Source organism: Lepisma saccharinum, chromosome 2, assembly GCF_977018435.1.
Source record: "Lepisma saccharinum chromosome 2, izLepSacc3.1, whole genome shotgun sequence".
Taxonomy (NCBI): Eukaryota; Metazoa; Arthropoda; class Insecta; order Zygentoma; family Lepismatidae; genus Lepisma; species Lepisma saccharinum.
The window spans coordinates 190,123,257-190,195,345 of record NC_139230.1 but is presented as its reverse complement, the minus strand read 5'-3'; positions in this window follow the sequence as shown (position 1 = coordinate 190,195,345).

Sequence of the window (72,089 nt, the reverse complement as noted above, 5' to 3'; positions counted from 1 at the left end):
TAATATACAAATAGGAGACAAATTGTATTTAGAAAATCCTGTAGTATCAGCTGCTGAACAATAGTTGCAATATTCTTGTTTACATATTATGTCTAGACAAATTATTTTGATGAATTACACAGACAAGCCAGACATAATTATAAGAGACTGCCAGTGGTTACAAAAGGCATAGATGATTTGTGGCCGTGTGACTTGGTTGAGATGGCAAGTGGACAGCTGAAAAACTTAGACAAAATCAACAAGGGCTACAAGTATCTACTCACTGTCATAGATACATTTTCAAAATTTGCCTGGGCTGTGCCACTCAAATCCAAGACAGGAAAATGTGTTACAGAAGCTGTCAGGGCAATCATTAATCAGAGTGGAAGATCACCGCGCTATTTGCAAACAGATAATGGCAAAGAATTCTATAATTCTGTGTTCCAACAATTTATTAAAAGTCGGTTAATACAACATTACTCGAGTTACAGTGATCTCAAGGCCTCTATTGTAGAAAGATTCAACAAAACCCTAAAAAATCATATGTATAAACAATTCACCCTTCAAGGTAATTATAAATGGCTTAATATTCTTCCAGAACTTCTACATAAATATAACAACTCGGTCCATTCCACAATCAACATGAAACCCTCTGAGGTAACTTCATCTGATGAGCAAAAATTGATCAGCACTGTTTATTATCCTAGATACCAGCCAACAACAAGAAAAGCCAAATACAAGGTGGGTGATCAAGTAAGAATCAGCAAATATAGGCACTTATTCAAAAGAGGCTTTACAAGAAACTGGAGCACTGAATTATTTACAGTGGTTCAAGTTAAACCTGGGACCCGATACACATATATAATAAAAGATCACCGAGGAGAAATTCTCAACGGCAGGTTCTATGAAGAAGAACTCAGCAAAACTAAGCAGCCTGACACATATCTCATAGAAAAAATCATCCGCAGAAAAGGCAACAAGATACTGGTCAAATGGCTAGGACTCCCAGAACACAGCTGGATCGAGGCAGACAAAGTGATACTATGAACACCTGGGAAGTTATAAAAAGATTGCCAGAGCCTGAACAGCAGAATAAGAGAAATGGAATGCTGCTGCCTGATAATATTAGATGTCTTATTGTTGGGCCATCGGCTTGTGGTAAAACTACACTAATGATTCATAATTTTTCATTGGCACCCAACTGGTTAGACTCGAAAAACAGGCACTTGTATGTTTTCTCTAAGAGCTTGGAACAATTAAAATATCAGCAGTTGATGAAGCTATATGATGGACTGGATATAGCCACTTTTGAATCAGATGTTGAGCCACTCCATGAATGTCTCGATAATTCTGTTGTTGTGTTTGATGACATTATACTGGATAATCAAAACAAGGTTAGAAATTTCTTTACACAGGGCCGACACAAAAACATTGATTGCTTCTACCTGGCACAGACTTTTTCTAAAATACCGAAGCAGCTGATCTGAGACAACAGAAATTTCATATGTGTGTTTCATCAAGATCATACCAACCTCAAACACATACATGATGAATATGTAGGTGGGGACTTGAGCTACAATGGTTTTTCTAAGTTTTGCAGTAGGTGCTGGAACCAGGACAGTTATGGGTTTGTCACAATTGATATGACAAGGAAACCCAATAGTGGCAAATACAGAAATAAAATCAACAATTTTCTAGACATTGAAACATATATAAATAACCATGAAAAGGCCAATCATTGATGATCTTAAATTAAGAGATTATCTTGTAAAAAGATTTAAGGGATGGAAATCACAGAACCGAGGAATCTATGAACAACACAAACAAACAGAACAGCCTATTATTGATGCTATTAGTGAATTAGGTTAATATATATAAACTGTTACAGAACAAAATCAAAATTTGATCACAGAGCTTGTATCTGTAGCTGCTAGGAACATATTAGATTATCCAATCACCCCACTTTCTAGTATTCATACACCTAGTCCTGTTGCTCCTCGAAGAATTGAAGCTACTCAGGATCCTATTGAATTGGGTCTTCTTGCTCAAAAATATTTAAGCACACCTAAAGACAACAAAGATGAGGTCTTTGGCTTATATGCCGACACAGAGCGTGATGATAGCATCATACATAGAATTGGCAATTTCAGAGTAACATTTATGGGAGATGCTCTGATTGTATATACAGAATCTCATCTTGGAGAAAGAGGTGCTTTTGTTAAGTATCCCGGCACACCTGGATTGTGGGAACTGATGACTAGGAAGAGACCTGGCAGCTATACAGATCAAGATTATGAGCATTACAAAGAAATATTAATAAAATCAGATGCTCTATACCAGAGCAATGATCCCACACAAAAAAGAGTCAAGTCTAGCAGTGGAGCAAAATACAACAACTTAATCAAGCCCATATGGTCACAGATCAAACAGGTAGTGGAATCAAACATTACAACACTCTGCCTAACGAATTTGTGTGGGTTGATGATGTCAGGAAACTTGTAGATAGGTTATTGGTGATAGCTGGGGAGGAAAATGCTGGCAACCACAATTTTTACAATGAAAAGGTTGGAATTATGGACATGATAAGCACAAAATTGTCTAATTTTATAGTGAATGACACTAAGGGGATTGGATATCTTATAAAAATTATTAATACTCTACCACCTAAATTTGGGAATATCTCTGAGGGTCGGGTGCTGGTTAATGACATCATAAACAAGCTGCCATTTGAACTACACATTCCAGGCTATCAGTATTGTGGTCCCGGTACAAAATTGGACCATAGATTAAACAGAGGTGATCCTGGTGTTAATCCCCTAGATGCTGCTTGTAGAGGCCATGACATAGCATACAACACACATTCTGATCTTGATAGGCGACATGTTGCAGACAAGAAATTAGAAGAAGCTGCATTTGGTAGATTTGTAAGCAAAGATGCTTCTTTAAGTGAAAAAATAGCAGCATTGGGGACCACCATAGCTATGAACACCAAACAAAAACCAGGTTGTGGGTTATGAATATGTATATAATAAACCTAGGATGAAGGCCAAGGGTGTTATGTATCAGATACCTTATGCAGGTCTTAAATCTCTTAAAACTATTGATAGTCTTTTAACTAAAAAGCAGCGCAAGAAAAAAATTCTTGTCTTGCCAAGGGCCATGGTATGAAATTGTTACTTAGTACCCCTCAATTAAAAAAATTACAGCAATCTAGAAAAAAATCACATGTGGGTGGTTTCATATTTACTATCCCGGCCATCTTAGCAGCACTTGGGGCTGTTGGGAGCTTGGCTGGGGGATCAGCTGCTATAGCAAAAACAGTAATAGATGCCAAGAAGAATAAGGCAGAATTAGAATAAATGAAGCGCCATAATCTGGCCATGGAGAAACAAGGCAAAGGTGTTAAGGGAGCCATGAATAAATTTTTAAAAAACAAGAGCCGCTTTGTGTTTGATTCATTTGGAGGTGTTCCACCTGAAAATTTTGTAAAATATCTAAAATCAGCTAATCTTTATTACAATAATGCCCGTGTTCAAAATTTCAAAGATGTTAATTGTGGACATCTGGGTTTATCTGTTCTTAGATATCTGTCTCAAATAAATAAACCATCAATTGAAGATTTTCAAAAAGCCTTGTGGTATCTGAAGCATCATGGGGGTATTCCATCTCACCAGCCAAAATTCAATATTGAAACTTAGATTACATGATGATATAGTGTATCCCAAAACAATAGCTCTCAGAGCATTTTATGGCATGTACTTGATCCCTAATATTACACACCACAACAACACAATTGCAGTTGGTGATCTAAACATTGTCATCACTCCAGAGCAGTATAATCTGTCCACTCTAAATGCTCAGTTACCAGAGGTATAGTTTTAACTCAAAATTCTGTCACTCACAGAGTAGAGATTGTGTCTGCTACAGAGACAGTGGATCTGGGTACTATAGGAGAGCTGTTAGGCTTTGAGAACAACACAAAACTTGAACCAGCTATCAAACACACTGCTATTAATATACCTAAATTCTTAGCCATAGAGACTCTGAATATTCACTGTAATGTGGCCGAGGGTATGATCACCAAATCAAATGGCATAGGCACTCACAAACAAACTGGCATCATTGCAACATTCAAGCCTAACTCTGAATTTATGGAGCCCATCATCTACACTCCATCACCAACATTATATTTTCCTGTGTGCCATAATAGAATAGATTACATTGAGTTGATGGTCACTAATGAAAAAGAAGAATTAGTTGATTTTGCTGGAGCCACAACAACTGCTATCATAGAAATTAATATTTAAATAAAAATACATACAAAAAACATGGAAAATATTGAGAGTTATGAGCTACAATCATTCCCCCCAAACCGGAGGACTTTTGCAAATTTAAATCAACCCAACACAGAGATTGAGGTTGATCTTGATGTAGGAGATGGCTTTATACACCCCCACAGAGCAGATCTATACATCAAATTTGATGTTGTAAACCTCGATGGTACAGATTATCCGGCAAATTCAAATATAAGATTGGTGGACAATTTTGTGCCACATCTGTTCTCTGAAATTGAGATCAGAAAACATGGTGTTGTTATAAACAGAGTAGATTACCCTGGCATTACCTCTACAGCTTTGGCCACACTAAAATTATCCAAAACCGAGGCTTCTTACTACAAAATAGGTGGATTAGAGGCTGGTGATAAAATTATATCTAAAAGCCACACAGTGCTGTTCCCCATGCGCCTGTTACCAGGATTCTTCTCAGATTACAAAGATATTATGTGGAAGGGTGGTTTAAGATTTACATTTAGAAGAGCTGCCAATGATAATAATGCTTTGATGAGGTACAGTACATTAAATTCTACAGGGGAAGCTCTGCCTAATACTCTACCTGATGAAGGCAAATGCATTATTCAGACTATGGAGCTAAGAATCCCGGTTGTTGAATATGAAGCCAGTTATGCTCTTAAATACAAAGCAGATATCCTAAAAAATCCACAGGTGCCTTTACAATTTTATACATATCAATGTGTGCAGAAGCCTGCCACTGGTACCTATTATGAATTTGATGCTACAAACTCATTCTCCAGTATACAATATAACATGCCAGATTTTGTGGTGGTACTGTTTCAGACTGAAAGACACAATAATCAGGAAAAAAAATCAAGTACGTTTGATAGCTGCAACATCAAGAACATATATCTTAAAAATGGCAGAAGTGAGGTGTTCCCCAGAGAAAATTATAATTTAAACATGTCCAAGGATGATTTTCTTAAATTATATGAGGCATTTACAGCATACAAAAGGGTTACTACTGGCAATACTGACATGTATTACTCACCAGATGAATTCAAAACACAGAGACCCATGTTTGTTATCAACACTTCAAAAAGGAAACAAGTTGTGGTTAATGACAGGACAAACATTAAAATTATCTGTGAATTCCATGATACACTTCCTGATGACACCATATGTAGTGTTATTCTTATAGGTGAAAAATCATATGTTTATGATGTAAGAAATGAGAGAGTCACAGAGCAATTCTAGAAGTCCTCTGCAAAATGCATTGTCTTAGTACTAGATATACAAGTTGACACTGGTGCCCAATTAAAATATTGAGCATATTCCAGGTAACATATTAACATAACAGCAACAAGTATTTAAACATATATTTTATTATACTACTGTGTAAGCAAAAGCTCATATAAGCATTTTTGGTTTAGTTTTAAGTGTAGCTATAATAATATCAAGAGGGTCATATTTTTGACAAGCTTATGGACAACAATCTCACAGGTTCAGCTTTTGCACACATGGGCAAATCTGTCTGTTGAGGGTTCTTCATTTGTACACTAGAATTCAGGATTCTTGGGATTTTGACAGAGTAGCACACTGTAAGCAATAAGATCATATGGGTACTTGACATAGTTTTAAGTGTGGCCAAATCTGTCTGTTGAGGGTTCTTCATTTGTACACTAGGATTCAGAATTCTTGGGATTAAGAGCATATCACACTTGAACAATTGGGGCATATGGGCATTTTGGCATAGTTTTAAGTGTAGCCAAATCGGGCTGTTTAATCAAATAACCTCTTCATTTGTACGCTATGTGTGGCCTAATAATAGTACCAAACACACTACTCCTATTCACTAACAGGATACAAAATGGCTGCTCTCTAGTGTAATCACCATCATTATAATATTTTGTAATGTGTATTGTATTCTTGCATTCAGTGGTGTAGTCTTCCTAAAGCTCACTAGGGCGCCATCCTGGTTGATGACAATTACAATAATAATTGAATAATTATTATAATTCTGAGATCGTTACCCAGCATCTCCACCACGTATCATTCTACAGAATGTTGGGGATCACAACCAGTCACTCCCACAATAAATCAATGGGTGATGTAACTTATTCATCATTCATCCTCAACGATGAGAGCACTCGTCATTGACATGACAAGTCAAATACTTGGCTGTGCGAAAGGCACAACTAAAACTAAATAGCTTAACAACTAGAAAAGACAATGGTCCCTCATTGGGTTTTATGAACCTTCGAACCTGAATCATGGCTGGGTTAGGATAATTACCTGTCAATCTGAAGAGTGATGATTGATACAAAGTAACGTCGAATAAAATAAAACTAAGACCTCTCTAGGCTTCCTTGCTCGTTGACAAGGACTCGCCTCACTTTCCCTGAAGTCATTTCTCCAAGCTCCTCTCTCTCCTCAATCCAAATCAAAATTCAGTCCCTTCTCAGTCTGTCTCACGTCTATATCACCCAAGCCATGGAGACCTTCCTCCATGCCGAATCGCGATTATTCCTACCTCTATTGCAAACAGCTGACTCCATACACCCGATGGAACTTCCTATATCCTGAATACATCAGGAAGTTTGAAATAACAACAACACTGTGCATTATACACGTACGAGTACCACAGAGGTTGAGACAACTGAAGTACACAAGTGAATGCCCTGGTCAACGTATAGCATCCAGAGAGAGTTTAAATAAGATGTAATCTTATAGATTAATACGAATTATAATAAAAAATACAATTATAACGACAAATCTAGCGCGATAAGAAACACAACAGCCTGCAGAACGAGATGCATGAAGTACCTCCTCCCGCGACGTCATAACTCTCGGTTCCAGCGCTGTTTTCTGTATGGTCTGCTGCGTATTCCCCGCTCCCCACTTCCCTTGCCAGTTAATAATGTTAGGTCGCCCGCCGTAAGACTAGAAAAAAGCTATATTGTTTTATGTCATTGTGATGCAGTTTGCAAGGCACTGTTTATTTTACGACTACGCCACTGATTATATCTATTATTATTATTATTATTATTATTATTATTATTATTAGTTATATTCATTCATATGAAGGAACTATTTGGTCCCTTCTCTAAAAAGTTCAGAACAGATCCAGTGCACCTAATAGAGAAAGGAAAAAGGCATTAGTTTACCCATACCTTGAGATTTCATTGGTCTCTGTATTATAAGACAGTCTCAATATTTTTATAGCGAGATATTATTATAAATGGATTTTCTTCCTGCTTTGAAAAACTAATCAGATCGGAATCTTTAAAAATGTTTATGCTTTCTAATTGGAATATAAATCTTTTAAAATATTTTCAATGTAAAGGCCACAGATTTTAGAACTTTGTTCTGATTGAATAACGCTCTACAGCGCCATCCCTTAACGAAATTTATGATGAATTCACACAAATATTCTCTGTTAAAACTCATGTACACTTCAATCCAAACTTCTATACTCATGTGTAATGTGTGTGTGGAATGTCCATCATTCTAATATATTATGTTAATAAAACAAATCAAATCAACTTTTACATATAAATTTTATCTGATTTGATATAGTTTATTTTACTTTGCTTTTCTGGCGTATTGTAATAAGATGAGATGCATAAAGTGACAATTACAAACACGACACTACACGATCCACACAGATGATTATACTGACTTCGAGTCCTGACGCCAGAGCCTCGTTAGTCTGCAAAATGCAGTCCAGGGTGTACGTACTACGTGGAAGGGAGGTTAACATCAATAGAAAGGTCATCCCTCCTTCCTGTCTTAGACAAATGGAAAAATGTTGTCAACTATTAATATTATTATTTCCATTGGTCGATAGGAATCATGAAGACTGACTGAATAAGAATAATGATATCCCAAGAAAATGGAGATTGAGACATCAAATTTTAGACTTTGGGAGAAATATGCTTCAATTTTCATGACAAAAATTATAAATTATTAAATTTACAATTGATCTTGAATAACACAATTACAGTAATTTTCAGTCAGTAATGACTGAAAATATAATCGTTAAAGAGAACCGTATGAAATCTTAAAGGTACCTATATTAACAACCAATAATTTGTGTTAATTATGTTATGTGTTATGTGTTAATAACGATTTCTGTGTGTGTGTGTGTGTGTGTGTGTGTGTGTGTGTGTGTGTGTGTGTGGTGTTTATATTGTGTAGTAGTTGTGGTGTGTTTGTGTTTATATTGTGTTATAGTTGTCATGTGTTTGTGTGTGTCTTGTGTAATAGTTATGCTGTCTAATGTGTTTGTGTTGGTCTTGTGTAGTAATTGTGCTGTCTAATATCTTTGTGTTTGTCTTGTGTAGTAGTTCCTCCATTCATATTGGGGGTTAGGCGTAGAGCTGACAACTCTGCACTGTAAAAAGACATGTCAAGAAACAGAAATATAAGGCCATGGATGTTCCCAAGGTAAAATATTCCGGAGGTAAAATAGTCCCCCGTTCGGATCTCCGGGTGGGGACTACTTTGGGAGGTCCCTGGACAAAGGATAAGATCTACGTTAGGAATAAGGATATTAAATTATGCACCTGGAATGTTCTGAGCCTTTACCGGCCTGGGGCATTTCAGTGTACAGTTAATGAGATAGGGAAGTATAAATTAGATGTAGTAGCTGTCCAGGAAGTTAGGTGGCCAGGAGAAGCGAATTGTAAAACTAAAATTTATACTTTTTTCTATGGTGGTACTGAAAATCATAATTTTGGAACAGGCTTTTTCATAAATAATACAATTATCTCGGCTCTTAAAACAGTAGAATTTATTAATGATAGAATATCATATGCAGTTTTACAGGGTAGATGGTGTAAAATTATTTTAATAAACATAGATGCACCAACGGAAGATAAAGATGATAATACTAAAAATGATTTTTATACAGAGTTAGAACAGGTCTTTGATAAATTTTCTCAGTATGATATAAAAATTCTGTTAGGTGACTGTAATGCACAGATTGGCAAAGAAGAGACATTTAAACCCACGATTGGTAAAGAAAGTCTTCATGAATTAAGTAATGATAATGGTATAAGATTGATTACTTTTGCAACCTCAAAGAATGTAATTGTGAAAAGTACCACTTTTAAACATAAAGATATCCATAAATATACCTGGTCTTCTCCAGATGGTAAAACTCATAATCAGATAGATCATATTCTCATTGATAAGAGAAGGCATATTAGTATAATTGACGTTCGTACACATAGAGGAGATGACTGTGCCAGTGACCATTATTTAGTAATTGCTAAATTAAGAGAAAGACTCTCAGTGATAAATCATAAGCAACAAAATCTAAAAGTTATAAAATTTGATACAGGAAAGTTTACTGATGAAAGAATTAAGAAAGGTTACCAAATTAAACTGTCAAATAGATTTGATGTTTTGCAGGATTTAAATGATGATGAAAATATAAATGAAACAGACGTAAATAAGAATTGGGAGCACATACGTAATGCAATAGAATCAGCAGCTAAAGAAAGTATAGGATACCATAAACCAAGAAAAAGTAAGCCATGGTTTGATAATGAATGTCATAATCTAATAGAAATAGGAAATCAGGCTAGACTTAGGTGGTTAAATAACTCTGATGATACAAATCTAAGCAATTATAATAGAATAAAGCGAGAAGTTAACCGCACGTTTAGAAGTAAAAAAAGAGATTACTTGAAAAGCAAAATTAACGAAATTGAAACAAACAGCAAAAATAAAAATATCAGAGATTTATATAAAGGTGTAAATGAATTTAGAAAAGGGTGGCAATAAAGTAAACTTGATAAAAGATAAAGACGGTGATTTTCTAGCTGACCCAAGCGATATTCTAAATAGATGGAAGAACTACTTTAATGACCTTTTAAATGTCCATGTAGGAGATAAATCAGAAGTAAATGAAGTCTACACAGCAGAACCTTTAGTTCCAGAACCTAACTTGACTGAAGTTAAAGATGCTATTAAAAGGCTAAAGAATAACAAAGCACCTGGCATTGATTTAATACCAGCTGAGTTAATTAAATATGGTGGAAATTCGTTAATATGTCAAATTCATAAATTAATTTGTTTAATATGGAATAAAGAAGAAATCCCTCAACAGTGGAAAGAACCCATAATTGTTCCTGTGTTTAAAAAAGGTGACAAAATGAACTGCAGTAATTACCGTGGAATTTCTCTACTCTCAACAACATACAAAATATTGTCTAACATTCTTTTAACAAGACTAACCCCATATGCTAATGAAATTATAGGTGATTATCAATGTGGATTTAAACGTAACAGATCAACTACAGATCAAATTTTTCACATCAGACAGACACTTGAAAAGAAGTGGGAATATAATCAAAATGTCCATCAGCTATTCATTGATTTCAAAAAAGCATATGATTCGGTCAAAAGAGATAAATTGTATAATATATTAGTAGAGTTTGGAATACCTAAGAAGCTTGTTAGTATGATAAAAATATGCACTAGTGAAACAGAAAGTAAAATTCGTGTGGGTATTAATATGTCTGACAAATTTACAATTCATGATGGGTTAAAACAAGGAGATGCGTTATCTCCATTGCTCTTTAATTTTGCCTTAGAATATGCTGTAAGGAAGGTAAGAGAAACTAAACAAGGACTAAAATTAAATGGTGTGACTCAGTTGTTAGCATATGCAGATGATGTAGACTTACTGGGGGATGATGTGAATACAATTAAGAATAATGCTAAAATATTTTTCAAAACTGCTAAAGAGATAGGTTTGGAAGTTAACAAAGAGAAAAATAAATATATGCTTACAGGCCGAAACCAAGTGTTAGGTAATAATCAAAATCTAATTATTGATAACAACTCGTTTGAACCAGTTTCCAAATTCAAATACTTAGGAGTAATATTAACAAATGAAAATTGTATTAAAGAGGAAATAAAAAGTAGGCTTAATTCAGGAAATGCATGTTACTTCTCTCTTCATAAACTTTTGTCTTCTCGTTCAATATCTAAGAAACTAAAAGTTAAAATATACAAAACAGTAATTTTGCCTGTAGTATTATATGGGCGTGAAACTTGGTCCCTTACATTCAAAGAGGAACATAAATTGGGAGTATTTGAAAATAAGATCCTTAGGAAAATCTTTGGACCTAAAAGGGATGAGGAGACAGGTGAGTGGAGAAGGTTACATAATTTAGAACTACATAATTTGTACTCATGTCCAGATATTATTAGAATAATTAAATCAAGAAGACTTAGGTGGGCAGGCCATGTGGCACGAATGGGAGTGGAAAGAGGAGTTTACAGGATTCTTGTTGGGAAACCAGATGGTAAGAGACCTCTAGGAAGGCAAAGACGAAGATGGAGGGACAATGTTGAGATGGACCTAAAGGAAATCGGTAGGGATGGAAAAGAGTATATAGATCTTGCTCAAGATAGGGACAGATTGAAGGCCTGTGTTGCTGCAGCCATGAACCTTCGGTTTTAAGAAGGCTAGAGAGTTAGTTAGTTAGTAGTTAAAATGTTTATGCTTTCTAATTGGAATATAAATCTTTGAAAATATTTTCAATGTAAAGGCCACAGATTTTAGAACTTTGTTCTAATTGAATAACGCTCTACAGCGCCATCTCTTAACGTAATTTATGATGAATTCACACAAATATTCTCTGTTAAAACTCATGTACACTTCAATCCAAACTTCTATGCTCATACGTAATATGTGTGTGGAATGTCCATCATTCTAATATATTATGCATAGGCGTGCGCACGGGTGGGTAGTTTCCCCGTAATTATTTCACTTAGATTTGAGTTCGTTTTTGTAAATTTGAGTTCGTGTTTTAAGTCCACTTTATGCACAGTAAGGCTAATCGGGACTGGACCTACAGTTTAAAGTGGGATCCGAACCACTTGTGCCTCCACCAGGTATCGAACCCGGGACCCTTTGATTACAAGGCGGCGACGCTCCCAGTGCGCCATCGGGGAGGTCTATTTCACTTAGAAACTTAGTGTAGATATATCTTATCGTCGTTATGAAACAATATTAAACTTTCAGAAAAATTTAAGTATTCTCCTATGAAATTGGACAATCCGTGAACATCCGATAGGATGGGGCAAGGGAGCCACGCCCCCTGTAAAATGAAATGTAGCAATAAATTCCGTATCTCGCACATCAAATTTCATTTCAGTTCCAGTAATATATTAATTATTGCAAGGGCATTGCAAGAACATGGTAACTTCAAATTACAGCATTTTTTTGAAGGGAAACTAATATTATTGGGAAAATATGTATTGTTGTAAGCCCGTTTTCCTGGGCTCTGAGAGGTCACAGGGAAGTTTCATTTAAACATTTAGGTAGAGCTTAATAATATTTGATGGCTGAACCTGCTCCGTAGGAGGGTAGAGATATGGAAAGTTGGTGTAAGGTTATTCACGCTTGTTCATACCTGGTAGATGTGTGTGATGTCTTGTCCTGATGCTTCTCGCAGACCGAATCGTGACAGTTCCAAGGTTCTATCCAGCGACCCTCAGTTCACCAAGCCAAGCGATCCCTTGCGCCTTGTAGCATGCTAGGCAGCGGTAACTCCGTGTTCCATCGTCGTAGTTAGCAGTGTAACGTGTTGTAATGTAATCGGACTAGTTCTCCATGTAGCGTCGATGAGTGTCAGAATCAAAAGAGAGCAAGCTCCGGGTAGGAGCTTGCTTTTATCATTCTAGGCGTCGAAAGGTTGTTAAACCTTTCAAACGCGGTAGATCCTGTTTAGATCCACGCGTTTGCCTTTCTAGTTCCTTGTTTTTACGGAAGTTACAAGCTAGCGCATTCTTGGGATCACTCGCTGGTCGGACAAGTTCAGGAAATGAACAAGTGTGAATATTAACATGACGAGGTTTTCTCGGTCTAATAGTCTCCATATCTCTACATTCCCCTTGTTGAAATAATCGAACCACTCTATGATGGTCGACTACCTCGTCCGGAGTAGGTTATATTTAAAAATTATGATTTATTAACATATCAAAACTCGTAGAAAACCAATACAGCAAGTCAATTACCAGAAGATTCACATCACCATAAAAAAAAATTGAAATCACCAGAATAGTCATATCATCGAAAATAACGTGGCACTAAACACCGTTGAGAAAAAAAATATAAAAACACGTAGAATAAAAAAAAAATTAAATTGTAGGTCATAGCCTCGTATATACTCAAAAAGTACGAGCACAACAACTAAGTTCTGAGGCATGGATAAAAAACAATTACATAAGTGTGACACTGAACTAGTTTGGATTGAGTGATGACAACACGATAATAATAATAAAAAAAAAAACACATGTCAGCACAGTGTGAAGAAACGCCGGGAACCGCAAGCGGTTGTATTTTCTGTTTGCTGAGTTCAAAGTACACTCGGCGGAACATACACGATGCTGGGCGGAGCCTTGAGGTATGTTACCTATGGCAACTCTGTAAACTGCATGCCGCCATAGGCTGGACGTTCTGTGCAGCTGTCGATAATAAAAAAAAACACAAAAGAAAGAGACGTATCTCTAATCCAGTATGGGTAGCACCCATGGGCACAAACTTTGGCACTGTAATGGACATGCGTGTGCCTTACGGTAGTTGAAGTAGCTGAGCACCGGAACACTTGTAGCCGATGTAAGATAACAATAAGTATCATGTGTCGTCAGTAAACAAGTGCAGGATGCACGGAGTGGGCGGGGCCTTGTCGATGTAGATCGTCATGGGAAGGCAGTCTGGAAGTCAACTTTGCGATGGCGCTGTGGGTCAAGAGACGTCCGGGGTAAAGCGCTCCACGTCTGGGTCGCGGCGTAGGAGATGGAAAAATCAGCCATGGGGTCCAGACGGGAACGGGTCCTTGTTGGGGCTGGGACTCCACAAAATCGTCGTCGGTCTCTGCGATGAGCCTAGGTCTGTCGCTCGATGGTACAGTGGTGGAAAAAAGTTCTTCCCCATAAGACTTTAATGGCAGTAAATAATGCCGGAAGGGTAGGCAACACACATTGCACCATTAGGTGATCGGGTGATTCTGTCTGTCTCAAGAGCAACTCGTCTTTCATGCAAAAGCCAACAGGCACAGGAAATGTAGGAAAGTCACGTGACTTGTCAGGTGGAATGTTGTTCGTCAGAAAATCGCCTTTTCTCAAGCCAGGTCGCAGAACCGACAAGAGCTACACGTTATATCTCCGAAAATGATTCCCCTAGAAACGTTGAACGAAACGCTAAAACAATTCTTGCCTTAATTACTGTATGTGCCGCAGTAGCACAGTCGTTAGGGCGTTTTATTACCATGCGAGAGATCTGGGTTCGATCCTCGACGGGGGATAATCGGGATTTTGTCCACCTGTTCAAGCTGCTTCGGTGCCCACCCAGCGTCGTATAAAGTCGGTACCTGGAGGAAACTCTGGGGAAAGGGGGGGGGGGGGTATGGCGGCCAGGGGCGTGGTGCTGATCACATCATTCCGACCTTCCGCCTGATGAAGAAAGCGTGGGGCCCTGACTCCACTAACTCCACACCCCCTATACGCCTTCATGGCTTGGTGCAAAGCACAAGGTAGGACTTTGCTTTTTAATTTATTATACATCCCAATTTTGTCGGAACAAAACTTCCCAATCTCTACGTGGGCTTTCTTCCAAGTTCCGTAGGGATGTGAATAGGCTCCAATATTTCTTGACACAATTCATACATGTTACATTTCCTTATAAGAACAACAGCCGATATATTTTATGTGCGTGTGTGTGGGGGGGGGGGGTATAATCCAAACATGTGAGGTGATCCTTTTACCACTACTCAATTCTCAGAAATAAATCTCAATTCCACACACTGAAAATGCAGCACTTTCTACATCTTAGCATGCAAATACCTACATAGCCCTAGTAGCAAAGTAATGTGTGGAAAGAGAAAAATTAACGATTTGTAACGGCACTCTGGAATTTTTTTAGTTTCTTTTTTTCAATTTGAACTGACATTCATAACATTCATTAACAATCGCAATATTGACTACTACTTTCAATTCTTCATTATCGTAGTCACCGTAACTCTCTCTCTCTCTCTCTCTCTCTCTCTCTCTCTCATCCTTCCCGATGGCGCTGTAGTAGAGTCGTCGCCTTGTAATCAAGGAGTCCCCTGTTCGATACCCGGTGGAGACACAGTGGTTAGGATCCCACTTTAAACTGTAGATGCAGTCTCGATTAGCCTTTGTGTGCATAAGGTGGACTTAAAATACCAAATGAAAATAAAAATAAAAATCACCGTAACTCTCTACAAAGCCAGAGGATCCATTTTTGAAACCTGTTGAGGTTTAGATGTAGCATTGCATTCGTATCATAACCTATCATCGTTGTCGTCGCGATTATCGGAAGAGGTAAAAATGCGTCACAAAATAACCCAAACAGAAGCTTGGAATCAATCTGAATATTGGTTATGTTGGATACGTGGTAGAACTGTTTTAAATATCACTTCCTGTGATGTAATAGGGTTTTTGATTAAGGACCATTTGTATAATGCATATCGTTGATGCGAACAATAAGTAGTTTCACGTTCACCCCACTCTTCGGTTGTTTAGAAATCGTAAGGAAGAAGGATCTCCAAATTTCCGCTTTCACATGTCAATGAAACTTTAAAATAAGTTCAGTGTAGGTCACAAAAGAGATTTACATATTGTTATGATATCTTTTAAACACCACGAAATCTAATTCCAATAGAATACGATACTACTCCTTACGTTCCTGTAAATGTTCACCATTAGTCTGGCGAAAAAAGGTAACGAAGATTTCCGTGTTCCCTTGAGGAAAGATAAGGCGCTTGCTTGTAGCAAGCACGCCTAACTGCTTCGATCAGTGACCTTCACTGCCAGAGTGACTCACAGCTGGCCTCCCCTCGTTCCAGTGTGCGTATAAAACAGGTATTTTATTTCGTTCGTTCCAATCCACAGTTATATCAAGCTAACATTCTAATATTTTCGTAAAATATGTAGTAAACAAGTTGTATACACTTCCAGAGTGTTGTTGCCTGCTATTTACACGCGGGAGATGGGGGTGTTGTAAACATTTCTGAACCCAATGGTCGAGCACGAAGGAAAAGTCGTGTAAGCATTGGAGGTAATAACAAGGTAATAGAAGTTGAAGGAAATGTAGGAATAAATTATATCAGAAATTGAGTAAAAACAGTTTCCATCACACATAGGGCTATCAGATCACTCTTCAGCGGAAAGTAGGACAAATTGTCTCAAAATGTTGGACGCGAACGTATTTGCAGTAAATATAATAGGTTACTAGGACATCTTAGCATATAACGAGAATATGACACATCTTCAGCTCAAAAATTAATGTTGAAGTGAACGGTTGAGTTCAAAATTCCTCAACTGCTAATTAATAGCACGGCTGTATGTGATTTCAACTTGTGTATGTAAGACAGAACGTTTTTCGTCGATGTGGGGCCAGGAAGAGAAAACAATCCATGAATTCGGGAAGGAAAAAATTCACAATTTCGTAAACAAAGTCTGGAAGTTCTTGTTTATTAATATGTAAAAAACCACTATACACTGGGAAAAAACAGAATTGTGTGCCTTATTTCTCCAATAAGGAGAATAATTACTTGTTACTTCGAACAAATTACTGACACTTATATCGATAAAACTTCACAAAGTAAGCATTTTTATACATATATCCGGACTTTTCCGGATCTAGAAAATCGTGAAGTAATTTCTGAGCTGGGATTGTAATTGCTTTTCCGAACATCCAGTAGCAACCATGCACACTCTTTGATTTAAGCATACTTCTCCAAGGAACCACGTTATCTTAGACTCCCCTCAGTTTTTCTGTTTCTCCATCTAATTTGAAGTTACGTGATGCCCAAAATACGTATAAGACTTTTGAGATTTCTTTCAAATTCCTTCCGGAGGCCAGACACAACTATAAAATGTAGGACACGTCCGGAAATAAGAATGCTTCTTATAAGTCTTTCGATTTTCTTATTTAGCGTCGTTTTTCTTTCACCTCTTGCTAATCGCGACGACGAGGATGAGTAATATGATTAAATTGATGAAGGGGCACTCACAAAGAACACCCATACGCACGACGGGATTCGAACCCAGGACATCAGACATCGTAGCGCACTGTGCTAACTCAAGCATTTTTCCTATCTTTAACTACACACGAAACATAAAGAACAATCTAAATAAACAGGTGCCAGTTCACACTCTAACCGTAAAAAACATATGCATGTGAAAATGCAAAATAATATTTATTTTTAGGTAGTTGTGATTTATTATTGTATATTAAAGAAATATATTAGTGATAAAATGACGGAAGTAGAGGAACATCTCCAATGAAACACTCATGCCTTATGGATATTTTTATTTCTTGCCTAACAAGGTTCCGAGTTCGAGTTCCGACCAAAATGGGTTCATTGTGTATGTTCATTCATGTTTTTAATGTAATCATAAATCGTCGTCATGAATAATTTAACTTCAGAGGAAGAAAACTGAGGTAATTACTAATAAAAACAATAAAAAAACAAATTTGATCTTAAAGCCCTGGATTTGCGCTACATATTCCATCACGGGGATCATAGGCGTGCGCCCAGGGGGCCAGGGCGCCAGGGGGAGGGCAAATGCACCCCTAATCATGGACGTCTGCAGATTCTTTCCACGAAGAGACAAGCAAGGTATTTTTCCATGGGGCATATTACCCCGATAATACTGTTGCATTATCACATTCCTGCATCCTCATTATAATAATTAATGTAAATTATTATGACTGAAATCAAATTATACATGTGAAAACGTACTTTTTGGTTGACATTCGTTTTCTAAGGGGAAGGTGTGGCAATCCTTGCCCCCCTTCCAGACATCTATGCCCCTAAATTATTATATTTTCACCTAGAAATTTAGGATAGATGAATCCTATCACCGTTATTAAACTATATTATACTCTTAAAGAAAATTAAGTATTTTCAAGCCGATGAAAGTTCAAAGCAACTACGGGGAAAGGGGGTGCAGTGGCGAAACCACACCCCCCCACAACCTTGAACGGAAATCAATTTTAGGGGGCAAACATGGAAGTAAAGGAAAGCAAGAGTAGCAGAATCTAAGAGTAGCAGGACAAAAGGATACTCAAGATGGATTTTGTTTTCACGTCTTTCTTGCATTATTTCTTCCAGACTGCCAAGAGCACCTGCGGGCGGGGGGGGGGGGAAGGGACAGAGCTGCAATTGGCCCCTTGATTTCAAATTTTATACAAATATATATACCTTTTGTAAAATGTTCTTGCTCGCTTCGCTCGCAATGTCTGCTTTTCTTGCAGTCTAGTCAAGTTCAGAGCCGTAGCTAGGGGTCGACTGGAGCTAACCCTGGACTCCAAACGATCTAGGCTAAATGAAAAAAATTATAAAGAGAATAATATGGCGCTCCATGATTTTTTTTTCCATATTAAATCAACATTGTTTTCATTTTGCAAAAATTTGGATCCGAAAATTTATTGGTCGCTTCGCTCGTAATTTGTTTTCTGTAATGCATTTTAAATTACCGAGGAGAGAAGTACTGCTGCTAAAAGGTTTTCTCTTAAGTGCATGAACAATTGTTTGGAGGAAAAGGAACGCGCAGATTTGAGAGACAATTTATATGATTTTTACTGTTGGTATATATGTATGTGTGTGTGTGTGTGTGTGTGTGTGTTGTATATATATATATGTATGTATGTATTTATATGTGTGTGTGGGGCGGGGGGAGGGGTGTATATATAAACACACCCATCAATGCAATAAAATTTAAACAAGTGAGATGAAATTACGTTATTCTTTTCCGGCCTGAACTATCACCAAGGCTATCCCCCCCTAATCAGAGGGTCTGCGCACGCCTATGACGGGGACTGACACTTTACGTAGGTGTAGACACGCTTCGTACAATTTGATGATATCGCGATTACGTAATGGATGTGCAGCCACTTAACTGAACCCCCCAAAATTCACATTTTATTACTAAATTCTAAATTAGCATAATATCACATAGTTTACCTATTCATAATATGCGCCGCTTTGGTGCACTTTGTGGATTGTGCATTAATCAACATCAGGTTAATCGCGGCAGGCAAAGTGGAGGGAAAATGACAATGAAGCACAACGAGGGGGCCCTTGGTTCCCGATTAATGAAACTTTGTCTACATGCAACTGAGTCGCTGCGTGAAATCGCTGAAAATGTCATTTATTAATTTATAATATTGCTTTTCTAGCACTTGGCGTCAACAAAGGCGATGAGGATGATTAATGAAGTTATGAAATGGATGATAGGACATGATGATCCATGTATTCACAAAATTCTAAGTTGGGACTAATGAATATCGATTCGTCTTATCATTTGTCAAGTAGTTGTTTTTAACTCCAATCTTTTTCAAGGACTTCTGGGTTGACAGCATGTGTGTTGCGCGATGATGATTCGACGAAAACCACTATTTCAGTGAACTTTCTTGACAATGACTCTAATATCAGTAAAGAGAACATTTTCTTACGAATAGCTGTTGTTAAGAAACCAATCCCTGAAACTTTTTCTGGTGGTCTCACGGCACCCAGCTGTTGTTTGTTATGGCTGGGCCTGGGGTATGACTCACGCTGCTGTCAATACTCAATCATTCCCGAGAATCCAGGTCCGCCAGGCAAACCCAAGCGACAATTTTGTTATTTGGGTTGCATAGACAACAGGCTTTAAGGTGTTACGATATCGTAGGTCTCGTGGCCCAAGAACTACTTTCCATGACTGTACAAGCCGGTGGTCGTCATGGGTCCAGGAACATCCGTGGCGATGAGATAATGAAACAAGCGTAAAGGGAAAAATTAGGAAAAAGCAAAAGGTAGTGGAGCAGATTTACAATAAGTGATGACGGGTTATAAAATCGATTGAAAAGGGACTTTCAGTTAAAACTGGTGAATTATTTTGGGGGGGAGGGGAGGTAATATCTGATTTGAATGACGGCGAAGGGGCGTTATTACTTATAGGATGTAGAGTTTTTAAGGGGACCTGTTTATGATTAACAGGTTTACCTGAAGAAAAGTTCGCCGGGGCAACGGGGGGGGGAAGTAGGTGGAATAATTCCATGTTGTAAGGAAAGTTCGCCGGGGGTGAATGGGGGGGGGAATAGGTGGAATAATCGGCCTAGCCGGAATGAAATGAGAAAAGAAAGGAGAATTCAGCGATAATAGAACGAACTAAGTGATTACGAGACATTTCCTTCTGTAATATGTGTAAATGTCGTTTATAAAAGCAATTGCAAGAATTTTACGTGTCTTGTGGACAAAGGTTTAAGCGCCTTCGATTCGCTGCTAATAAAAAAAAAATTGAAAAAGAAGTGAGAAAGAGTAAGTAATATATTTGTGTAAAAGTTCATTGATAAATAGAGTAGGTTTTAATTTCATGGGATATGAGCTATACCATGTTGTATGCTATCAATATTGGAACTATAATATTAAAGGAGAGAGTGGGAACATTTGCCTAATTTATTATATGCTTGATTAACATATTTAGTGCATTGCAGCTTTCAAAGAAGCAGTTCGCGTTACACCTAAGCGTAAATAAAAAAAATTGCTATGGCCAAAAAGCCAATTGTTCAAGCAAGTTCTACGCAGTTCATTTGTTCTTTAAATCATTGATCTTGTTCTATCTTAGTTCATTCGTTCTTTATTTCTTTGTACTTTTTCTTCATTTGAGCGTATATGTACCAGCAAATGGGGAAAAAAAAAATATTTGCTAGTTAGGATCATAAACACACTAAGTACTTATAAGTCAAATCAGCTAAGTGATATGTTCTGACTATTACTATGCGTTTAATCGCATATTATAAAATAACATTAAAATATCAGTAAAAATAAATTATTAGGCAAGAGATGTATTATAAATGTTCCGACGATTGAGATAGCATTCTATAATCCTGGTCTTGTTAAAAATAAAAATGACCATGTTGTATTAAAAATAAAAATGAGTTCGTTCTAACGCAGAAATGCAATGCGAGCACTGGAAGTGGAAAGAGGGGGGAGGGGAGTCGATGAGCGTGAGAAAATGCTGGATCATGGTATGCTAGCATGTGCAATGTACGGAGCGAGGAGGCTAAAGAGGAGGTTAACGTAGTGGCGTGTTAATGAATGTTAGTGGGGTTATCATGGCACTAGTCGTAGCGGGCTTTGAGTCTAGAAATAGTAATAGTGTCAGTCTTTTGTTTATTCCTGCCGGCGATGTAAGTTACTTCGTAGGAATTCTCATTAACTTTGCGAAGAATAGTTCCTTTGTACTTATAAGAGGACGCAAAGGCTTTTGACACGCCTGGAGTTGGAGTGGCATCTAGGATCCATACATGTTGTCCTGATGAGTATTGTATTTTCCTAGAAGTGCTGTCTACGTACTTTTTCTGCTGTTCGTAACGCTTATTCAAGTTGTCATGTGCTGTCTTACGTATGGAAGTCAGGAGTTCAAGTCTCTGTGCGTTCGTCTGGGAAACATTGTCGGGGTTCGAAGGAAGGACTGCGTCAGCTAAGATCCTTGGGTTGTAGCCAAATAAAGTAAAATACGGGCTCTGGAGAGTAGTGGGGTTTGTGGTGGGGACAGTGCCACTTACAAGTGTAGAAAAGGCGAGGCTATTTGATTGAACAATCAGATTTGCTTACACTTAAAACAATGCCAAGATGGGGCCTGTACCCCAATTCTTCAGGTGTGATATGCTCTGATTTTTAAGAAATTCTGAATTTCTAGTGTAGAAAAGGCGAGGGCTCAACAGATAGATTTACCCATACTTAAGACAATGGCAAGAGGGGCTTATACCCTAATTTTTCAGGTGTGGAGGTTTGGGTTTAAGTCCTCATAAAATATGAAGCCTCCCCTGATGGCAAAATGATAATATTGTTGTCTTGTAAACAAAAGGCTCGGGGTTCGAGTCCTGATAAAATATTTAAGATTGAAATACATGTGGCAAAATAATATGTCCACAAGTGAGATTTTGAGAATAATTACTGCTAGTTGATAGCCCCCAAATCTGAAACCCCCCTCCCTCCTCTGCTCAGACAGATTCGGCCATGTGTGTAAAAGCTATATCTGTGTGATTGTTGTTTATAAACTTGTCAAAAATATGGCTTTTTTGGCAATATTTCTATGCTCTATAACTTACAGATCTAATTTAATATACAAATTTGAGCTGTTGCCTGCTTTTTTCCAATCTCTGATCAATTCCATTGCTTGGAGTAAGCAATTATAGCTCGGAAATGCATGAATCTATCAAAAGACTAATGTTTTGCCTCCATGCCTTGCCGGCACGCAAGAGATAAAATCTACACGCTAGAACGGAACATTAATGATTTTTCTGTACGATTCACTGAAGGGGCCATTAATCTTTCTGTGCGACAGGGGAAAAGTGTAACGTGTCTGCAACATGTAAAAGTGTAACAAAGATTATTGAGATAAAAATACATATTTTCACACAGTGGCAATGAACTGACCCCCCTTCATGCTAAAAGCAATTCTATTCTGATAATATGAGCCTAGGCAAAGACTTAGAAAATATTATGGCAGTTCAAAATCCAATTTTGTCTGCATTAAGGTCTCAGAACCCAGTAAAATGTGGGCATATTCCATATTGAGAAGTATTAATAGTGTTGCATTGTAATCAGGGGCTTTGGGTTCGAGTCCTGATATAAGATTGAAATATATACAACTGCCCACACATAAGATATTCACTGCTAGCAGATAATACAGTTGAGGTTTCAAAGCTGGTAGAGTGTCTGGGGCCTCTCTGACAGCAAAGTGTTGGTATTATTGCTTTGTAATCAAAGGGCTTCTGTGTTTGAATCGGGCTTCTAGAATTGCTCCGTGACTCTCTCATTTCTTACATCATAAACATATGATTTTTCACCTATGAGAATGACACTACATATGGTGTCATCGGGTAAAGCCTCGTGGAATTCACAGATAATTTTAATGTTTGTTCTGTCATTCACCACAACTTGTTTTCTTTTTGAAGTGTTGATTACAAACATGGGTCTCTGTGTTTTGAATTCATCTGGTGTGTAATACATGTCAGTATTGCCAGTAGTGACCCTCTTGAAAGCCGAAAAAGCCTCATATAATTTGAGGAAATCATCCTTGGACATGTCTAAATTATAATTTTCTCTAGGAAATACCTCATTTCTGCCATTTTTAAGATATATGTTCTTGATGTTGCAGCTATCAAATTTACTTGAATTTTTTTCCTGATTATTGTGTCTTCCAGTCTGAAACAATACCACCACAAAATCAGGCATGTCATATTGTATGCTGGAGAATGAATTTGTAGCATCAAATTCATAATAGCTACCAGATGCGGGCTTCTGTACAGATTGATATGTATAAAATTGCAGAGGAACGTGTGGATTTTTTAGGATATCAGCTTTGTATTTAAGAGCATAACTGGCCTCATATTCAACAACTGGGATTCTTAACTCCATAGTCTGAATAATGCATTTGCCCTCATCAGGTAGGGTATTGGGCAGAGCTTCTCCTGTAGGGTTTATTGCGCTGTACCTCATCAAGGCATTGTTATCATTGGCAGCTCTTCTAAATGTAATTCTTAACCCACCCTTCCACATGATTTCTTTGTAATCTGAGAAGAATCCTGGCAACAGGCGCATAGGAAACAGCACTGTGTGGCTCTTGGATAATATCTTATCACCAGCCTCAAATCCACCTATTTGATAGTATGAAGCCTCTGTTTTGGATAATTTTAATGTAGCCAAAGCTGTGGAGGTAATGCCGGGATAATCTATTCTGTTTATAACAACGCCATGCTTTCTGATCTCAATTTCAGAGAATAGATGCGGCACAAAATTATCCACCAATCTTATATTTGAATTTGCCGGATAATCTGTTCCATCGAGCTTTACAACATCAAATTTGATGTATAGATCTGCTCTGTGGGGGTGTATAAAGCCATCCCCTACATCAAGATCAACCTCGATTTCTGTGTTGGGTTGATTTAAATTTGCAAATGTCCTCCTGTTTGGAGGGAATGATTGTAGCTCATAACTCTCAATATTTTCCATTGTATGTATTTTTATTTAAATGTTAATCTCTATGATTGCAGTTGTTGTGGCTCCAGCAAAATCAACTAATTCTTCTTTTTCATTAGTGACCATCAATTCAATGTAATCTATTCTATTATGACACACAGGAAAATATAATGTTGGGGATGGATTGTAGATGATGGGCTCCATGAATTCGGAATTAGGTTTGAATGTTGCAATGATGCCAGTTTGTTTGTGAGTGCCTATGCCATTTGATTTGGTGATCATACCCTCAGCCACATTACAGTGAATATTGAGAGTCTCTATGGCTAAGAATTTAGGTATATTCATAGCAGTGTGTTTGATGGCTGGTTCAAGTTTTGTGTTGTTCTCAAAGCCTAACAGCTCTCCTATAGTACCCAGATCCACTGTTTCTGTGGCAGATACAATCTCTACTCTGTGAGTGACAGAATTTTGACTTAACACTACACCTCTGGGTAATTGAGCATTTAAAGTGGACAGATTATATTGCCCTGGAGTGATGACAATTTTTTGATCCCCTACTGCAATTTTGTTGTTGTGGTGCGTAATATTAGGGATTAAGTACATGCCGTAAAATGCTCTGAGAGCTATTGTTTTAGGATACACTATGTCATCATGCAATTTGAGTTTCAATATTGAATTTTGGCTGGTGAGATGGAATACCCCCATGATGTTTCAGATACCACAAGGCTTTTTGAAAATTTTCAATTGATGGTTTATTTATTTGAGACATATATCTGAGAACAGATAAACACAGATGTCCGCAATTAACATCTTTGAAGTTTTGAACACGGGCATTATTGTAATAAAGATTAGCTGATTTTAGATATTTTACTAAATTTTCAGGTGGAACACCTCCAAATGAATCAAACACAAATGCCTCATTTTTTAAATATTTAAGATAACAGATCCAGTGAGTGCCCTGATTTTTGTACTTATCCAAATTAACAATGCCACACTCTTTGTTGAGTGGTTGTTCCGGTAAAGAATCAGACATGTACACACCTCTAAAATTTTTGATGCCAAGTGGCTTGATTAAAGCTTCAATATCTTGGTTTGTAAGCGGCTCTTGTTTTTTTTAAACTTATTCATGGCTCTCTTAACACCTTTGCCTTTTTTCTCCATGGCCAGGTTATGGCGCCTCTGTTCATCTAGTTCTGCCCTATTTTTCTTGGCATCTATTACTGTTTTTGCTATGGCAGCTGATCCCCCAGCCAAGCTCCCAACAGCCCCGAGAGCTGCTAAGATGGCCGGGATAGTAAATATGAATCCCCCCACATGTGATTTTTTCCTGGATTGCTGTAATTTTTTTAATTGGGGGGTACTAAGCAACAATTTCATACCATGGCCCTTTGCAAGACAAGAGCTTTTTTTCTTGCGCTGCTTTTTGGTCAAAAGACTGTCAATAGTTTTAAGAGATTTGAGACCTGCATAAGGTATTTGATACATAACACCCTTGGCCTTCATTGTAGGTTTATTATATACATATTTACAGCCCCCACCCCAGTTTTTGTTTGGTGCTCATAGCTATGGTGGTTCCCAATGCTGCTATTTTTTCACTCAAAGAAGCATCTTTGCTTACAAATCTACCAAATGCAGCCTCTTCTAATTTCTTGTCTGCAACATGTCTCTTGTCAAGATCAGAATGTGTGTTGTATGCTATGTCATGGTCTCTACAAGCAGCATCTAGGGGATTAACACCAGGATCCCCTCTGTTTAATCTATGATCCAGTTTTGTGCCTGGACCGCAATACTGATAGCCTGGAATGTGTAGTTCAAATGGCAGCTTGTTTATGATGTCATTAACCAGGCCCCGACCCTCAGAAATATTCCAAAATTTAGGTGGTAGAGTATTAATAATTTTTATGAGATATCCAATCCCCTTAGGGTCATTCACTATAAAATTAGACAATTTTGTGCTTATCATGTCCATAATTCCAACCTTTTCATTGTAAAAATTGTGGTTGCCAGCATTTTCCTCCCCAGCTATCACCAATAACCTATCTACAAGTTTCCTGACATCATCAACCCACACAAATTCTTTAGGCAGGGTGTTGTATTGTTTGATTCCACTGCCAGTCTTGATCTGTGACCATATGGGCTTGATTAAATTGTTGTATTTTGCTCCACTGCTAGACTTGACTCTTTTTTGTGTGGGATCATTGTTCTGGTATAGAGCATCTGATTTTATTAATATTTCTTTGTAATGTTCATAATCTTGATCTGTATAGTAGCCAGGCCTTTTCCTAGTCATCAGTTCCCACAACCCAGGTGTGCCGGGGTACTTAACAAAAGCACCTTTTTCTCCGAGACGAGATTCTGAATAAACAATCAGATCATCCCCCATAAAAGTTACTCTGAAATTGCCAATTCTATGTATGATACTGCCATCAAGCTCTGTGTCAGCATATAAGCCAAACACCTCATCTTTGTTGTCTTTAGATGTGGTTAAATATTTTTGAGCAAGAAGACCCAATTCAATAGGATCCTGAGTAGCTTCAATTCTTCTAGGAGCAACAGGACTAGGTGTATGAATGCTGGAAAGTGGGGTGAATGGATAATCTAATATGTTCCTAGCAGCTACAGGTACAAGCTCTGTGATCAAATTTTGATTCTGCTCTGTAACAGTTTTGATATTCTTACCTAAATTATTAATAGCATCAATGACAGGCTGTTCTGTTTGCTTGTGTTTTTCATAAATTCCACGGTTCTCTGATTTCCATCCCTTAAATCTTTTTACAAGATAATCTCTTAACTTAAGATCATCAATGATTGGCCTTTTCATGGTTGTTTATATACGTCTCTACGTCTAGAAAATCGTTGATTTTATTTCTGTATTTGCCACTATTGGGTGTTCTTGTCATATCAATTGTGACAAACCCATAACTGTCCTGGTTCCAGCACCTGCTGCAAAACTTGGAAAAATCATTGTAGCTCAAGTCCCCACCTACATATTCATCATGTATGTGTTTGAGGTTGGTATGATCTTGATGAAACACACATATAAAATTGCTGTTGTCTCGGATCAGCTGCTTCGGTATTTTTGAAAAAGTCTGTGCCAGGTAGAAGCAATCAATGTTTTTGTGTCGGCCCTGTGTAAAGAAATTTCTAACCTTGTTTTGATTATCCAGTATAATGTCATCAAACACAACAACAGAATTATCGAGACATTCATGGAGTGGCTTAACATCTGATTCAAAAGTGGCAATATCCAATCCATCATATAGCTTCATCAGCTGCTGATATTTTAATTGTTCCAAGCTCTTAGAGAAGACATACAAGTGCCTGTTTTTCCAGTCTAACCAGTTGGGTGCCAATAAAAAATTATCAACCATTAGTGTAGTTTTACCACAAGGAGATGGCCCAACAATAAGACACCTAATATTTTCAGGCAGCAAGTTGCCATTTCTCTTATTCTGTTGTTCAGGTTCTGGCAGCCTCTTTATAACATCCCAGGTGCTCATATTATCACTTTGTCTGCATCGATCCAGCTGTTTTCCGGATGACCCAGCCATTTGACAAGTAACTTGTTGCCTTTTCTGCGGATGATTTTTTCTATGAGATATGTGTCAGGCTGTTTAGTTTTGCTGAGCTCTTGTTCATAGAACCTGCCTTTGAGAATTTCTCCTCGATGATCTTTTATTATATATGTATTAAGGGTCCCGGGTTTAACTTGAACCACTGTAAATAATTCGGTGCTCCAGTTTCTTGTAAAGCCTCTTTTGAATAAGTGCTTATATTTGCTGATTCTTACTTGATCACCCACCCTGTATTTGGCCTTTCTTGTTGTTGGCTGGTATCTAGGATAATAAACAGTCCTGATCAATTTTTGCTCATCAGATGGAGTTACTTCAGAGGGTTTCATGTTGATTGTGGAATGGACCGAGTTGTTATATTTATGTAGAAGTTCTGGAAGAATATTAATCCATTTATAATTACCTTGGAGGGTAAATTGTTTATACATAAGATTTTTTAAGGTTCTGTTGAATCTCTCTACAATTGAGGCTTTGAGATCACTGTAACTCGAATAATGTTTTATTGCCCGGCTTTTAATAAATTGTTGAAACACTGAATTATAAAATTCTTTGCCATTATCTGTTTGCAAATAGCGGGGTGATCTTCCTGAATGATTGACGATTGTCCTGAAGGCTTCTGTAACACATTTTCCAGTCTTGGATTTGAGTGGCACAGCCCAGGCAAATTTTGAAAATGTGTCTATGACAGTGAGTAGATACTTGTAGCCCTTGTTGATTTTGTCTAAGTTTTTCAACTGCCCACTTGCTAATTCAATCAAGTCGCTCTGCCATAAATCATCTATGCCCTTTGTGACTACTGGGAGTCTCTTATAATTATGTCGGGCTTGTCTGTGTAATTCATCAACAATAATTTGTCTAGACATAATATGAAAACAAGAATATTGCAACTATAGGGTGTTCAGCAGCTGATACTGCAGGATTTTCTAAATACAATTTGTCCCCTATTTGTATTTTAAATTCCAAAGTGCCATCATCTTCAGTATAGGCTGTTTCTAATGTATTGGGGTCTGTAAAATCCTCTAACTCTACACTGGTGATTTTTGGTTTGTTGTCAGCATTTGTTATTGATAAGGTAGGGTAGTGGTGTGCCTGTGGTTGAAGCCAATATTTTATCTTGATTGGTCTAAGTGTGCCCCCAACAAAAAACTGGTAATAAAATTGTGCAGGGGACAGCATATATATTTTGCCACCTGGTGTAAATGGAGAATCATATTCTTTGTTGGGGATGCTGTACAATTCAAGAATTACTGTATGTTTTGGATTCTCGATTATGCCTGTTATTTCTTTTTCTGCTGTGAGCAATCTGCTTGTTACAGATTCAAGGTGCTCATTGATGGTCCTAACAACATCATCATGGCCTGGCTTGATTTTTACGTCCACAACAAGTTTCTTGTATTGTTGCACAATCTCTTGAAGCTGGGTGGCAAAAACAGACAGGGCATTTGCTTGATTGGATTCCATGGTCCCTAGCTGCTGCTTGATATTAGCTACAATTTGTTGCAAATTTTCAACAACTGCCAATTTTGAATTTTGAGCAGTAAGATCATGGACTTGTCTTCTGATATCCTCAAACAGGGCATGCAGTTCATTAATATGTTGATTAGTTGGTAGAGTGGCCACTGTCTGAGTGAGTTGTTTGATCTCTGCCTGGATATGTTTGTAAAAGTTTTTCAGTATTATTAAAATCTAAACAATTTCTACATACCTGCCTAAACTACTTGCATAAGTGCACACGAGCAGGATGGTAAAATTATTCTCATCAGAAAACCTGTTCAGTATTTGCTTATAGGCACATGTAGAATATGATTTATGTAAATGCATGTGTGTACTATGAGAATATCAAAATTACAAAAGCAGAGTTTAGACCTATATTAATTTATGTCAAATAAAAATTATCTGAAGGGATACAGCCTCTTCTGTGTACACCTTTGGAATGAAAAATAGAAGAGAAATATTCATGATTTCACAATTATGCTTGTTCAAATATGTTCATGTTAAATCATATATTTTTGTGTAATCATATATACTGTAGTAATAAAATAAAATCAGCGACTACCTTCATTCACCAGGTGATGAACCAAGCTTTGGGGCTATTTTCACCAGGTCTCGTGATTTGTCACTGTGGAAATTTATTTTTAAGACACAAATATTTTCTTGTATTCTATCTTTTGCACTGCATGTTAGGGAGGGCAGTTAGGTATTCCATTTGTGTGTCTAAAAATAATCAGAAACTTCTATAGTGCACAGGTTAGGTAGTTTGATTAACTGTTATTGTCTTGTTTATTTTCCCAAGTTAGTGTGAGTAATTTGACATACATACATTGAAAATGTGTGAAAGATATATCTGGTCTCACCACATTGTGCCAGTAATTGCCCAAAATAGAAATACTAGGTACCCTTAACAATCTGTACTCCCTCAAGAAAGTAAATGCCTTGCATGGTTTATGTTAAATGTTGAGGTTTTTCACTATTTTTAGCTCGCACAGATGTGTCATTGTGAAATAAAGTACGTCTGTTACCTTACTGTGAAACAGCCTGAGGGCTTCTTGCAAGTGAATATAGCACCCAGCACGACATTCCACAACAGGAGCTAAAATTTTTCGTCGTTAAGTTAGGAGTGTTAGGTTTGGAGTTGACGTGTTCTTTCGCTCTTTTTGTGTGCACATAAACGGTTTTTTTACTAATAAAAGGCGGCGAAAGTAACCGTAGATGGAAGGTTTTAACTTACGCCGGTCATACTTTGGAATCAAATACATCCGTTATTTGTGTTTTCCGCGAGTTGGAACCAATTTAATATTACGTAAAACATCGAAATCTGTCCATTAAAAAGAAAACAAAACAATTCTCGAGGGAGTACATTGGATTAACGGCACCGAAATCCTATTGTATTCCATTATTTTGCTACACAACTGAGTAACAAATCGATGCACTATTTCAGAATCAAATAATGTTCATGCAGAAGCAATATTATTATAATACAGGATTACACTTTTCTTTATGAATCAATAAACCGAAGAAAGAGAGGCAGTACAACCAATAAACAATGTTTATGTTTCCTCAAACTAAGATAATTACGTAGAGAGTAGTTCAATTTACATACCTGATGCAAAACTGAGGCATAAAAACTGGACAAAACAGCTGTTGCAATGAGAAAATCTTCAAAATATGCATCCTCTTTATCATAGTTTCTAACTGCAAACTCCATTTTTATTTTCTCAAGAGAACATTCGTTATCTCAAGAGACCTGTTTCGTTCTCTTGGCGAATACAGGATCTTAAGAGACCGAATATCGCTCTTACGCTGCCAAGAAGTGTCTATGAAACAGCGAATCTTAAGATGGATCTTGAGAGAGAACTATGAAACGCCAAAAGTGTCTCTTGGCACAGACTGTTCTTATCCAAGATGGTGAAGCAAACCGTCTCTTGGCTAGTATCTTGAGATACGTTTATGAAACAGCATGGCGTCTTAAGAGAGGTCTCAAGACGCTTTCCTTTCTTGAGAAACGACTATGAATACGGGCCTTAGAACTTCTCCCAGAGACGTGGAGAGAGATGTCAGAGAGTGACAGCAAACTGGAGCGAGATTAGGAAGAGAAGAAGCCGGTGTGTTTGACACTATACAGGGTGGCTCGAAAAGTCACTTAACACCCTCGGTACAAGGCCACTGCAACGCGCAACATGGAAATGGTGATGACCAATCGTTGCTAGGCCAAGGAAGAACCTCATTGACACCACCCGCACGGTCGGCGGCCATCTTGATGTCCGCCATCTTGAATTCAACTTCAGAATTTTAAATGTGAAGGGGGTAATATGATATATCAAATCAGGCTAGAATTTCACGAGAAATACAATGGTGAAGGTTTTTTCGATGTATCTTTAACCAGTAAAAAGTTATGACTGAATACTTGTACCAATTTGCTCCTTTTCGAGGTGTTAGAAAAATGTATTAAAATTTGTTTAGAGCATCGGTAATGCATCGAGATCAAAGTGATGTCTAGGGAGAGAAGTTCGCATGCCATTGCACAAGATTTTAATCGGATACATCCATGAAGAGCTGTGCATTATGAATGGTTTTAGCGAACAATTGCCAGTGTGACGCTTCCATTAAATGAAAAGTCCTTCACAGTGACAAGGCTAATGTTTATGTTCATAAGGAAGTTCATAAACAGAATATTCGATGCTTTTTATCTGATAACCCATTTTCGACAGATCAAAGCTGAATGGTTAGTGCTGGTAAGTTAATGGTGTGGCGTGCTGTGTGGAATACGATTGGTTAGTCAATTTTCCATCAACAGAATCTTAAATGCTTAGGGCTACTTGGATTTGTTAAATAAACATGTCTTTTCATCCTTGCTTATGGAAGAAGGTACTTTTTTACAGAGTTTTTCAATAGGGAGGAACACCAAAACATTATGGGAACATTGTGAAGCAGTTTCTGTCCAAAGTTAGTTATCAGATGACAAGGGTCGCATATTCTGTTTATGAACTTACTTATGAACATAAACATTAGCCTTGTCACTGTGAAGGACTTTTAATTCAATTGAAGCGTCACACTGTAAACTGTTCACGACAATCATTCATAATGCGCAGCATTTCATGGATGTATCCGATTAAAATCTTGTGCAATGGCATGTGAACTTCTCTTCCTAGACATCACTTTGATCTCGATGCGTTACCGATGCGCTAAACAAATTTTAAGGCATTTTTCTAACACCTCGAAAAGGAGCAAATTGGTACAAGAATTCAGTCATAACTTTTTACTGGTTAAAGATACGTCGAAAAAACCTTAACCATTGCATTTCTCGTGAAATTCTAGCTTGATTTGATATATCATATTACCCCCTTCCCATTTAAAATTCTGAAGTTGAATTCAAGATGGCGGACATCAAGACGGCCGCCGACCGTGCATGTGGCATCAATGTGGTTCCCCCTTGGCCTAGCAACGATTGGTCATCACCATTTCCATGTTGCGCGCTGCAGTGGCCTTGTACCGAGGGTGTTAAGTGACTTTTTGAGCCACCCTGTGTTTTTAGAGAAAAAGGAGTTAAAGAGATCAGCTCTGGCAGGGTCCTCTGCGTGTGCTGAGTCATGCTTAACTTCGAAAGGTATTCAGGAATTTTTCCTCCTAGAGTTGTTGAGTGACCAAAAACGTTTGGGATTTGATTTGATTTGATGTTGTTTGCGATAGCGCCGATGTATTCATATATTTATTTTTTTGCAGATTTTTACAGTGGCGTCTTAAATCGGTGAAGGTTTTTCGAGTGTACTCGAAAGGAAATTTTTTTCCAGAGATCTCATGCTTTTTTTTTGTTTCCTAGGGCAAGTAAGATTTCAGAGTCGAACCAAGAAGGAAACTTTCTTGATTTAGTTTTCTTAGTTGGTACGCAATCCTTTATCGCTGCGTGAATTACATCTGTCAGCACGTCACATGCATCCTCCAAACTTTCACTTTCCAGAATCGTCCAGCGATTCGTGGTCCGAAGGGATGAGGTTTCTCGAAGGGGTTACGTGCGCTGAAGGGAGGGAGGAAACCAGTGGCGTGCCTGGGGGGGGGTGTTAAAACCTCCCCATTGGTTTCGTCACTTTAAAAAAAAATTAAAATAAATTTTATTTCATAAATGTCTTGAGTACCAAACCGCCAATATTGTAAAATGTTTACATTTGGCAATGAGAAATGTATTTGCTTCTTCAACTACTTTTGATAATATTGGATTTGAGTTACAGCAATGCACAGGCATTCATTCATTCCTTAGCACCGAAAAGGAAGGAGAATTTCCTTCTCTCAGTATGGTCAAGAAAAGAGCCGTAACCCTTGGAATGCGAACTGAAGGAATCCCTCCTCCCCTTTCTTTCACCCTCTTAGGAGAATTACCTTCCCTTTCCTGTTACGACGGTGCTGCTAACTTCCATTTTCTTTCTTTTCCCTTCTTATACCATTTATGCCAGCAGAGCAAAGTTCTGTGAGATTTGAATCACTACAATTAGTAGGCAAAGTAAGTCAAAATCTTATATCGCACCTGGATTCATATTTATTTCAAAATATCAATAATTATAATAATAATAATAATTGTTGCAGGCAGTAGCGAAGCATGGTTTTACGAAGGAGGCAAGCGATGTTTTGTACAATAGCATGCCGGGAGGAAGGGAGGGGTGAGGGATGCGTTATATAGCCCAACTGGCCCAGTCAGTTTCATAAACAAAATAAAAACAATTAATATGCAAAAATATTATACGATTTACTCTTGTGCTCTTTACAAATTAGATATGTTTTCCCAACCAATTTCCAGCCTTCAGTTTATTCAATTTTCTTGTAACATTTGGGAAAGATCTCACTTGAATTCCTGCGTAAATAATTTAGCAGTTGCCAACACTACTGACGCTGACACTACTGGTTGCTGTCAACATTGGTGACGTAATTTAAGCTGGACCAAGCTGGATGTGTGGTTCAGACATTCGACTTCCCGAAACCACAAACACTCGCCCCGTATCTTTGTCCCAAGTCCTGGTGTTCACTGGGGTTGTAGCGAGTTGCAGTCTGCAAGGTAGCAAGTCGAAGTGGTCGTGTTGTGTGTTACGTTTCTGCGTGTGTAATAGATTTTTGACGTGGAACTAAAGATGGATAGCGAAAAGAGGAGAAATACATTATTAGATTAATTCCAAAATAAACAAAAAAATGGAAGTTGAAGCTTCACCTTCCACAAATAGAACGTCAGAAAAGGTCGATTTAAGTTCAGAGGAATTCCATCCGAATTGCAAGAGTGAAACGTGCGAACTTTCAGACTCTGAAATTCAAAAAGAAGGCATAACAGAAGATATTGGAAACCTTGTTGCAAAATTATGTCAAGGAACTCTCGAAGTAAGTGACGTTCATTATTTGATAGCACATATATCCATAGGCCGATTTAGAATTGTTTTTCTGTGGGTGGGCACAGCATGTGCTGTAAGCATACAAACGCGTGTGTGCAGGGGAGGGCGGTGCCCGCGTGTGTATGTCTGGACGACGTGTGTAGGATGTCACCCTATATCACTAATAAATTTTCACAGGGCGAGAGAACATGAAGATGAACAAGTTTCCTCATTGATTTAAGGGGCCTCGCCGATGGTGGTGTAATCAAAGAGGTCCTGGGTTTGATCCCCTGTGAAGGTGCATTGCACAGTGCTACATACCCCGATTTAAACTTTAAGTCCAGTCCCGATTAACGTATCGGAATATAAAATGGACTTTAAAACAATTTATTTTTTGTTTTGTTCATGAACCCCCGGAAAACTATATTACCTATCCTATAGATCCACCAAGGCATTTGAAACCCTGGCGTCGGAGCAGTGGCACTAGTGTCGCTAGTTAAAGCCACGGGGAAGCCTGTGGTTCACGTATTTTCCGAGGTCCCAGAAAGCTTGGTGCTACTATATATGTATGCAACCACATTATAAAATCACGGTTGCCATGGACAGTTTTATTATTTTGTAGGAAAGGGATAAAATTTGTATTACGACACGGGATAGACTAGGTAGGCATCCTATGAACTGTAAATATTCCATACAAATCTTCTGAATATTTCTCTTGTAAAAACGCAACAAACACAGCGTGTTTCAAAAAGAATATAAGTATTACAAAATATTATTTTGTCCAAACTATCGATCGCTGCGCCCCGGCTCGGCTATTAGAGAAACGAATACATAGTCTAGTTTATATAATATCCGCTAGATGTCAGTTCTGTTCTGTTTTGCTTGGTAACCGTCAGTTGTTTAAAATGGCTACTCCGCAGCAGAAATCATTTTGTGTTCTCGAGTTTGCGAAGTGCAATTCCGTGATTACAGTGCAAAGACGTTTCAGGTTGAGGTACCAAAGTAATCCTCCGAATGGGTGGAACATTCGCAGATGGTATCGACAGTTTGTAGATACAGGATGTATATGTAAAGGAAAGAGTCCTGGCCGCCCTCGTGTTCCTGAAGAAAATGTTGCACGAATTCAAACTGCTTTCCAACGTAGCCCATCAAAATCAACTCGTTGCTCCAGTTGGAGTTACAACTTCCTACAACAACAATTTGGCGTGTTTTGAGACGTCGGCTGGTTATGAAGCCGTACAAGGTACAGCTGTTACAAGCTCCTGATGACAAACGCAACGTGTGGCATTTTGTAACGAGATTCTTGATGCTATTGACAATGACAACACTTTGGCACAACGCATCGTGTTTAGTGATGAAGCTGCGTTTCATGTCAGTGGTCAGGTAAACAAACATAATGTTCGCATTTGGGGCCTACAGAACCCACATGCATTCATTGAACATGTACGAGATTCTCCCAAAGTGAATGTGTTTTGCGCGATATCCCGATCATCTGTTTACGGCCCATTCTTCTTTGATGGAAACACGGTTAACGGTCAGCAGTATCTCTCTATGTTACAAAACTGGTTGTTTCCGAGGCTGCACGAAGACAACTTCATTTTTCAACAAGACGGGACACCTCCTCACGGGAGTCGCCAAGTGCGTGATTATCTGAATGAAACTCTACCGAACCGTTGGATTGGTCGTCAAGGAGCTGGCGACTTAGCATGTATCAGCTGGGCTCCACGGTCACCGGATTTGACACCCTGTGACTTCTTCCTGTGGGGTTTCATTAAAGACAATGTTTATGTACCACCACTCCCACAGAACCTGTAAGAGTTGAAGAACCGGATCCGTACTGCCGTAACATCAGTGACGAAGGACATGCTTGCCCGAGTATGGGAGGAATTTGAGTATCGATGTGATATTGTTCGTGTCACTGCTGGAGGACATATTGAACATCTGTAATCTGAACTTGAGAGGTTCATAAGTATGTGTGTCAAGTTTCATCTTCGTATGTCTTAAAGTTTAATAAATATATGCATGCGAAATACGTATATTCTTTTTGAAACACGCTGTACAATAAGTAATATGTGTGCAGTAATAAATTCATTTTCTGAAAGCATCTTTTCTGGCATCAGTGGTCGAAGTAGGGGATGCTGCCTCCAGTTAAGAAAGTTTCACAAAGCATACCCCCAATTAGAATAATTTGCATATTGAGCATCCTCCACCTACTGTATTGTCTCCATGTTGATCCATACAAGGATGTACCCCTTCGTATCTCCAAAATCGATCAAATATCCCCTCCCTTTTCGGCTAGGACTTTCCATTTCGAGCACTGTCTGGCAAGATTTTGTCGGGCTCAGTGACAGATCCTGCGGTGAGGTACTGGGCTTCGGAAGGGAAGGGGAGGAGAGTGGCCCCTTCAACAGTTGGTTTCGCAGTTCCATAACGTTAACAATATACAAAATTCCTCTCCATAGACGTAATATGAAAATGAATATGACATATTAATGACACTGTAGTAGAAAATGTTAATTACTGAAGGGCTTCGTATTTGTTTGTCCACTATCAAACAAATGTTTTGACCAATAATATAATAATACAATGCCAAAAATGTACACAATATTTAGAAAAATCATCTCCACAACAAGTACAATGTTGATTGAATTGAAGTTTTAAATCCACTTTATGCACAGTAAGGCTAATCGGGACTGGACCTACAGTTTAAAGTGGGTTCCGAACCACTTGTGCCTCCAACGGGTATCGAACCCGGGACACCTTGATTACAAGGCGACGACGCTCCCACTGAAATGAGACTGTGGTATTGTCATCTTGCAGCAATGCAAACACGTCCAGTAAATGCTCTTGAGTTGAGTTGAGTTGGTGTTTTAAGTCCACTTTATGCACAGTAAGGCTAATCGGGACTGGACCTACAGTTTAAAGTGGGTTCCGAACCACTTGTGCCTCCAACGGGTATCGAACCCGGGACCCCTTGATTACAAGGCAATGACGGTAAATGCTCTTGAAGCAATTGATATGTGCAGTGAAGTAATATTTCCCTGGGTAAACACACGTTTGCGCATATTATGTACAATCCCGGTAACAACAACATCAAATGAGAAATCGTTCACAGAAACCTGGATGCTTAAATTTCAGAGTTTAAATTGTTGAACTGTGGTACCTTATTTATTACTGTCTTTAAGACATCAAGTAATCTTAATCTCTTTAATGTTGTTGCAATGTTGAGTGTACATATTTTTTGTTTAAATATTATATTTGAGTAATTAAATATAAAATATTAATAATTTGGAAATATTCAAGCAGCTGCTTTTATATGATGCAATAAAAACATGAAGCATCCATAACAAATACATTGATTGCGTTCATTGGGGTAAAATCCAAGTATATTAATTATCTAATTTATTACAAGAAATTTGACCTGTGAACTGGAAAATGTGCTGGATTCATAACCCCCCCCCCCTTACGAAAATCCTGGGCACGCGCCTGGAGGAAACAATGTAGTCAAGGTTGCTGTTTTTCCGAGTATTGTGCAAGTTGTGCTGGTGAAGTCCGAGGCCATGAATGAAGTAATCCATGAAATACGTAGTTGTCCTATTTGTCTTTTGCAATGTCGTGCGTGGAGTCTGTCCATGTGATGGACAGGTTAGTTGTATATATAATTGATATGGGTTACGTGCTGTCATTACAGGTTTGAAAGTGTAGGTTGCAGGTATATAATAATATATGTCATGATTATTATTTTCCTTATTATCATTATATGTTTAACATGTGGAGAATTTAATAATTTTATTGAACACATTAAAAACGTACCGATATTTTCAAGGGAGAAGAAATACTATGATTAACGTTGTCATATTAAGCTATTTTTTCTTGAATCGTTTCTACTTACTTACTTTTTACTTAGTCGATCCTCCTCTACCGTCAGGTGTAGAGGTTTTGCAAAGAGCTCTCCATCCTTCTCGGTCCCTGGCTAACATTTTTGCTCTGTTGGTATCCAATCCTCTTCTCCTCAAAACTTCTTCCATCCAGCCGTCCCAGGTCTGCCTTGGTCTGCCCTTTGGTCTCTTTCCATCTACTTTAGCTTGCCATATCTTTTTAGGTATCCTTTCTTCACTCATTCTGTGAACATGACCAAACCACCTCAACTGCGACGCTTCTATTTGTTGTTGTAAAGGTTGGGTCTTAAGGCTCATCGTTTCTAATAAACGCAAATACAAATGTATAATGAATATTACCTTGCTGCGAATAGTATTCTCTACTAATTAACCTAATAGGAGTGGTCCTGGATTCCATCAACGTAGCGTGAAACATTATTCTGTGCATTCTATTAGTCAAACGTATAGCCTACACCTCGTTGCCGAGCGTGTTCAGTGGTACAATGGGATCCATGAGTATTACCGTGGAAAGTGTCCATCACCATTTCGTGCACTCTTTGACCCAATAAGAGCTTCAAGAATTAAAAGAAAACTGAAAACAAGCTGTCGACAACTTCTGCACCAGCATAAATAAAAATCCATCGTTTAAAAACGTAGGATGCGAGAGAAAAAATAGGTAATGAAAATAGTTTTTGATAATTTGCACGGTAATACTCATGGATCCCACTGTATATACAAAGGCGACCTAGTTGCTGAAGGATCCGAGTTCGATTCCCTGTCTAGGGAGCAAGGAGTGACCTTTGCGGAAGGCACCTAATCCTCAACCTCTTCCTCGTAGTAAGTACACCCTGGTCCTCATTTTGCAGACTAACGAGGCTCAGGTGCCTACACCAACAAGCAGTATAATCCTCCATGGAGTTGAATATTGTCCTATTTGGCCTGAGTGCCGAGTTCCCATTTACAGCCTCGGCTTTTAACTAGGTGTGAAGTCGGCACATTGCATTCACCACCGTAAAGGATCAAATGGAAATTCTCCCTGGATTATGAAAACTTTGATTTTTATTTTCTCCGGTGACGAATAGCACATGTTAGCATCTTTTACACGTGTTCACGATAGAGATTTGTAACCTGCTCCTGCTTTCTGAATAACCCTGTACTTATCAAGTCGTCTGGTAGCAGTGTCATCTATAAGTACTTTTTGTTTTACATTATAGGAAATAAGCCGAGTCGGCTAAGTGGTCTACTTTCGATCCAGCAGTCCAAGTACCCGGGATCAAATCCCGGCTTGAGCATGGATGTAATCCGTAATTCTCCCTTCATCAATTTCATTTACTCATCACTCATCCTCATTGCCACGATTAGTCAAAGGGTGATGAAAAGCAACGCGAAACAATACAAATATCTCATCTTGGTAAAAGTAACGTAATTTCTTTTTAAAGTAATGAGTTACTTTTTCAAATGAGTAACTGTAACCGATATACAGTATTTTGGGATGAGGTATATCTGACACTCAGTTACTCTTAAATGGTAACTTTCCAAACACTATCATTTCTCTTAACCAACGAAAACTACAGACTACATTTTGAAATATAATTTCTATTGCTAAAGTTCTTTGCATCTTTCCTGATGAATCGATATAATAATATAATATCCGGCCGATAATCGTCATCCTTGGAACACACACATATGCAGGGTGTTACTAAAGTTCGTTTCCAACGCTTAGGAGGTGATTCTACAAGTGAAAATAAACACAAAAAAATTCATGTCACGAAATGCCGAAAACTGCACCCATTCGGATTTATTGAAGTGGGGAGAAAGTGTAAAAATTATGTTTACAAGCAAATCGTGGCACAACGGCTAACCATATGACCGCGGCGAAGGGCGTTCCACAATGAAATGCGGCGTGGTCTATTCAAAAAAGCACATGGCATGTGTGAAGTTGATGAGCAATGGATTCCCCAAAGGAAGCGAATGGGTCTGTTGAAGACATGGGGGTAGGGAAGGGTTTAGCGAGTTGTGTTATCCACGGAATGTGATATGTGGAGACTGACAACTAAGAAGAAAGCGAATATCCGTAGTGGACATCACCATTACGTAGAAAAAACAAAGATGGTGGTGGTGCTGCGCTAGGTTGCATATGTGTCGACATGTTCACTGTGTGCAGAGTGTAGGTGCCGAGGGAACCCCATCACAGACAATTTTCAAACTGTCTGCCATTAACTTCCACGCAGAGATGACAACGCCGAATCAAGGGTTGTCTAGTGCGAGCAAACATCCGCCCCCCCGGTCTGATATCGTATCTGCGAAGACATTAATGCGTGCAACGAGATCCTCGGCTGACACGACGGGTGTTTTGTCATCTCTGCCTTCCTTTGTACTGCTTACTTACCGTGTTATCATAGAACGAAAATTAATAAAATGTATGTCCACAATTGCATAAAAGGTTAAATTAAATATATATATATATAAAATAAATATAAAAAAAGGACGAACCGACAAAGTGCCCAGCACCCTAACATCAGACCGAAATTCATTTGTGTGTGTGTTTATAGGCGGCCAATGAAGAACACTGGATACTCTGCCCGTTTTTTTAATTTTTTTTTATTTCCAATTTAAGGCAAACAAATACAGTAAATCTTTACAACTCTTACAGGTATGTTATTCAATTTACATTTAAAAAGTTGGCATAATGTGATTTTCTATAATCTAAAGACATTTGTTCATATTCTTGTATTAGAGTTAGTCCGAAGTCCAAATAATTGTAATTTTTTCCCGCAGGAAATAAAAACATTAAGTATTGTGCTATTAGCCACTGAACTGATTTTTGCTTTGTACTTTGGAACAAATGAAACTCTGGTAAGATAATGTCTTTTGCTGATACTTGGTTAGGTGAAGTGCGACAAATTCTGCTGAGCATTGTTCTTAATTTAGACCAAGCTGTGGCTGCTTTCTTACATTCTGTTAACTTATGGATAATCGAATCTGGAACATGACAATTATAACAATTTGGTGAATTACTGAACCCATACTTATGACATCTATCTGCCGTCACAATTACCTGTTGAATCACTTTATACCATATATATAATGCCTTGTTCGTTAGATGTGTCGCCGTTATATTGTTCCATAATTGTTTCCAATTATATTTGGGATTTTCTCTTTCGATTCGAACTGTTCTTATATTTGCGTTAAGTTGCTCTCTGTAAATCTGTCTGACAGAAGGGCTGTTATAAATATGTTGCACAGTTCTATAAAATGTATTGGTGCTGTTAATGGTACATCTTTTAACCGTGTAATTATTATTTGTTGCGTTGTGGAGTCAATTGGAGAATATATCGCTGAAACACCGCTTTGAATAAATAAAGCTCTTGATTGTATCGCCACACTCTTTAAGTTCATACCTCCCCTCTTTTCCGGGAGGTAGAGCTCGCTCATGGCCACACGGAACACCGAGTCGTGCCAAAGGAATTTCCCAACCTGTTGTTTTACCCTTGCTATTTGCTTCGCTGACAAGGTCAATGTCTTGGATAGGTACCAAAACTTCGATAAGGCGTAAATATTTACGTATCTCACTCGCTATTTCAAGCAAAGAAACCTGAGTTGATTTGCACGTAAGGTATATATCACTTTTTCGGTCACTATCCGACTATTATGTTCGATGGTATTTCGGATATTTGTATAAAATTGTATACCTAATATTTTCACTTTCTGTGCTACACGTACACTAGTGTTATTACTAAACAAATTGTTGACTCCCAAAGGTAACAAAAACGTTTTGTTTAAATTTAGCTTTGCACCCGAGACATTTTCGAAATATTTCAAGTACTTTTGTGCATTCTCCAAATCCCTTTCGCTATTTAACAATAACGTAATGTCATCCATAAAACTACTAACTTGAATCGTTTTTGACATGACAGAAATTCCCTCATTTATTTCTTGTAATCTTTTAAGTAAGGGAACAAGTGTTAATACATATAATGCACTACTGAGTGGACTTCCTTGTAAAACACCTCGTTTCATTTGAAATGTTTTCGTAAGACACCCATTAAGTTTTAGTTTTAACTTGGTGTTTCCGTACAAAATTTGTATCCATCTTATAAAGGTATCTCCGAAACCAAAAGCCCTTAAAACACTGTACATATATTTATGACTAACTCTATCGTAAGCCTGTGAGAAATCCACTGTTAAAATTGCTTTGTTGACTTGCTGGTTTTGTGTTGTAATAATTACATCACGTATAGTTTGTAGTAAATGGTGAATTGTTCTTTGAGGGTTACATGCATATTGTGTATCCCCTACTAGTTTATGCATGTAAGGCATTAATCGGATGTTTATGCATCTGCTGATAATCTTGATATCGCTACTTAGAATTGTAATCGGGCGGTAGTCAATAACCTCTTTAGGTTTCGGTTTTTTTGGAACGAAAACCACTATTCCTGTTCTACTTGAGGACCCTAATTTCCCACTCTGTAATACATCATTGACCCATTGCGTGAATACATCCCCTATTAGATTCCAAAAGTTTTGATAAAAGTCTGAGGGCAGGCCATCCTCTGCCGTTGATTTATTTCTGGCCGCTTTGAAAACTGCATTTCTTACTTCTGTGTTCGTAAAGGGTTTACTGATTTCCTTTCGCTCTTCTTCAGTTAATCTTTCTGTTACTTGATTCGTAAAGTCCCAATCGGAGTCTTCGGGATTATGAGCTTGGCCCATTAAATTTAGATAATATTGTAAGAATGTATTCTGAATTACTCTGGAATTAGTTGTAATCTCTCCTGTGTCATCTGTTATCTCTGTTATTAGGTGACTTTTAACTTGTCTATGCTCTTGTAAAATATGGTATAAATTTGCCTCTTCATGATTATCCAAGGGTAACTTTTTCCTTTTAATTTTTACAATGTTTCTCTTTTTTCGGTGTAGAGAGAGTAATTTTGATTTGATCTCGTTAATGTAAGGCATATTTACATTACCTTGCAATGCTATACTTTGTAAGTCATGTAACACGGCATAATAGAAATTATACATGTTGTTAAAATCTCTACTTTTTTCTATACTATACATCTTACTAATATAACAAAATTTTGGTTTTACAATGAATTCCCACCAGTCTGTTAGGGACTTACTGGGTGATCTACGCCTAACTAGCTCTAGCCAAGTGTCTTTTATTAGCAGTTCATAATTTTTGTCCGCTAATACTGAACAATTTAGCATCCAGTATCCTCTTCCCATACTTGATTTGTTTTGTTCCAATTTTATTTTTAATATTAAGGCACTATGATCACTGAAACAAACGGGAAACACACTTACACCTTGTACATTTTCTTTATAACCCTTCGCTATATAAAATCGGTCGATTCGTGAAGAACTTTGAGTTGTAAAATGTGTAAAGCCTGGTTGATCTCTATGGTTGCAGCTCCATGCATCTTGTAACTTTAAGCCCTTTGTTAGTTCATATAGTGACCGGGAAAAATTATAGCCTGGTTGTTGATCTTGCCTGTCTAGGACGGAATTGAAATCTCCAGCCACTAACGCATTTAGTGTATGCGATGTTAATTCTGGACTTAAGATTGTTGAAAAGAAATGTTCTCGTTCTTGCTTATTATGACTTCCTCAAGGCGCGTATACATTGCATAAAAACAAGGGACCTAATTCCGCACTTATTAATCTTCCTGATGGGTGGAAGGTAACATTATGTAAATCAATTCTTTGATGCACCGCTATTGCTGTGCCTTGATATGTGGCAGTAAAATTATTATGAACCTTGTACCTTGCCAAAGATGAAAAATTATCGATGCCTACTTCTTGTAGGAAGGCTATATCAATATCCGACTGTGTCAAAAGATCGTTTAACGCCGTTAGTTTATTCTGGCTTTGTAATTTCTTAAGGTTTATTGTTGCTAATGTAAATATGTACATTAGGAATGTAAGGATCTTATTTAGGCAATGCATTAATAATTTTTCTTACTTTGTGCTTTGCAATTGTTCCACTTTTGACGCTGGGCAGACGCACTCATGTCTCTTCGTCACTACCTGTGGCGAGAACTGTACGCATTTCTGTATCACTTGGTTTATGTGTCCCTGCCCCTATTAGTTCTAAACTTTTTTCCTCTTTTCCTAAAAAAGGGTTCGGTGGAATAGGGTTTTCTCTCTTGGGCTTAAGCTTTACTTCTACTGCTGTACTTACCACGTCATCCTTTTTTTTCCTTCGGACGTAAGGTCATGTGGTCTGTAGCATTTTTCCTTGCATCCCTGGCGGATCGTGAGCGGGGTTTTTTGGAGGTAGGTTCTGGAAATTCTGCTTCTGCGAACATCGAACTTGTAGGGATTTGGGGGTCTTGATTCGGGAATTCGAATGGAGTAATTGGAACTATAGATTCGTTCCCACTTACACTTTCACTTGCACTTCCGTGCACACTTTCCTTGTTACCATCACTTGCATTATCTTCTGGCTGATTTAACAGTGGGGGTTTGGGAATCGTAGTACTTGCCTTGGACTCGTTGTCTTCAGTGACTTCCATCTGCTCGTGTTGTTCCTTGTGGACCTCTGGTGTAGCCTGTCGGTATGCCGGTACTGGTAGAATGGTTCGGGTCGGGTGTTCTGTTCTTGAGCATTTGATTCCGTATGAGGGTAAGAAGAACTGGGGAGTGTATTAACCACCGCTGCAGCGTATCCTGCAGTACGTGTCGTCCTTACCGCCCTATACTGGCACTCGTGATGTAAGTGGTCCTGCGCGTTGCAGCGAAAACAGAGTTTGGGTTGCCCTTCATACGTGGTCCAATATCGCTCTTCATTGAACATGATGTAAGATGGCACCGGTTTTTGTAGGATGATGCGTACTAACTTCCTGCCCGTTCTGATTGGATAGGGGAGGGAGGTGGAATAAACTTCATCTCGTACTGTTTGTACTATTCCGTATTTTGACATTTCAGTTGTTATGGCACTGCCTGGTAATTCCATGGGCACAAGATGAATACGAACGATTGTGACAGGTTTGTCCGCTCGGTGTACTGGTATATCATATTCACCCGTTTCGTCTGAGAAAACGAAACTTCCCGCACAACGTTCTATTATTTCCTTACAAAATTGATCGGTGCTTACTTTAACAAACACTTGGTGTTTTACGAAGTCTACTTCAATACTCAACACGTCCACTACGCGCAATTTCACTACATCTCTCATCCATTCATGAATGGCGAGCGTGGTCGGTCTTCGTTGCAATCTGGCGATGGAAAATTGCAAAGTGTTTAACCTTTTGACCGGCATGTCTGAGAAATCACATACGTTCACTGAATGTCACAAATATAGAGCTGCTCGCTCTGCTGTTATTATAATATTCACCTGTCTGTATAAACTAATTCCGCGTGTTGATTCTACTCTACTTGACGAATGTTCGGGGAGCGCTCGCTAGACACGTCTGCTCTCTACCTCGCCTCGTCGCGGAGTGACCCGTTCGCCCCCTTCAAACAATAACTTTCATATCGGGCTTATATAGTACACATTGCCTGCAATGTGTTAACCATTAAGAAGGCAGATTCAAACAAGTCCTGAAATTTGTCTAATTGATAAACTGTAAATGTTATTATTTTTTATGTCTCAGGATATTAATTGCAATTAAATTGATACTCCATAATTCATTTTGTAATGCTCATGTTATGTATAAAACCATAAGAATGTATCGTAATGTTAAATTACATATAATGATATAATCTTATTTTTTTGTTAACTAATAGGTTAAGTGTTGTTAATTGTTATAATTTAATGTGATGAATGGAAATATTTGATTTAGTTACCTACAGAGAAGTGGAAATTGCATGAAACAACAGTTTTAAACTAATTTAATGTTGATTACTTGAAAGTGACGTAAGCAATATTACATTCGGCTGAGCAGCCAATCAGAAGCCGTGAACAGAGCATGAGGGTGCATGTGTTTTATCAGCTGTTAGTCGAAGCCGCCATTTTGTAGATACATCTCGACAACGATAAGATTTCTGCACCGGAAGTTCGCTGGAGTTGCACTTCCGCTAATCACTTTATTGGCTCCCATTTAAGTGTTTTGTGTGGAAGAGAGCGGAGACGAGAACTCTGAACGGCACAGTTCATTTGGAATGCCATCAAGGCTGTTTGCACGAACATTGAAACTTATTTATCAATATAATGTCACTTGCAGAATGGATTTCACTGTCCGTGACGAACCCAACCAACTGGTCGAGATTTGCACCGGACGTTCGCTGGGTTTGCACTTCCGCTAATCACTTTTTGTGTGTGTGTGACAAAGTATAGAAGAGAAATGTATATGTTAAGTTAATTTGGAATGCGATCAAAGTTAATTGCTCGCACTTTGAGGCTTATTTATCGTTATATTGCCTGTTGTTGAATGGAGCACTAAGTTCCTACGAGATGACGGGATGACGTCATCACTCCACGTTGAGCATGATGGACACAAGTAATGCACTGGGAGGAGAGATGTGCGTCTACGCGTAAACAATGATTGCCTACATTCTACATGTAGACAACGTAGACTATGTAAACTCTTTAATCTACGTAATCAACGTAGACAACATAGCGCCCAGTGTTCTCCGCGCAAGGCACGCGCATCGTTCTAGAAGCAGCAACCAGCATCAGCAGGTGGACATAGACAGCGTGAAGTATTTCACTGTCCAGAAATAAGTGTTTTAAGTATTTATTTACGTTCAACCAATTCACTACGTATTAATTGAACTGCAAAATAAACTTGTCGCAAAATAAACCCAAAAAATGCGATGTCCGTAGAATGACAATACTTGTTTTACTTCTATTTCCACCATTTCACACGTGGAAAAATCTGCTTTAAAGACACATGTACTTTCCTATGCAGTAATTAGACAGAAAACTATTTTTAGACTTACCTTTCGTCAGTGTATAAAATAATGTCAATTTTCACTATGACTGTCATTTGTTTTTCTTCCGGTAGTCATTGGGATTTCCTTCTTCCCTGTTGTTTGCATTGTCTACAGTAGACTATGTAAACTATAAGCCAATGTGATATTCGTGTAGATTACGGCTAGATAACGCATGTAGACGTAAACTTATAGTTTACGGCACATCACTGACTGGGAGTTAACTGGAACAAAGTCATATGTTCCTATTTCGGCTGCAAGAACAAGAATGCAATTAACAGAAAACAGAGATAGCTGGGGCAGAATATAGCTGATCTAACAGTTCCTTCTGAGTTGTAATATTCTCTAATGAAGAGTATCTCTTGTGAAATTTCATTCCTGATATATCTTTTCATTCCGTTTGAGGCATGAAAAGCTTCTTTCCATGGACGTTTAAAATTCACATTGTAGCACTTAACGGATTTCTTTACTTCTTTACTAGCACTGATTGCTTGTGATTCGATATGGCGCTCACAATGTAAAACATCCTTCTTATCCTCATCTTTCCAACGAAAAATGGGGTTTCTAACAAAACACACACTAAAATATAAACAGGACTCAGATCTCTCTTTGAACTAGACGAAACGAACCGACACGGGTAACAATACGCACTCAGTTTCAACTCATCAAAGGCGAAGTGCAGAAGACTAATTTGCCTCCCGTTAGCTCTTAAGTTGCGGAGCCCTAGCCCAAGAGAGATGTCACTGTTGTCATGGCAACCACCACAGCTAATTTGGTGTACAGGGATATGGCTCTTCCAGCTAGAGCTCTGCACTTGGGGATGGTTCTCTGCGGGCAAGTGCTGTTGTTGGGTGTGCGCGGTGGTCAACAGACTGCAAGGCGCAGATACGTTCATACGTGATAAGGATAATCTATTCACTTGAATATCCGCCACTCCTGCACGTCCAGGCTCCAGAACATCGTTAGTCTGCAACAATGGTGTTCAGTACGTACTACGCGAAAGTGAGATTCACATTTGGATGTCTTTAGAAAGGGTCACCCCTTACACCCCTGCCACGCGGTAGACCCGGGTTCGATTCAGTTGGGTATTTTTCAAGATAATGGGTACTCGGGTGCAACACTGAGCGGTAAAGGCGGTGGGAGCGTCGCGCTGATCACATTACCTCTTTAAATTGCTGACTGTGTGTGTGAACCCCCCTAGCAGGTTTCAATATGCAGGGAATAAAAAAATAATGCATTCACCTACGCTAACCTCATAGGGACGGTCACTAGGCAATCAACGAGGATCGTGTGAATGAATAAATAACAATAATAATTATAATCCTTTTTAAATATGGATTGCAATTTTTTGCTTACTTAAATAAATTCAACATCAATATCGGAGAAATAATATTAATTATGACTTTCTGTTTACAAGAAATCAATATACAGGGTTATTCAAAAAGAAGGAGCAGATTACAGATCTGTATTGTGGATCACGATAAAAGATACAAACGTGTGCCATGCATCACCAGAGAGAGTAAGAATCAACGTTTTATGCACTCAATATGATCATCGTGAGTCATGCGACAAACGTCGCAAGAAAAATTCATTCAGTTCCACACGAGTCTTCAACTTTTCTACCATCGTGGACTCCACAGCCGCAACAATTAGACGCTGTAGCTCAACGAGAATTTGCAGGTAGAGGTGGGAAGTAAACAGTGTATTTCCATAGATATTTCTAGATAGATAAAAGTCACAGGGGTTTATGTCGGGAGACCTGAGCGACCGCCAGAGATACACAAGTTCACGGTACCCACCTCTTCCAATCCAACATCCCGGAAAGTAGAAGAACATCCCTTTGGAAGTCGGCACATTGCATTCACCACCGTACGGGATCAAATGTAAATTCTACCTGGATTACGAAAACTTTGATTTTTACTTTCTCCGGTGACGAAAAGCACATGTTTGTATTTTTCACACGTGTTCATGACAAGGATTTGTACTCTGCTCCTGCTTTCTGGATAACCCTGTACTTATCAAGTCGTCTGGTAACAGTGTCGTCTATAAGTACTTTTTGTTTTACATTATAGGAAATAAAGCAGAGTCGGCTAAGTGGTCTACTTTCGATCTAGCAATCCAAGTACCCGGGATCAAATCCCGGCTTGAGCATGGATGTTATCTGTGATTGCCCCTTCATCAATTTCGTCTAATCATCACTCATCCGCATCGTCACGATTAGTCAAAGGGTGATGAAAAGCAAAGCAAAACAATAAAATATCTCATTTTGGTAAAAATAACGGTAGCTATGAGTTACCATACTTTTTTTTTCAAATGAGTAACTGTAACCTATATATTTTGGGGTGAGGTATATTTGACACTCAGTTACTCGTACTTAGAAACATTCCAAACACAATCATTTCTCTTAACCAACGAAACTACAGACTACATTTAGAAATATAATTTCTATTAAAGTTCATTGCTTCCTGATGAATCGATATAATAATATGATATCCCGCAGATAATCGTCATCCTTGGAAGATATATATATATATATATATATATATATATATATATATATATATATATATATATATATATGTGTGTGTGTGTGTGTGTGTATGCATTATTTTCATTTGTATTATTATGAAGGGACCATTTGGTCCCTTTCCAAAAATTTCCAATTGTTCATGATTATTATCCCTATTAGAGAAAAGGAAATCTTATTAGTACTAATGCAAGATTTCTTGAGCTGTTTATTATAGCACCCTCTCAACTTTTCTACAGTGAGAAACTTACTTTAGTTTAACTTTTTCGTTGTCATAGAAACTTCATTCATGGGTAATGCATAAGGGAATTTTTGCTTACTATTTGGAAATAAATGTCATCGAAAAGTAATTGAATTTCAAAACCAGAGACGGAGAAAGTGCATTACATTACAACAATATTCAGTGCCATCTATCATCAGGATATGTAAACATTCATTTCAATGGTTTTTACAAGACATGTAGCTCTCTGAATTCAGTGTAATGTGTGCAGTGGCGTCACCACAGTGGAAGCATGGGGCTTCGTATCACAACCTTGGACGAAAACCAATTCTAGTGGGGGGAAAAGGGGGTAAACATGGAAGTAAAGAAAATCAAGGCTAGAAGAATCTAACAATAGTATGACAAAATTATACTTAATATGAAATTAGTTTTCATGTATTTCTTGTCTTTTTCTTCCAAACGGCCAAGAGCCTCTGCAGGGCGGGGGCACAGAGGGGCAATTGCCCCCCCCCCATTGATTTCAAATTTTATGCAAGAAAAATTCTTATCATAAAATGTTGTTTCTCGCTTCGTTCGCAATACCTGCTTTTCTTACAGCATTAAACCAACTAAACATCACGGCTCGACAAATGGTACATGAAAAACTGTCCGTGACGAATGCGGCCAACTACATATACCACCTTTCCGCCGAAGTTCTCTGGGTTCGGTTATCACTTTCTTTGGCTCTAATTTAGGTGTTTTGTGTGTGACGAAACAGAGATGAGAAATGTGAACGGTTGAGTTCATTGGAAAGCGACCAAACTCTTTTGCATGCACTTTGAAGCTCATTTATTGTTATATTGCCTGTTGTAGAATGGAACGCTAAGTTCCTGTGAGAAATGACTGGATAACGTCATTACTCCACATTTAGCATGGACACAAGTATTGCACTTGGAGTTAACTGGGACAAAGTAATTTGTTCCTATTTCGGCTCCAGGAACAAGAATGCGAGGGCTGTCGAGTCATTGGTTATTATTATTATTAATAATGTAAGTATCAAGAAGGGAAGAGGGGAACCCCGAACTAGCCCATCCTCCACCCACCTACATTCAATTCAGGGGTATGCACTTAGTGTCCTGGAGCCTTTAAAATAAACCTGGGCGTCATATCCGCGGAATTTTTAGATTTGCCCGTTTTCTCTTTTTTATTATTTCATAATTCAGTACAATACAGTATAATGATACCATTACTGGTTACCCGAATATCCGATCCAGTAAAGTGTATTGTATGTCCCATGCGTGCAATTACTGAGTTCATGGAAATGCTGCGGGCTATGCTCTTTGAAGAATAGGTACATGGATCTTGTAATGATTGAATCTCATTGTCAGTTCAATGTGATGCATGAATGGTCTGACTTCCGAATAATACATTACTTTCAAAAAGCGTATGGGAGCACAAGAAGAGTGTGGAAGTTTCGAATGATATGGTAATTATTGCTTACTACTATGTGAATTTGTAGTTTTTAGGCTTAGAAAAGTAGACACATGAATTACAAATACAAGGCGATGATATAGTTTCCACACCTAGCATAAACTGCTTAGCCTACTTACGTAAATATTTTTGATTGGAAATGCTATTTTGGGAATTACAATCAGATTCCCCCAGTCTGGAGTTTTACCAGTTTTGCTCATACGGAAATTGTTCATCCATTTTAAATAGGGTCCTGTGTTTAGCATCAAGTAGCACTGGAACACATTTTATGTGGTTGTAGGTTGAAATGTAAAGATACATGTTGAACCTTGATAATATTACGTAAAATTACCTGATTATAACAATATTCGTGCTAAATTAGCTTACCACGTGACAGCTTGTCACACTGAAATTTTGAAATGTTAAGACTTCTCTGAAAATGACCATTATTTTGATTTACTGAAACAAGCAAGAATATGTATCTCACCATAAATAATATGTTTACTTTAAAGGGCGCCCTTCGGATAACCCACAGCAACACAATTGGGTACCATCCAGCTTCCCACAAATCACTAATACTCTAGAGCAAGAACATGCTAAGATATGCCTCCATGAAAGGCAACAGCAACAGGTAAGTAGTAATCATGAACAAGATTTTCCTTACTAGTACAAACTGTTACAAAATAGTACGTGTAATGGCAGTGTTAGTAGTAAACCATGTTCATAAGGTTTTTTCCAGTTATTTCAAGCTTCATATTAAGGAATGAAATTGCATTAATGCTGGGGCATCAGTTGTCCTCTGTTTATTTGGCTATTTTATTTCATTTTGAACTTTGCGTTCTTCAAAATGATATAAATGAAAATCACGATCATCAAATTGTTTACTATTATCTTTGCTGCTGGTTGTACAATCGTTCTTATTTAATATTTGTTGCTAAGTAATAGAAAATCACTTTTAATTACAAATTATTTTGTGATCCTGCAACCATTTTGTTATTATACTATAAAACGATAGACCTATTGTAGTCCTCTAAAGTGGTGGTTAGCGTCTATTGTTGACTTTCTTAGCCTAAAAGTCCTGATTTGTAAGACCCGTGGGGAAGTAATTCGTGAGAAATGTACTTTCTACTTTTCTGCCTACTTTTGGAGAAACGAACGTAGTATTTTTCCAAAGTTAATTGTACATATTGATAATAGATAGATGCGCCTAGAGGGCCATCCAGACTTTTAAAAAATATAAAAGTAAAAAATCCTGTGGTGATACGACTTTTCTTTGGCATTTCGACAATTTCTTTTCACAACAAATGTCTAGGATATTTTCGACATCCAGTTGGAATATGTGTGCATGGGGGAGGAGAAGGTGAGAAGATTTGTTTTCCCTTCCTCTTGTAATTGTTGTGTCTGTAGAAAAGTGTCCTGTAGTGTATAAAATATAGGTTTGAGAGTGAAGATGATGAATCGAATTAGTACTTTATTACTTAAACACTGTTTTCCACGTTACCAAACGAGGATAAACATCTTGGCCAGTGGCGCAACCCCAAGGAGGGGGCGGGGATGGGCAATACGGAGGGTTTTCATTTTTTCGTTTTCTTCATCACGTTGGCACTGCACATCATAGTTGCCGCCGGCTGCCACTGTAATGAAGTTATTGAAACTATTATCCGTTGCGTAATGTAATAATACGCCCAAGATTTTATGTCTGCACGTTATTATTATCTTATAATTGCATTTAATAGATTAGCGAACATAAATATTATATCCTGTGCTTTTATATTGCGAATTTTATACACTTGATACTAACAATACTCGAGTAATTCTCACTTACTATTTTCATTGCATGTTATGCCATTTATATGTGACAGAATAACATTAAAAAAACATGTGTTGAATATATTTGAAAAAAACTTGGTTGAATCCAGCCCCCTCCCCCCCACACATTTTTAATCACTTCTCTCCGAAATATGGCCTCTTAGTGCTAAGCTAGTCTACCAAGAGAAAGTAAACTGTCTTTGCGCCAGGTTTGAGAGATACCCAGTCGCTGATGTTGGTGCGAAGTGTATTTAAGCGGGAGAAAAGTTATTCTTTGGGGAAGGGGGGAGTAGCCAAGACACACAATAGCCATGCCTCACGGCACCTTGTAAATACAATGAACTTACCGGTATTGATACCTTGCGGTGACTGGCCTCTCTTATGGATTGTATTCACCTAATTTAAATAACTTTTCAAACACTATCAACTCCTTAATTAACGAACGTGATTGATCAAATTCATCGAATAGGTTGTGTCTTATTAAAAGGAATTCACTCCATTGCTAAAGTATTTGAAACAGCATACTTTAACAGTAAGTTGACAACCAAACGAACAGTAGCCTATCAGAATGATAAAATGTGGAAGTACATGTAAACGTCAGACAACTACAGAAATATTTCTATCTTTCTATATTTGCTGATGAATCGTTATAATTATATGATTCAGCCAATTATCATCATCCTTGGAATATGGGCTACCTATTAATATACATTATATTAATTATGATTTTCATTTGAATTAAGTAATGTGAAAGGACCATTTGGTCCTTCTGCAATAAGAGATCCAATTCTCTGTGATCGTCATACGACAAATTGAAATGCTATAAGTAATTATGCCTGACGTTTCTTGGCCTGTCTATTTGTCTATTATAGGACTCTCTCCAATTTCACACATGGAGAGCCCTATGATAATTTGACTTTTTTTTCCTGTTTTGGGAACTTAATTCGATGGTAATGTAAACAATTTTCTTTCCTTACTATTTCCAAATAAAAATCCTGGAAAACATTTTCATTTATGAGATTAGGGATTGAGAATGTGAATTATATTTAAATAGCATATTGCGCCATCGTTTATTACATTATGTAAACATTCATTTCAATGGTTTTACAATACTCAAAGACATGCTGCTTTGAATTCAAAATTCTAAACTTCGAGTGTGTGTGTGTGCGCACATTTCCGTAATATCAGGCATCTAAATTGTACATCTCTTTGACTATTGCTATTGTTTTTCCCTCTCCTTTGTTAATCTCAGCGATTTGTAATTTTAATTTTAATTCTAATTTTAATTTTAATTTTAACTTTAATTTTAATTTCAATTTTAACTTTAATTTTATTTGTAATTTTAATTTTAATTTTAATTTTAATTTTAATTTTAATTTTAATTTTAATTTTATTTGTAATTTTAATTTTAATTTTAATTGTAATTGTAAATTTATTTTTAATTTTAATTTTAATTTTAATTTTAATTTTAGTTTTATTTGTAATTTTAATTTTAATTGTAATTTTAATTTTAATTTTAACTTTAATTTTAATTTTAATTTCAACTTTAATTTTATTTGTAATTTGAATTTGAATTTGAATTTTAATTTTAATTGTAATTGTAATTGTAATTTTAACTTTAATTTTTATTTTAACTTTAATTTTAACTTTAATTTTAATTTTAATTTTAACTTTAACTTTAATTTTAATTTTAATTTTAACTTTAATTTTAATTTTATTTGTAATTTTAATTTTAATTTTAATTTTAATTTTAACTTTAATTTTAATTTTAACTTTAATTTTATTTGTAATTTTAATTTTAATTCTAATTTTAATATTAATTTTAACTTTAATTTTAATTTTAATTTTAACTTTAATTTTATTTTTAATTTTAATTTTAATTGTAATTTTAATTTTAATTTTAACTTTAATTTTAATTTTAATTTTAACTTTAATTTTAATTTTAATTTTATTTGTAATTTTAATTTTAATTTTAACTTTAATTTTAATTTTAATTTTAATTTTAATTTTAACTTTAACTTTAATTTTAATTGTAATTTTAATTTTAATTTTAATTTTAATTTTATTTGTAATTTTAATTTTAATTTTAATTTTAATTTTAATTTTAACTTTAATTTTAATTTTAATTGTAATTGTAATTTTAATTTTAATTTTAATTTTAATTTTAATTGTAATTGTAATTGTAATTTTAATTTTAATTGCAAATTTAATTTTAATATAATTTAAAATTTTATTTTATTTGTAATTTTAATTATAAAAAGTGACCAAGAAATTCTGCGAAGATGCGAGCAAAATATATGGTATGTATATATGGGAGAATGAGCACTATACGCAAAAGTGACATTGTTTCCCATGAAAAAAGAGTTCTGTGGCATGTAGAAAGAATGCCTCAAGATGGAGAGGCAAGAAAGTCTAGGTGGGAAGATTGTGGGAATGAGGGTGAGCCTAAGAAGATGGAGAAGCAGGGTGGATGGACATTGTGAGAAAGCCCTTCTAGAGGCTCCTTCAGAGCAGCTAGCTTTTTTTCCAAATACAAATCAATATATCAAGCTTACTACTTTTCTCTCACTTTCATTACCTTTTGAATGTAAGGTGACAATGATGATTTCGGCCTCCCCGATGGCGCAGTGGTATCGTCGTCGCCTTGTTATCAAGGCGGTGGAGGCACATAGTGGTTAGGATTCCACTTAAACTGTAGGTCCAGTCCCGATTAGCTTTTCTGGGGTGTAAAGGGTGACCTTCCACGTAGTACACCCAAATGTCAACCTCACTTCCACGTTAGTACACCCTGGACTGAAGACTCTGGCCAGTATAATTTTGTGTGTGTTGTCCTGTTTTTTGTTGTGTGTGCTGAGTGCCACTTTACAGCCTCAGCTTTTAACGGAAGTCAGAATATTTTAAACTTTATGCAACGTTAGAGTTGTTCTTCGTAAAGGTAAGGGGCTGGACCCCGTATAATGTGACGGGTGCAAAATAGCCTCAGTGCTGACGCACCCAAAATTTTAAAATCATAATCATAATCTGTGCATAAAGTGGACTTAAACCAAGAATTCAACAACAATGATGATTTCGCGTATTCCCAACGAATACGTAGATTAATGTGAAACGTTTGTTGATATGGCGAGTAATTTTGTAGCTTAACGATGACGCCGACTTCTTTGTAGGAGTGGTTACCTGCCATGGATTATCTTTGTGCATCATCAATTTCATCTCATCATCACTCTTCCTCGTCCAAGTGGCAGAAAATCAAAGTATTCTAACCACTAATTTCTCCTAACTTTTTGTCCCTGAAAGTAGTTTTTCAATATTTATTGTTGTTCACGAGACATTTCAGGTGATACTGTTAGAGGACTCACATTCTACGTACATATACTATGTATATGTTCGTGTACAAACGCAAACTAGCGTTATGATTAGTTAACCCAATAAATCATCATCACTAAGTAGGACATTTCCGTTCTGCCCAAATTCAGAAATTGGTTTGTGAAGTGCATCATTATTTTGACAAGTCACATTACACGACCCCATAAAGGTAAGATTGGCCGTTTAAAAGTTAGCGTTTTAAGAATTTGGAATGAGTAAAGATTGACAACGTCATGATTAATGTAGGTATGAATTGTATATTTTTCTACTAGATCTTCAAAATTTATCAAAACTCTGCGCTATTCAATTTAATAGCAAAAATCTCTCCATGAAAATATACCTTCAAAATAATATTGGATTCGCCTATCCGCTCTTTGTGCACATATAGAGTGCTCAGGGCATTGAGAAAACACAGATCCTATACATCAAAGGAAACCATTTTAGAAAACATCTTCAGGTGTCAAAAAACTCAATTTCCATCTTGTATAACCTTCACAATTCAAATGCGTGTTTTGTTTCGTCCCTGAAACATATAGGGTTTGTTTTACGATTTAAAAAACAAAGCTATTCACGTGAAACCTTGAACAATATGATTTAACCTGCGGATAGAAGAGTTCGACTTTCCTTTTGAAAAAATATTTCTGTCTCTTTTTATCTCTTGTTTCTTTCTCTTCTGCCTCTCTTCCTCCCCCGCCCCCTCGCTCATATATCCAAGCCTACAGATTTCGAACACAAGTCCGAACATTTTACAAGTGTCTAAGACACAGAAAAGCTTTTTAAGTTCGAGTGACAAAACGCTTTACTTAAGCATTCAACCATTGCACTTGTCGGCAATAGTTATGATTTCATCTCGAATAATAATGCGAAATACGTCGCAAAATATTTTAGTAAATGGACACATCTCAAACTGAGTTTTACACTTACAAAAAAGGAAGGAAACACCACGCCAAGGAGGCGCATCTGTGAAAGATAGTCAAAAGGTACCGTCTTCTTAGAGTAACAACCTGCTCCTCTAAATTTTAGCACCAATCTGCTCCGGTTGAGTAGTTCCTATAACCATAATAAATAATTTGATGATTGATCTCTAATGGCAAGTACTCCAAAATTCTGAAATTCGGGTGGCAGAGGTGTCGGTAAATAATTTTGTTTGGGTGGAAACAAGGATGAATGAAACCTTATTAGACTATCTGTATTTTGGTTGCCATGGCTACAAAATAATTTGTACCTTACCGGATTTGTTAAAATATTTATTTACACTATCCGAAAAATAACTCTCATCTATACTCTGTGGAGCAAGGCCGCGCATAACGGTAGGAAAGGGGAGAAAGCTAGTAGACGGTGCAAAGCCGTACACGCTGCTCCTACCAGCTGTTCGCCCTCTCACGCCTTCATTGGTACTCTCGAGTCACTATTTGCGCAGAGACTTGTTTTCGTTCACTTTCCCTAAAGATCCCAGGGACAGAGAGTATAGTGTTTGAGTCGGACCAGAATAGTTCACAACGGATGCCTACCCTTGGCTACTTGTGACTAGGCCACAGATGAGTATACTTCACGCAGGTGATTTGTATGTTAATGTGGATAAAAAAAAATCAATTTCCCGGAATAGGCCACAGAAACAATATAGAAATGCGTGTATTCAAATCTTTAGCACCAAAGGAGTGAGTAAACTGTGAGAGACATATTATGATATTGTGCGTACCTCGTGGAAGTCGATTACGCTTCCATCGACATTAAAGATAAATCTCTTGTAAACCTTGCCTTGGAAACCAATAAATTGATTTTTGAAGCATAAAAGCACATGACTGACAGTTATGAATGCAGTGTCATCGGCGTAAGTGGCATGGGAAAAATACGGCTGGTCTGGGATATTCCGCAGTAATGAACTTAATAATGGTTCTAAGACATGTACTTGGGTAACTATCGCTTTCATTTGTCTGAAACCAGAAGTCGTTCTTATGTAAAAGATGCAGATCCTTCGCTCACGAGATAAGAATTATATGTGCACATCTCAGAAGAATCCTTCCTTCTTAGAAGTGCATAGACAGAGTTTGTCGGCATTGAAATTCACAGACCAATAATGAGAAGTTTCTAGGCATCGTTAAATGATAGATCATATATCATGTCAACCGAACGAACTGCTGTGGTTGGTTAGAAAACAAACTTTATGAGGCTAAAGATGTTTTCTAAAAAACACACATTGAAGTAAACACATTAAATAAGGACATGAAAGAATCATGATTGTTAGATTTTTAGAGAATATTCCCACTAACCCCAAACTTCTATCCCACGTTAGAAATTACAGATAAATGTGAAGATGTGTGTAAAAACAACAAATTGCCATACTCCAATCGGAAGGTTATACCACCGGAATCATAAGTTTTTCATTTGCACTTGATCTGAATTACCCTTTCGAGTTGGTATAGGGAAATTGGTAATTTGTATTTAATTTTTGTATCCTTTCTCTCTCTATAATCGCGACAATGGCGTTTGGTGTCACCATCGAGTCAAGAACTTAATAAGGTACCAAGTCACATAAGTAGTTTATCTGTCCTTATCCTAGGCAAGAGGCCTACCTTCAAATTCAACTACCTTTCTTCCTATATCTTCCACATACTGCATATGAAATTCCCAGTTAGGAATTGCAAGCCATGATAAAATTTCACTTGCTTATATTATTGATTCATTGAACATTAAAAGGGTGTCAAATAATCCTTAAACGATTTGGAATGAGGGGAGGGTTCAAAGAGCTGAATTGTTGAGTTTGTTTAATTGCATCCAAACATTAATTTAACATTATTTTGCTTTAATTCGAATCTCGATGAGTCTTTACTCACTTGAGATCAATACTGGCAAGCTTGGAGAACTTAATTAATAGTAACCATGGTCCTAGTTTCGAATATCTTATAAGGAAATTAGTAAGCAATAACTGTTAAAATTTTTCTCACTTCAGCCGACCATCGCGTCTGAGTGGTTAGGCGTACAACGACGTCAGGGGGTCTCGGATTCCTATCCCGGCTTGGCCCTGGTGATCCCTCCTTCATCAATGTCATCATATCATCACTAATAATCATCGGATTAACCTAAAGTGACATTTTCTAAGATGGCTGCAATTCAAGAAATAAAAATTCTGTACTAACCTTTCGTATTCTTTCAGATTAACGAGACTCTGACTTCAGTATAATCAAACCTTTATGGGACTTGAGCTGTGTGCTGTCCTTGTGTGTTTTTGATTGTCCTCTCATAAATTTCATCTCACTATCATTTATCATCATTATCGCAATTAGTCGAAAGTCGGTCAAGCAAAATAGAATGAAATCAATAAATCAATCTTCGTATTATGTTTGTTACAAAAACTTCATAAGCAAGAATTCAATTTTTTGCATTTTTTCCATGAACGTGTTACATAACAAGGGTTTCCGAAATATTATATTTTCTGCCATACGTTTCTCACAAATGAAAAGGAAGAGAATGTAAGAAATTTGATGTGAATATGGTGGATAATATATTCCATCTACCTCGTGTATTGAAACATTTTCCTTCTCTTTCCCCATCCAGTGCATATAAGTTTCGCCCTGCTTATCTTCACAAAAATTTTCTGACTGTATTGTTGAAGTTATGGAATATTCCTATCTCCACAAACATTAACCGGGAGGTTTTGTTTAAATAATTACATTGGATTAAAACTAGGAACGCAAATAATAAAAAAAATGATCTGAAAAGGACATGCGGTATCCATAGCTAACTTTAGATGTTTCGGTCAATAGTGAATTATCCTATGGAAATTCTCAAAACGAGGTACCTGCCATGTTAATTCAAAGAAAATCTCTTGTGCATGTGTTTAGATGTGTAGAAAAAAAGTAAATACATTTTAAAAATAGCAGTTTTTCCTCCTACCAAGGATTTTTTAACTCCACAAGCATTTCTGAGCGAACTCAGGCATACAACATGCTCATTGGCCATTTGTACATTATCCTTATCCAGCCTCTGGCAGTCTTCACTTCCGTTCCAATGAATGTTTTACGCATGAGATCTCGCTATTAACGCAGCGTATATTATTCGGCATCATCACGGTTGCATGAAATCTACCTCGAAGGAGACTGCGAGAGAAGTCAGAATAGTTTTACGGAATTTGGTTAGGCATAAGTGCAGAGGAGTCTAGTGTAGGCAAAGAAAAAAACGTTTCGTATTTACGAAGTATCAGCAGTACTAATTGATACGTACGAGACCGTGTCGGTTCATTTGAAACTGGGGAAAGGCAATATAGTGGTTTCGATTTTAGTTATAGATATCCAGTGAATCAAGCCAAATTTTACCAACGAATTGTTTAATTGGTTTGGGCAATTTTTATTCGGTCTAATGTATTCTTTATGTACAATTATATCACATGTATATGATTGAATATACAATCCCCAAGCATGTATTATTATTATTATTTTTATTGATGCTAGTACAAATTACAATGAATAGAAGTTACCCAAAGTCGCACCTTTCCCCTTAAATCGTACCCCCATCTTTCCTTTATGAAAAAGTGTAGCAGATTCGAGTGGTGAACGTGAAAATTTGCAAATGATGCCACGAAGCAGTGGACTCGCAATTTTGAAGTTGGTGTTGAATGGTGTGTGGTCAGATTTCATCCGGTTTCTCATAGCTTGATTTTTTTATAGGTAAAAGTTTGCATCTCAGTTCGAATATGTAAAGAGTTACAATCATTGTCGTTCTATAACGGTTTCTTACAGGTAATAATGGCTGACGACATGTTTTCCAAACAGTGCTATTTTCCTAAGTCGGCCCCTGCGTGTTCCATCGTCGGAGCCTCATTTTTCACCGAATAATTTGACATAAGTTGATTATTTTCTCTCCCAAATGATGACAGACACACTAATTTTGGTCCCATGAATCTCACAGAAAGAACGGTAAGATCAGTACAAAGAAAGACAACAGGGTAAGTGGGCACACAAGGAACGTTGATGTCAACTTAACACGAGAAAATAATGTGGCAATAATTTCGCTACCACCTCGCTTGACACACAAAATGCAACCACTCGGCAAGATATACAAGTCTCCATTGAAAACCTATTACCATGAAGAAGTTCATTAGTGGCTGCTAACAAGGGATTAAAACATCAGGGGAAAACTTGAACGTTTTCGGTTACGCTTATTTCATACTGAGACTCAGTGAGAATTTCAAGGAAGTTTTTTGGATGTTATCCTTTCAATACTAACATAATTTTGTTTAAATAGTTAATTACATTGAGGAACCTGTGTTTGCTGTGTTAAATATTTTCTACCTAAAATTATCATTAATAGTGGTAAGCATAATTTAAATTCATTATTAGGAACTGACTTTGGAGCACTTCTTCCAAACTACCATTTTTGCTAAATTCGCAAATGCTCTCCGCGATATTTATATAAATGGATTCTGATAGATTGATCTCGTTATTCAACTTAGCGAACCGCTTTATCTTGAAAAATTAAAATCCATTTTAAGAAAGTTACAGAAAAGAAAACAATTGGGATTCGGAATTCAGTCGACTTCCCCAATTTTTTTGAGGAAGAATTTTTTAACATATTACAGGTGTGATCGTGGAGTCACAGGGGTTTGGATACAATTTTAAACTGTAGGTCCAGTTCCGATTAACCTATACGTGCATAAAAGGGAATTCAAATTAACTTTGTCAATCTTCAGTTTTACACTTTTAGATCGAAGATAGTTGCACGGAACTCTTAAATATTTGTAATTATTTAATTATGTGCAGGTGCTTAACCTTATGATGATGTATTATTTGGAAATCTTATAAATTAAAATGTAGCAAATTAAATTAAAAATGGATATCTTCATCATGTGGTTATGAACATGAAAAATCAAAGGTTGTTACAGGCTCAGTGTAAAAGCCATGTGTATCTGCCCTGTATGTGTGATGAAATTGGAAATAAGAGTAAGGATAATTTTCTTGGAAACTCTCAGTTTTAATCAAATTGTATTGCAATGCCAGTTAGTTCTAAATTACTGGTAACCGCTCATATGAAAAAAATATATACCATGATTCTCTTTCTAAAAGTAGTTGTGACTCTTTTTTATGTTTTACTAGCTGATTGCACGGCGTTGCCGGATATTTATTTATCCCCATCTTCTATCAGACAGGAAAATAATGAATTCTAACTATAGTGTAAAATGAACTTGGGGTTGAACGGCATTGGCACTATTTAACTTAGCAGCCCCGAAAACTATGGATTCCACACTAATATCGGTCGATTTCGATTATTTTTACATGTCACCCCCTTCCCACCCTCACCCCTAGGGTTGTCTTGGAGTTGAATGGCATTGGGAGTGTCTATATTCATCTTAGCGATCCCGAAAACTATGGATTACACACTAATATCGGTTGTTTTCGATTATTTTTACATGTCACCCCTTCCCATCCCCCCTAGGGTGTTTCTTCCCAGATTATAAGTCATATGTGAGTAGTGGTATTTGTGGTAGGGACAGTGCCACTTACAAGTGTAGAAAAGGCGAGGCTATTTGATTGAACAATCAGATTTGCTTACACTTAAAACAATGCCAAGATGGGGCCTGTACCCCAATTCTTCAGGTGTGATATGCTCTGATTTTTAAGAAATTCTGAATTTCTAGTGTAGAAAAGGCGAGGGCTCAACAGATAGATTTACCCATACTTAAGACAATGGCAAGAGGGGCTTATACCCTAATTTTTCAGGTGTGGAGGTTTGGGTTTAAGTCCTCATAAAATATGAAGCCTCCCCTGATGGCAAAATGATAATATTGTTGTCTTGTAAACAAAAGGCTCGGGGTTCGAGTCCTGATAAAATATTTAAGATTGAAATACATGTGGCAAAATAATATGTCCACAAGTGAGATTTTGAGAATAATTACTGCTAGTTGATAGCCCCCAAATCTGAAACCCCCCTCCCTCCTCTGCTCAGACAGATTCGGCCATGTGTGTAAAAGCTATATCTGTGTGATTGTTGTTTATAAACTTGTCAAAAATATGGCTTTTTTGTATGAAAACATGCAATCCAGAATACAATTCTGGTTTTGTATTGTTCTGTTAATATAAACACAAGTGAGACTTACAGAATATTTATTGCACAGTTCAAAATCCAATTTTGAATTGTATTTAGTTGATATAGAGATGAGGTTTTAAACCTGGTGAAGTGTGTTGTACAACAGCAAAACTATCACCAAAACCTAGTTACTGCTGTTGTTTGGGTATAAAAGCACCAGCTCAGCCACTAACTGCTGAACCCAACTGATATTTTTTATTAAGTATAAAGTTTTGAATTGAAGCCCAGAAAATCTTATATAATAAACAACAAGAAAAAATGCCAAAACAAAAATATTGCAATCAGTGTAATAAAAATATATCTAGTTCTCATTGGGCTAGGCATTGCCGTATTTGTAACTCTAAGAAATGCAGAAAAGCCACAAAAATGTGTCCAAGATGCCATAAAATATTAAGCAAGGCATATTACAAATGGCATAAGTGTAATTCTTATGTACAGTCATCAGCATTGCCCTCACAACCATCCACATCTGGTCTGAAAAGGAAGCATGAAGCACCTGTTAATGCTGGACCTGCAAGCAGCCACGCTATGAACCTATCCATAGCAGTTTTAATGCCCAACTTAGGGATTATCGGTTTGTATCAGAGCCAAGATGTGGCATTAAGAATTTTTTGAACAGTAAAAAACCTGATATACAGGCAATTCTAAATGCACAAAATGGCTCTTATAAGCTGTCCCTCAAATTGTATACTCAATATAAGAAACCAAATGGCACAAAATTTACACAGCCCCACATAACAGAAACTGTACCGGTTTATTCAAATACAAATTCGGACAAAATAATAAGCAGGTTGATAGATCAATTGAATATGAAACACTCTGAATTTGCAGCAAAAGAGTCAGGATGGAGCCTATGTGGCTCTCCGCACAAGTTATATGTTAATATTTCTGAATTCAGCCCATTAAAAGGTTCTACATATCTGCCATTACCTGCTAATATCAAAAACAAAAGAGCCGTGGTCAATATAAAAAATAATGACGCGAAATGCTTTTTGTGGTGTATATTAGCTGCTTTGTTTCCAGTTTCAAGGAATCCTGAGAGAATAACTTATTATAAACAACATGAACATGATTTTGACGATGCAATGGAGGGTTTGGAATATCCGATGTCTGTACAGAATATTGATAAATTTGAAAAAAGGGCCAGGCATATCAATGGCAAACAATTATCTATTAATGTATTTATTTGTTCTACTGGCAATTGCCCGATAGCACCTCTCAGAATCAGTACACTTGATGATGAATCTGCTATTCCAATTGATTTGCTCTTAATTGAAGGGGATGGCACACATCATTATACTCTGATACATAATCTTGAAGCTTTAGTGAGAACACAACTAGACAAATCCAATACAATATTCAAGTTGTGCAGAAGATGTTTAACTGTATTTGATGGTAGAAAAATGGTGAATGGTGTTTGTGAAGAGAGTGCAGAAATTGCAAAAAACAAGTTAATTGAGCATCTGAAATACTGTGGGAACCATAAACCTGTTCATATGGTAATGCCTAATCCAAGTGAAAATTGCAAATTCAAAAAGTTTGAAGCCTTGTTGGAACACCCAGTATATATTGTCTGTGATTTTGAATCGAACCTCAAACCTCTTGCATTCTGTAGCCCAAATCCCGAACAATCTGCAATTACACCATACCAGCTACATGAACCTTCCAGCTTTTGTTGTGTAGTTGTACAGGATGGTGTTGTTATTAAAGAATATTCATACGTGGGACCAAATGCCATCAAAATATTTGCATATAGAATAAAAAATGTGTGCCGTGACATAGCATCTAACATCTTATTAATATCAAAGCCCATGTTGCCTTTAACAGAGAAACAGATTGAAGATTTCAACAATGCAGAAAAATGCCCGGTATGTGATTCTGAATTTTCAGATACAAATATCAAGGTTCATCACCATTCTCATACAGATGGTAAATTCTTAATGGCCCTGTGTAAAAGCTGCAATATTAAGATCAAGAGACCAAGATTTATCCCCATATTTTGCCATGGAGCATCCAATTATGATTTTCATCATTTGATCAGGTACGAGGGGTTTGACAAGGAGAATTTAAATATTTTAGCTGAAAATGATGAGAAATATATATCTATTAGCAAAATAATTAAAGTTAATGGTGTTCCTATTCACATAAGATTTCTTGATTCCTACAGATTTCTGTCGGCTAGCCTGCCTACACTGGCAAATCAATTATCTGATGATAAATTCAAAATCACAAGTGCCTCGTTTCCAAATCTGGACCTGAAATTAATTAGGCGGAAGGGTGTATATCCATATGACTATGTTACAGATTTTTCTAAATTTGATGAGTGTTCCCTGCCACCACAAGAAGCGTTTTACAGCAGAATCAGAGGATCTGGAATCACTGATGAAGATTATCACCATGCCCAATTGATGTGGAACAATTTAAATTGCCAGACATTTGGTGATTATCACATGGCATATTTGAAACTTGATTACACCCTCTTAGCTGATATACTGCAGGCATTCAGAAAATCTTCCATGCGAAAGTATAGACTGGACCCAATGTATTTTTACAGTGCTCCGGGCCTAGCATGGGCTGCAACGTTTTTGAACACTAAAATGCAATTGGATCTGATCCACGATCAAGATAAGTATCTGTTTATGGAACAATGTATAAGAGGGGGGATGGTGCAATGTTCTCAGAGATATGCCAGAGCAAATAACAAATATATGCCTGATTATGATCCAGCACGGCCATCAAATTATATAGCGTATGTAGATGCCAACAGCCTCTATGGTCATGCCATGATGCAAAAACTGCCATATGCAGGGCTTGAGTGGGTTGAAAATTTCAATATTGAGGATCTTCAGGACTTTGATGACAGTGACTATGGCCTCTTCTTAGAGGCTGATCTGACAATTCCTGATGATTTGCACAATAAATTTTCTGATCTGCCCCCAATTTCTGAGGTTCAGTGCTCACCTGGCTCTAAACAGAAGAAGCTCATGATGACTCTGGAGCCGAAACAAGGTTATGTCATATATTACAAAAACCTCCAGTTCCTGATGAAACATGGTGTTCAAGTGACCAAAGTTGGCAAAGTTTTGAGGTTCAGGCACTCAAGATGGTTGAAACCATACATTGATACAAATACAGAGCTTCGAACATCTGCAAAGAGCCAATTTGATAAGGGCTTGTTTAAATTGATGGTGAATTCAGTGTATGGCAAAACAATTGAAAATGTCAGAAAACATACCGATGTTAAAATAATTACTGACCCCAGCCTGAGCAAAAAATTGGTTGCAAAGCCTAATTTCAATTATAGAAGAATTTATGATGAGCACATGGCACTTTTCAACATGAAGAAAACAAAGATCAAGTTTGATAAACCTATTTATGTAGGGGCTGTGATATTGGAATTGGCCAAATTACATATGTTAAAGCTCTATTATGATGTGCTGAAACCTTTTTATGGTGATAATATAAAATTGATGTACATGGACACGGATAGTTTTATTCTTGACATTAAAACAGAAGATCTTTATCAAGATATGTCACAGCCTGAATTGTTTCAATACTTTGATACCAGTGAACATACAATAATTCAACCCCACAACAAAAAGGTGCCTGGCAAGTTAAAAGATGAGACACTTGGTGATGTTATTGTGGCATTTGCTGGGTTAAGTGCCAAGGTGTATAGTTTTAAAACATGTAGTGCTGTTGTCAAAAAGGCCAAGGGCATTGGCAAAGTAACTGTTGAAAAAGACCTCCAATTTGAAGATTATGAAAATTGCCTCAAATCAAGTGGCACAATTAGAACATCAGAAAATAGAATTCAGAGTGTGGATCACTTATTGACTTCAAATATTGTAAGAAAAGTGGCTCTGGACCCACATGATGATAAGAGATGCATTTTATCATGTGGCATACATACTTTACCATGGGGTCATTGTGATTTGAAAAATGGAAATCAATGCCCAATTACAGAGCATGATTTGAAATAAATAAACATGCCTATGAACTTATTTGGGTTCAAAAAACAGGCTATTATGGAGCTGCCAACACCACAACCCTCTTCTGATATGCTGTCTAAACTGAGTGGCTTGTTAATTATTCATCTGAACAGCATACTTACAGATAATGATGATGAAGCAGGCAAAACATTGTACATATTTAACAATAATTTAAATCATTACCAATTACCTGTAGGTGGTCAATTGCAATTTATTACAACCCCTGAGGGTGATGTTAAAATTTCAGTGGGGAGAAATATTTATAGAATTAAGCACTCAAACATGATTTCTGGCACTGTATATACTGTTTCTGCTGGTGACTGCTTATATATTGAGGTCCCTGGATCTTATGACAAGCTTATACCTTTTTTTATAGAATTAAGAATTAGATATTCAATAATAAATAACCACTAAAACAAAATGCCTAATGATATATTTGGCCATACAAGGCATGAGGATCACAGTGATGAGATTCTGATGCTTGATGTCAGAGTCAAGAAATTAAGAAGTGATTTACAAGCTTTACAAACCACACTCAATGCCAGTCTTCAATTAGAAATTACAAATTTACAATCACAATGCATGGACCCTCTTCTTAAAATTGATTCTGAACTCAAATTGTTGCTTCAGAAATATACTGATTTGGCCACATTAGATAATTTTCAAAATTTAGAAGAAGCTGTAGCAGCTCTTCAAGCCAAATTTAAGACCCAGGCCACCAACTCTGAGTAATTGAAACAACAATTGGAAGAGCAGATAAATAATGTCCAGGCACAGCTCCAAACAATTGTCAAAAGCATAAAATCACAAGAAGATTTTGATCTAGTGATTTCCACTCTAAAAGAACAGATTCAGTCACTCCAAATACCTAATCTGGACCCCTTGCACAATGCCATAGCCGAGGTTAAAGAAAAAATTGAGACACTTGAAAATTTTATGAACAATTTGCCATCTTCTGATGCTTTGAGTGCAATAACTCGGAGTGTAGCAAATATTAAGCTGCAACTTGAAACATATGAAGATTTTGGAAAAATTCAAAGTACCATAACCCATCTTGAAGGTACAATAGCAGCAGTGCAAAGTGATTTGGCAAATGTACTAGAATCCCGCCTGCCTGGGATTGTAGATACCCTTGTCAGTGTCCAGCACCAAATCACAAAGCTTGAAAACCTCAACACCGAATCTGAACTATCTCATTTTCATCACTTGATCGATGATATCCAAACAAAGCTTGAAATTTTACAACAATCCACACCCACTCAGGCAGATATAGCTCTGCTCCAAAATGCTATGCAAAATGTGGCTGATGCTTCTGAATTAAACAATGTAAAATTGGCACTTGAATCTTTGCAAAATACTGTATCAAATCTCCCTACATCACAGGAACTTAAAAATATAAAGAGAGCAGTGAATCGGATATTGAAATCAGAAGATATCAAGAATATCCAAGCAGAGATCAAACATCTCACTCAGACAGTTGCCACTCTACCAACCAATCAACATATTAATGAACTGCATGCCCTGTTTGAGGATATCAGAAGACAGGTCCATGATCTTACTGCTCAAAATTCAAAATTGGCAGTTGTTGAAAATTTGCAACAAATTGTAGCTAATATCAAGCAACAGCTAGGGACCATGGAATCCAATCAAGCAAATGCTCTGTCTGTTTTTGCCACACAGCTACAAGAGATTGTGCAACAATACAAGAAACTTGTTGTGGACATAAAAATAAAGCCAGGCCATGATGATGTTGTTAGGACCATCAATGAGCACCTTGAATCTGTAACAAGCAGATTGCTTACAGCAGAAAAAGAAATAACCGGCATAATCGAGAATCCAAAACATACAGTAATTCTTGAATTGTACAGCATCCCCAACAAAGAATATGATTCACCATTTACACCAGGTGGCAAAATATATATGCTGTCCCCTGCACAATTTTATTACCAGTTTTTTGTTGGGGGCACATTGAGACCAATCAAGATCAAATATTGGCTTCAACCACAGGCACACCACTACCCTACCTTATCAATAACAAATGCTGAGAACAAACCGAAAATCACCAGTGTAGAGTTAGAGGATTTTACAGACCCCAATACATTAGAAACAGCCTATACTGAAGATGATGGCACTTTGGAATTTAAAATACAAATAGGGGACAAATTATATTTAGAAAATCCTGTAGTATCAGCTGCTGAACACCCTATAGTTGCAATATTCTTGTTTACATATTATGTCTAGACAAATTATTGTTGATGAATTACACAGACAAGCCAGACATAATTATAAGAGACTCCCAGTAGTCACAAAGGGCATAGATGATTTATGGCAGAGCGACTTGATTGAGTTGTCAAGTGGACAGATGAAAAACTTAGACAAAATCAACAAGGGCTACAAGTATCTACTCACTGTAATAGATATATTTTCAAAATTTGCCTGGGCTGTGCCACTCAAATCCAAGACTGGAAAATGTGTTACAGAAGCCTTCAGGACAATTATCAATCAGAGTGGAAGATCACCGCGCTATTTACAAACAGATAATGGCAAAGAATTTTATAATTCTGTGTTTCAACAATTTATTAAAAGCCAGTCAATAAAACATTACTCGAGTTATAGTGATCTCAAGGCCTCAATTGTAGAGAGATTCAACAGAACCTTAAAAAATCTTATGTATAAACAATTTACACTTCAAGGTAATTATAAATGGATTAATATTCTTCCAGAACTTCTACATAAATATAACAATTCTATCCATTCCACAATCAACATGAAACCCTCTGAAGTAACTCCATCTGATGAGCAAAAATTGATCAGGACTGTTTATTATCCTAGATACCAGCCAACAACAAGAAAGGCCAAATACAGGGTGGGCGATCAAGTAAGAATCAGCAAATATAAGCACTTATTCAAAAGAGGCTTTACGAGAAACTGGAGCACCGAATTATTTACAGTGGTTCAAGTTAAACCCGGGACCCTTAATACATATATAATAAAAGATCATCGAGGAGAAATTCTCAAAGGCCGGTTCTATGAAGAAGAACTCAGCAAAACTAAACAGCCTGACACATATCTCATAGAAAAAATCATCCGCAGAAAAGGCAATAAGTTACTTGTCAAATGGCTGGGTCATCCGGAAAACAGCTGGATCGATGCAGACAAAATAATAATATGAACACCTGGGATGTTATAAAAAGGCTGCCAGAACCTGAACAGCAGAATAAGAGAAATGGCAAGTTGCTGCCTGATAATATTAGGTGTCTTATTGTTGGGCCATCTGCTTGTGGTAAAACTACACTAATGGTTGATAATTTTTTATTGGCACCCAACTGGTTAGACTGGAAAAACAGGCACTTGTATGTCTTCTCTAAGAGCTTGGAACAATTAAAATATCAGCAGCTGATGAAGCTATATGATGGATTGGATATTGCCACTTTTGAACCAGATGTTAAGCCACTTCACGAATGTCTCGATAATTCTGTTGTTGTGTTTGATGACATTATACTGGATAATCAAAACAAGGTTAGAAATTTCTTTACACAGGGCCGACACAAAAACATTGATTGCTTCTACCTGGCACAGACATTTTCAAAAATACCGAAGCAGCTGATCCGAGACAACAGCAATTTTATATGTGTGTTTCATCAAGATCATACCAACCTCAAACACATACATGATGAATATGTAGGTGGGGACTTGAGCTACAATGATTTTTCCAAGATTTGCAGCAGGTGCTGGAACCAGGACAGTTATGGGTTTGTCACAATTGATATGACAAGAACACCCAATAGTGGCAAATACAGAAATAAAATCAACAATTTTCTAGACATTGAAACATAAATAAATAACCATGAAAAGGCCAATTATTGATGATCTTAAATTAAGAGATTATCTTGTAAAAAGATTTAAGGGATGGAAATCAGAGAACCGTGGAATTTATGAAAAACACAAACAAGCAGAACAGCCTGTAATTGATGCTATTAATAATTTAGGTAAAAATATCAAAACTGTTACAGAGCAGAATCAAAATTTGATCACAGAGCTTGTACCTGTAGCTGCAAGGAACATATTAGATTATTCATTCACCCCACTTTCCAGTATTCATACACCTAGTCCTGTTGCTCCTAGAAGAATTGAAGCTACTCAGGATCCTATTGAATTGGGTCTTCTTGCTCAAAAATATTTAAC